This window comes from Aegilops tauschii, chromosome 7 (genome assembly GCF_002575655.3).
Source record: "Aegilops tauschii subsp. strangulata cultivar AL8/78 chromosome 7, Aet v6.0, whole genome shotgun sequence".
In the NCBI taxonomy this organism is placed as follows: Eukaryota; Viridiplantae; Streptophyta; class Magnoliopsida; order Poales; family Poaceae; genus Aegilops; species Aegilops tauschii.
The window spans coordinates 164,214,030-164,285,943 of record NC_053041.3 but is presented as its reverse complement, the minus strand read 5'-3'; the positions used below and the strand labels follow the sequence as shown (position 1 = coordinate 164,285,943).

Here is a 71,914-nt window from a genome sequence, read left to right as displayed (position 1 = left end):
GAGTTCATCTTCTAGCTTCATGTTCCGGGTCATCACCTTCTTCAGATCTATCATGCTTGTGCACATCTGGTTCTCCTGGCGACGAATATGCTGGTTTAACTCCTGGATGAAAGCTACAATGGACATGTCCCTCCTAGTGCTGATCATCTCCCATTGCTCATCTCGGCGCCCACATATCTGATAGATGGTGTCCTTACGCTCCTTGTGATAAACTTCGCCAATGCGTCCCATGGCGATGTGGGCTGCCATGCTCTTACCTAGACTCCAGGTTGGTGCATCGAAGGAAAACTCTATGGGCTCAGTGACTGGCATGAATGTCCTTCCTGGAACTTGAACTCGAATCATCCAACGCTCCTCTTCTGGTAAAGTGGCGGTGTAGGTTCCAGTGAAGCTTGGTATTCCTATGTTCAGGTACCTAGTGACTTCCTTCAAGTGTCGTCCAAAGGGTGTGTCTTCATCCGGTTGTGCAAACGTGTTCCTTGAGTCCGCCATCCTAAAGAGTAGAAAATGGAGAAGAGTCAGAAATGAGTAGAGAAGAGTGACATATGGCTCATCTTAGTGGTCGTGTCCTACAATCAGCGTGTGCTCTGATACCATCTTGTAGCGATCCGACCTCAAACGGTCAAATCTCTGTGCATAAGTGCCATCCCTGGATCGGTAATGCTGACACACACAGTACTTGAATGGATTTATAACAGAGTAGCAATCACACACTTATTACATCGAATGTCTCAAGAGAGAACCTATTACAATAAATATGGCTTAAGGCCATCTAAATGAGATAACAGCAGAAGGCTTCGAAGATAAAGTGAGTCCATCAACTCCAACGGCATAGCTGAGTGCACGATAAACGACCTAGCGCACCTTACTCCTTGTCTGAAAAGTCTGCAACATGATATGTTGCAGCCCAAAATGGGTCAGCACATGGAATATGCTGGCAATATAACATAGTAGAGCAATGAGCAGAATAAATGCTATCACTACATGCATATATGGCTGGTGGAGGCTCTATGGTTATATGGTTTTTTGCGAAAAGCCAATTTTTTCCTACATCAAAGAAATATATTTTATTTAACTACCAAGTTGGTTGAAAAATTATTGAGAAGGTTCCTCCAACTCAATCCTAATTAAGAGTAATTAACAACCCAACAAATTAATTTAGAGTGATGAGATCAAATCAATAATTCAAGTACCAGATACTCAAGATGTCCATAACCGGGGACACGGCTAACCATGATTAGTTTGTGCACTCTGCAGAGGTTTGCGCACTTTTCCCCACAAGACTCGATCTCCTCCGTTGGATTTCTCGCACTACATTGTGTTTGAGAAACGGATGACCGAGACACAGTCTTTCAGAAACATTAACTCTAACCCTGGGTAGACAGTACCAACCTACATCCCCTACATCTGCTAGCCTACCACTGGAAGAGGTCATGCAACATACTCAACTATACTAGAGCCCATAATACCTTGTGGCTGCACACGGAAGTTTCTAGCATGAATAATCTTATGATCCCTTTGAGCCTGGGTAGCGAGCCGTAGGATGATCACACGAGTCCTCCGGGATATCCTAGGACAACACTGGATTCTCCACGTGCCCTCAACAAATCCACCCAGATGTGTATTTAAGTAGCCACCTTATGTTAACCATTAATTAACAATCTCACATCTGTCATGGATACACTCAAACCCAATCCACGTCTACGAGCATAGCATGGCAATATAAGCATAGCGTAGAAGTAACTCCCAAGGGTTTGATAATAAAAGGACAATAGGTTCTACCTCATCATCTACTTCCCAATACCCACAAGTTAATCACATCCTAATCATGCAATGTTTGAGGATCGTAACTAATGCATAAAAACTGGGTATGAAAAGAGTATGATCAATGTGTTACTTGCCTTGCTGACGATCCGCAAAACCTAGAGACTCGTTGTAGCACGCTTCGCACTCCGGGAATTCTATCGCAAACAAACAATAGCATACTGTGACGCCCCCGATTTGACCGTACACTAATCATGCACGCAAATGTGTACGATCAAGATCAGGGACTCACGGGAAGATACCACAACACAACTCTAAAACATAAATAAGTCATACCAGCATCATAATACAAGCCAGGGGCCTCGAGGGCTCGAATACAAGTGCTCGATCACAGACGAGTCAGCAGAAGCAACAATATCTGGGTACGGACATAAGTTAAACAAGTTTGCCTTAAGAAGGCTAGCACAAAAGTAGCAACGATCGAAAAGGCAAGGCCTCCTGCCTGGGACCTCCTAACTACTCCTCGAAGCCGAACTCCACGTAGAATCTTCCTCGGGATCTCTAGCTCCTGGACTCCAGCATCTGGTTGCGTCAATCAGGTATAGAAAGGGGAAAAGAGGGAGAAAAGCAACTGTGAGTACTCATCCAAAGTACTCGCAAGCAAGGAGCTACACTACATATGCATGGGTATATGTGTAAAGGGGCCTATCAGTGGACTGAACTGCAGAATGCCAGAATAAGAGGGGGATAGCTAGTCCTGTCGAAGACTACGCTTCTGGCCATCTCCATCTTGCCGCATGTAGAAGAGAGTAGATTGAAGTCCTCCAAGTAGCATCGCATAGCATAATCCTACCCGGCGATCCCCTCCTCGTCGCCCTGTTAGAGAGCGATCACCGGGTTGTATCTGGCACTTGGAAGGGTGTATTTTATTCAGTATCCGGTTCTAGTTGTCATAAGGTCAAGGTACAACTCCGGGTCGTCCTTTTACCGAGGGACACGGCTATTCGAATAGATAAACTTCCCTGCAGAGGTGCACCACATAACCCAACACGCTCGATCCCATTTGGCCGGACACACTTTTCTGGGTCATGCCCGGCCTCGTAAGATCAACACGTCGCAGCCCCACCTAGGCTCAACAGAGAGGTCAGCACGCGGGTCTAAACCTATGCGCGCAGGGGTCTGGGCCCATCGCCCTATGCACACCTGCACATTGCGTACGCGGCCGGAAGCAGACCTAGCCCCCTTAATACAAGCGCGAGCTTACGGTCCAATGCGGCGCGCGCCACTCGGTCGCTGACGTCAAAAGAGCTTCGGCTGATACCACGACGTCGGGATACCCATAACTACTCCCGCGTAGATGGTTAGTGCGTATAGACCAAATGGTCAGACTCAGATCAAATACCAAGATCTCGTTAAGCGTGTTAAGTATCCGCGAACGCCGACCAGGGCCAGGCCCACCTCTCACCTAGGCGGTCTCAACCTGCCCTGTCGCTCCGCCATAAAGTAACAGTCGGGGGCCGTCAGGAACCCAGGCCCACCTCTACCGGGGTGGAGCCACCTGTCCTTTCAGCCCCCTCATCAGAATCACTTGCGGGTACTCCTCGAGCCGACCCGACTTTAGTCACCACATGTGTCATGTATAATGTATATAGAATATACCCGTGATCACCTCCCAAAGTGATCACGGCCCAGTAGTATAGCATGGCAGACGGACAAGAGTGTAGGGCCACTGATGGAACACTAGCATCCTATACTAAGCAGTAGGATAGCAGGTAAGGATAACAACTGTAGCAACAATGACCGGCTATGCATCAGAATAGGATTAACCGAAAGCAGTAACATGCTACACTACTCTAATGCAAGCAGTATAGAGAAGAATAGGCGATATCTGGTGATCAAGGGGGGGCTTGCCTGGTTGCTCTGGCAAGTAGGAGGGGTCGTCAACTCCGTAGTCGAACTGGGCAGCAGCAGTGTCGGTCTCGTAGTCTACCGGAGAGAAGAGGGGGAAGAAACAGTAAATACAATGCAAACATAAGCATGACGATGCGTGACATGACAATGAGCAGTGCGAGGTGTGTCCTAACGCGACAGTAGGTGGTACCGGCGAAGGGGGGGAGCATCCGGGAATTATTCCCGATGTTACGCGTTTTCGGACAAACGGACCGGAGGGGGAAAGTTGCGAGTTCGATAGGTTAGGGATGTGTGGTGGACGAACAGACTGCGTATCCGGATTCGTCTCGTCGTTCTGAGCAACTTTCATATAGAAAGTATTTTCATCTGAGCTACGGTTTATTTTATATGATTTTCTAAAGTTTTAAATTATTTTAGGATTTATTTAATTCAACATTATCCAGAATAGTGCCTGCTGACGTCAGCATGACGTCAGCAGTCAACAGGGCGTTGACTGGGTCAAACTGACGTGTGGGTCCTGCATGCCATACACTAGACTAACTAATCATGATTAATTAGTTTAGTTAATTGATTAAGTTAATCAAACTCGATTAATTAAGTTAATTAATTAATTAATATTTTTATTATTGTTATTATTTTATTTTATTTAATCGTTTTAGGGGCGGGGCCCGTTTGGCAGTGACAGTGGGGGAAAGGTTAGCGCTAAACTAACTGGGGTTATCCCCTCCAAGTCAACAGAGGGGGTCGACTGGGCTCGCGCGGGCACAAGGCGCCGGCGGCCTCGCCCAGTAGAGACCGGGGGCGAGGAGCAGGGGGAGGCCCCGGGCGGCGGCGGCCCCGGCGGCGCGGACAGGTGGCTAAGGCGGGGGGGCAAGTGCTGCGGCGGCGGCGGCGCTGCTGCCGTGCTCAGGCGCGCGGGAGGGAAGGCGGGGCCGCAAGCTTGGGCGGCAGCGGGCGCGGGCACAACCGTGGGGTGCGGCGGAGCTAGGTGCGCATGAGCGAGGCGACACAGCAGGAGCAACACCGACGAGGGGCGCGGCCGGGACCAAGCCTCGGTCATGGCGGCAGGAGCTCGGGGGTGGGGCTCATACGACAACAAATCCGAGGGGGAAAAGGGGGGAATGGGTGCGGCTCACCGAGGGGAAGGCGATGGCGAGCTCGGGATGGTTCGGGGAGGACCGGAGGTAGCAGATCGACGAGGCGGAGCAGACGTCCATGGTCGAAGAGGAGGGGTCGATGGCGGCGGCTCCGGGTCGCTCCAGCAAGAGCCGGTTGCCGTAGAGAACGACGACGAAGGGGACCGTCTCGTGGGAAGCTTCTGGCGCCGCGGGGAGGCTCCGGTGCACGGCATCGACTGCGAGTTGGTGACGGCCAGTTGAAGAAGACGGTGATGGCGTCGGCTACGCAGCTCCTTGGCTCAAGATGGTCCCCTGAACGGATGAAGCCGAGCGCGGAGATCCTCCAGGACGTGTTCCCGAGCGACGGCGACGACGGTGGCCGCGGCAAGAGGACGAGGCAGTGGTGACCGCGGAGCAAATCGAGCTCGAAATCGAGCGGAAGAGGAGGGGGCCGATGGGGGATCCTCGGGGGAATGGACGAGAGCGGTCTAGGGTTTCGCGGGCGCGTGCTTATAGGAACAGAGGGGCGACGTGGAGGCCATCCATGGCCAGGGCGCCATGGATGTCTGCCACGCCTCTGTTCTGTGAACAGAGGAAAGGGGAGATGGGAGTAGGTGGGCCGGCCTGCTTGGCAGGGGCCAGCTGAGCCATGGCCCAGTAGGGGAGGGGGTTTTCTTTCTCTGGTTTTAGTTTAGTTACTTTTTTCTATTTTCTATTTTATTTTATTTCTTCTTTTCTGTTTTCTCTTTGTTTCCTATTATTTTAGTTTTAGTAAAATATACATGTAGCATCTAAATTAGTATTTCAACTTAGTCCATAGCCACAAATAGTCTAGTCCTCAAATAATTTAGTTTGACATTTTATTACTTACAAAAGGTATTTACTTAATTGCTTTTACTGCTGTTTTATTCATCTTATAGTATTTAAAAATTTTATAAAGGTGTGGTTTCTCCACCATAATTACCTATGCAATATTTGGTTCACTCCGAACATTTTAGTTTTAATATTTGAAAACTTTTATTGTTTGCTTTTATTTAAATTTTGAATTTGTTTCAGTTCTAAACTATCGAGAGTTTATCAACAGTAACCGCGGTGACATGGCATCATTAGCAGGGGATCACTGTAGCTTAATTATCCGGGCGTCACACATACATAAGCACTCAAGCAAGGATGCACGGGTAAAACTCAAATAAAAAGATCGAATCTGAAAATCCAACTGAAGAGATTCGATCTGCAAAAAGAATCAATCGAATCGGAGCTACGAAACTGAAACTACAGTCAAAAAAACTTCGAATTCAAATCTGCTTGAAACCAAATTTTAAATTGTCAAAACCATGTCCAAGTTGATTAAACAGAAAGAGGGGCTCGAGACGAAGATTTTGGCATTGGTTTCACTGGATTTGGACAAACGGTTGAAAAGTTACGAGGGTTTGAAGATCAGGGGCTAATCTGCGATAAAAGTAATCACGGATAGGTCCCTGGCCGAAAATAAAATAAAAAGAAAAGACTAACGAACGAACGTTCGCTGTCTGAACCTACCCGGTGAACAACGTTCGTTAAAACAAACGAACGGACGAACGTCCGCTAAGTAACTAAACTGAATAAAAACCAAAAAAACAGATCTAGGGTCTTAAAAGAAAACCGATCGGTTTTTACCTAGTCGGAAAAAACGACGTCGGCGGATCCGGCGAGATCCGCGGCGGCGGCGGTCGGCGGCAGAGGCCGCCGGCGGACGGCGCGGCGGCGGTGGTCGGCGGCGCGAGCGGCAGCTGGCGGCTGGCGGCGCTAGGTCTCGGGGGCGCGGGCGGGCTGGCGGCTTGGGCGGCCTCGTCGGCTTATAAGGCCTGAGCACGGACAGAGTCCGGCTCGGGCACGGCCCAAGGTCGGTTCGTTTTTTTAAATAAGATTCCGTCGAGAAAAATTGTAAATAAATAAAAGTAAAAATCTAAAAATGCCAAAAACAATTTTCGCTATCTAAATAAAATATTTAGAACAAAGTGAATATTTTCTTGGCCTAAAAATGCAATTTTGAAAAATGCATACTTTTCTAATGCAAACAAAATAGCGATAAAATACAAATAAAAGTATTTATTTGATTTTTACATTTTTCCTCAAATATTTCATTTGTTTTGGAGAAGTCATATTATCTCCTCTCATATATTTTTAATACGAAATATATATTTTTGGAGAGAAAAATAATTAAAACCAAAATGATCCCTATTTCAATATTTGAGAAAATTTCAAATATGAAAATAATAAAATCCCCAACTCTCTCCGTGGGTCCTTGAGTTGCTTAGGATTTTTAGGATCACTACCAAAATGCAAATAAAATATGATATGCATATAATGACCTATTTATAACATTCCAAATTGAAAATTTGGGATGTTCCAGATCAGAAAGGATAACTTTGAAGTGGTTTTGTACCCTACAATAATCTCTTCGTTTGTTCTCCGCTATTAGTGACTTTGGAGTGACTCTTTGTTGCATGTTGAGGGATAGTTATATGATCCAATTATGTTATTATTATTGAGAGAACTTGCACTAGATGAATCCTAGGCCTTGTTTCCTAGCATTGCAATGCCGTTTGTGCTCATTTTTATCGCTTGTTACCTCGCTGTTTTTATATTTTCAGATTACAAAAATCTATATCTACCATCCATATTGCACTTGTATGACCATCTCTTTGCCGAATTAGTGCACCTATACAATTTACCATTGTATTGGGCGTGTTGGGGACACAAGAGACTCTTTGTTATTTGGTTGCAGGGTTGTTTGAGAGAGACCATCTTCATCCTACGCCTCCCACGGATTGATAAACCTTAGGTCATCTACTTGAGGGAAATTTGCTACTGTCCTACAAACCTCTGCACTTGGAGGCCCAACAACGTCTATAAGAAGAAGGTTGTGTAGTAGACATCAAGGTATGATGAGTAATGTCATGATCATCTATCGACTAGCCTGGCCTCGGCCTATATAATGTACCGGAGGCCTAGGATAACAAGAGTCCTAGTCGAATACGCCGGTCGAGAGGAGTCCTTGTCTTGATCACCAAGTCTTGTGGAATCTTCCTCGTGTACACATTGGCTGTCCGAACTAGCCCATGAGCAAACGGCCATGGGGGTCCTCGGCCCAACCCAACTAATCGGGAGACAACATGGTGAGCACCCCCTAGTCTAGGACACCGTCAGTAGCCCCCTAAACCGGTCTTCAAGTTGGGTACGCTCCTCGATTCTTCCGAAATGTTCTTCATCTTCGGTCGTTGGTCTTGAAAACTGGTTCAATAAATCATCTCATCTTCGATCTTGAGGATCGCCAAAGTGAATCCGAAGAGTTTACACGTCGGGTATCCGAGGAGCCCCTTTAAGTTCTCGGCCTTTATCAATGCCTTGTTATTTTTTTACGCCACACCTCGGGGTTTGAAGTTGTTCCCGTGCGGCGGTGTCCTCTTGCATCCGAGCTCCAACATCGGACTGCATTCGAGATATCTTTTGCAGCCGAGCACCAACGCCGGATTATATCCGAGCTCCAACGCCGGACTATATTCGAGCTCCAACGCCGGACTATATCCGAGGTGTCATAGATTACCTTGGCTTGAAAAAGTTTGAAGGAGGTTATCCGAGTTTAACGCTGAAGAGTTCTCTACGGAATGAGCCATTCGAATCCGAGCTTTATGTTGGACCATTTCGAGCTCCAACGATGGTCAGCGCCCGAGGTGCCGTAAACTGCCTGCTACCTCTTGAGCACTGCGTTGGTTTTCCCTTGAAGAGGAAAGGGTGATGCAATAAAGCAGCATAAGTATTTCCCTTAGTTTTTGAGAACCAAGGTATCAATCCGGTAGGAGGCCACGCACGAGTCCCTCACACCTACACAAACAAATAAAATCCTCGCAACCAACGCAATAAAGGGGTTGTCAATCCCTTCACGGTCACTTACGAAAGTGAGATCTGATAGATATAATAAGATAATATTTTTGGTATTTTTATGATAAAGATGCGAAGTAAAGAAAGCAAAATAAACGGCAAAAGAAATAGCTTGTTGACGGGAGATTAATATGATGGAAAATAGACCCGGGGGCCATAGGTTTCACTAGTGGCTTCTCTCGAGAGCATAAGTATTATGGTGGGTAAACAAATTATTGTTGAGCATTTGACAGAATTGAGCATAGTTATGAGAATATCTAGGCATGATCATGTATATAGGCATCACGTCCGCGACAAGTAGACCGACTCCTGCCTACATCTACTACTATTACTCCACACATCAACCGCTATCCAGCATGCATCTAGAGTATTAAGTTCAAAAGAGCATAGTAACGCTTTAGGTAAGATGACATGATGTAGAGGGATAAACTCATGAAATATGATATAAACCCCGTCTTGTTATCCTCGATGGCAACAATACAATACGTGCCTTGCTGCCCCTACTGTCACTGGGAAAGGACACCGCAAGATTGAACCCAAAGCTAAGCACTTCTCCCATTGCAAGAAAGATCAATCTAGTAGGCCAAACCAAACTAATAATTCAAAGAGACTTGCAAAGATAACCAATCATACATAAAAGAATTCAGAGAAGATTCAAATATTGTTCATAGATAAACTTGATCATAGACCCACAATTCATCGGTCTCAACAAACACACCGCAAAAGAAGATTACATCGAATAGATCTCCACAAGAATTGTGGAGAACTTTGTATTGAGATCCAAAGAGAGAGAAGAAGCCATCTAGCTAATAACTATGGACCCGAAGGTCTGAGGTAAACTACTCACACATCATCGGAGAGGCTATGGTGTTGATGTAGAAGCCCTCCATGATCGATGCCCCCTCCGGCGGAGCTCCGGAAAAGGCCCCAAGATGGGATCTCACGGGTACAGAAGGTTGGGGCGGTGGAATTAGGTTTTTGGCTCCGTATCTGATAGTTTGGGGGTACGTAGGTATATATAGGAGGAAGAAGTACGTCGGTGGAGCAACATGGGCCCCACGAGCGTGGAGGGCGCGCCCAGGGGGGTTAGGCGTGCCCCCTACCTCGTGCCTTCCTGGTAGCTTTCTTGACGTAGGGTCCAAGCCCTCTGGATCACGTTCGTTCCAAAAATCACGTTCCCGAAGGTTTCATTCCGTTTGGACTCCGTTTGATATTCTTTTTCTGCGAAACTCTGAAATAGGCAAAAAATAGCAATTCTGGGCTGGGCCTCCGGTTAATAGGTTAGTCCCAAAAATAATATAAAAGTGTATAATAAAGCCCATTAATGTCCAAAACAGAATATAATATAGCATGGAACAATAAAAAATTATAGATACGTTGGAGACGTATCACTACCTCGGTCTTCTAAAAGATTGAACGAATTTAGCCGAGCTTAATGCCGAAAATGCCCTATATGGAGACAGCCACTGGCGCCCGAGCTTTATGCCAGACTACTTCCGAGGTGGTGCACCACCCCAACCACGGGCTGATTTTTTTGTGAATATTTTTGATTGGTGCAATTTATTCTCTGCCAAGATATATAGCCGGTATATGTATATCCAGTAGCCCTCAAGGTGTGTGTTGGTCTAAAACCCGAGATGCACCTGAAGGAAAACATATAACTGCTGATCCCAGTAGCCCCTGAGACTCAGGTCAATTTGCAAAATCATCCTGAGGATCAACTCCTAGCTCGGCAGCATACGTAGGAATAGAAACGCAGTGTAATATATTAGAAACAATGATCCACGGACAGGCCCCTGAGAGAGGATCTTGAGAAGTTGCCATAATATATTAGCTTGATGCCGGATAGGTCCAGATGGTACCTATTGTTGTCCGAAGACGCGTTTGCCCATAGTTCGGTCATGCCAAACACTGAGCACTTTGAATTCTCTGCATTGAATAAGCAATGCAGTAGCCCCCGAGACATTGGTCGGGTGACAACACCAGATCAGGGGATCGATGTGCCCCTTTAGTATTTATAAATAATGAGCGCGAAGCCCAGTAGCGCAGAGCTTTAATGTGGGCACGGGTGGCCGAATTAAGGATCGATATCCGTTTGACAGAAAATTTTGTTGTGTTTAACACAAACTTCTCGGAAAGAGAATAAAGATCTCTTAAATGAGCTTAGAGCTGGTCGAAATCCGAGCTCGCCAAGGTAGGCCCCAAGGGGTTTAAAAGAGGGATTGCAGTAAATGGATTTTACTCGCAATTTTTATGTGTAATGATTCTATGTATCCAAGTACTTTACATCATGAATGTTTGGATCCGCATTGTACAACACCTTGTTGACCGACCATCGGCTTCAACCTCCTCGGCCAGTGGTCGGGGAGTGTTTGTCCTACTTTATAAAGACTTTACAAGGGCAAAGGTTTACGACAAACAAGGCAATCCGGCCATATGGTTTTATAAACAAAGGTATGCGGAGAGAATGTTATATTACTATTTGATGTAAGAAAAATCTCCCAAAGAAAATAATCCTGCTATCGGTTCCTTTCTTTGGGTTGTCATGCCGACCATGATCATGAAACCTCAACTCCGATCGATGCAGGAGAAAAATATTGAGGATTTAGTTCGGGGTAAGTTCCTGATCTCTGTGGCTTCTAATGGACCAAAATTTTCACTTCCGTCGTTGCCGACCAATTATATTCTTTAAGATGGCTAGCTTTTGACTTCTCCCAGTCTGAGGTACTAACACGGATGACCCGGAAGTAACAATCATAGAGGTGCTCCCTTTACCTCCTAGCCGAACAATCGGGAACGTAGGGGTAATCACAGGAGCCAGGCAACCTAGCTTGGCCGAAATCTTAAGTCAAATTGATGCATATTTATGGCTTTATAACGATGATTACGGAAGGCGGCCCTTGTATATTAAATACAAATGCCGATGATATCTTTATTTTGACTCCGTTGTGACCGTTTATCAGTTGAAAGTGGCCCATCGTCGGCTTCCATCCCCTTGTAGATGCTACGCAGGGTGTTTCCGCAATAACAAACAACCCTTAGCCAACGTCTCGGTGCCCGAAGGCGGTTGTGTTAGCGGAAATGAGGCAATTAGATATGCAGGCTTTATAACTTTCACTTAGTCATAGGAGCTTAAAGTTGGGAGGCCAGCTACTAGCCCCTGGTTAGTGTTCGGCGACAGCCGAGGTCAAGTCGTACACTTCGGCCAATGTTATGAACGGCCCGTAATTTAACACAGTCATCGGATCGCTGACCAGTTTACGCTTATTGTGATAGTCAGTTTTCGGCTTTCTCCACTGAGGTGCTTAACCATGCGAGCTGGAAGCACAATCGCAGTGGTTCTCCCTTTGCACACCTAGCCGAACAAAGCGGAACGTAGGAGGCAAGCACAGGAGCCGGGCAACCCAACTATTGACCAAAGACACAATTCGAAACCGATGCATATATAGCAATATCCGAGAATGTTTTTGCAGAATCTCTAAAGGTGTCCGGCGTTGAACTACGAGACTTATGCTGGAAACACACCAATAGTTTAAAAGTGCCATAGGCTCGAAAAGCCAAAAACTTATGTAAAAGCTTGACGTCCGGACTAAACCGAGATTTTGGTGCCAATCCGGAAATTGTCTTTTTTTTTAAAATGTGCTTCTGTCGTGCTTTAACATGACACATCCGATCTCAAGACTTCAAGCGGGTCTGCCTACGGCTTCAAGATCCTTATCCCGAAGGCGGAGTGCTTCTCCAAGGCCAGTTTAGCAAACTAAACTCGAGCGGCTTTAGAGAGAAGTTAGGCTATCCGGCTATTGACCATACACTCGAGTCGAAAAAGGAGCGGTAGAAAAAGACTTTGCAACGACTAAGAAGAAAACACATTATTATAGAACGGCTCGTGTAAATTTTAAGAGCCCCCAGTTAACATGGGTAAGGGGAGTTTATTTTAACGAACAACGTATGTGAGCATGGTCGAACCGAACACAAGTTAAAAATTTAAAACTTTGAGCATGAAAGCGACTTAGCTGGTTAATGTGTTCGGCATTAATGACGCGGTCCGAGCTTGATGCGGGACAGGGTTCCATTCCCCAAGCCGGTCCAGAGGTAGCGGAGCGAAGAGCTCGACACTCCGAAGTGGTGACATAGCATGGCCAATGCAGGCCGGTAGAGTGACGCCGAAGTCCCGGGCGTGGGTTAATGAAGTGTTGACGAAGCCCCTCGTCCAGTCGAGGTGACGTGGTATGTCAGTACGTCGAGGTGACAACACTGCCCGACCCGAATCATTTACCTTTTTTGAGTAAATCTGAATCATTTACCTGTGCACAAAAAATAGTGCAAACCAGAGATAATAGTAATAATAATAATAAATTAAAAAATGTTTGCGTAACAAATAATTTATGCAAAGTAAGTAATAAAAGAAATATGGCCTATGCGCCGAACCCTCAATGAGGTAGAGCTCTCTCGGCGATGTCGAAGTCCCCGAGGCAACCGAACACGTCGGTATGGCAACACGACCAACATGGTGATCACGCGAGACGATTTACGCCGATTGGGACGATGGCGTCGGCTTGCCGAAGAGACCACGTGACCCAGTCGAAGTCCATTACCTGCACAAGTAAATAGTGCAGGCCAATAATAATAATATAAATATATAAAAATCCTCGCATAATTTATTTACACAAGATAATTTATTTAAAAATATGTGGCTTGGCGCCGAAGTCAATGTCGATGCAGGGTGTCGGCGTGATGCGGTAAAGGCATGTCAAGGCCTGAATTCATAGGTCGGTCCGAGTTCCGGATGCGGCGTTCGCCGAACTATGCACGGAAACTGACCGAACCATCATGCGACTGTCGTTAATGCGGCCGCCATTTGATAGACCTGTGTATAGATGATGGAACAAACCAGAGTAATAATTCCTTCAGAAAAATAAACCCAAACAAGCAAAAATTGCTAGGATTAATAGCACCTGATTTATTTGTCATAGCAGTCCGAAGAAAAGTGACTCCCAAAATTGGGACTCGATCCGCACACCCATTGCCTGATGGGCGGTGAAGCGACGGCATGGCGATGCTAGTAAAGGTTGGCTCACCGAGGCAAAGCCCCCGGTCCACCTAACGTGACGAAGCTGGTCGGCTGTTGACGCCGAAGTCTCCAGAGTAGGTTGATGAAGGGATGGTGAAGCCCCCGGTCCAGACGAGGTGACGGAGCAGATCGGTAAGGAGATGTTGCAGCTGCCATGTTAGCCGAGGTGTTGAAGTAGTTCAGCGTGATGCACATCGGCTCAAAGAAGCAACAGTGCGGCCATGCCGATGCAGGTCATAACTCGTGACGTGGTCAATGCCGGCTTGCTGAAGTGACCGTGCGGCGATGCCGACGTGCCCGCTCCGTGTAATCCGTGGGGCGGCGAGGTTGGTGATGATTTATCCTTCGCAATGCTGAACTCTTGTTCGGCTTGCCGAGATGATGATCCGAAGAAGTTGAGCTCGGCTCAACAAAGCGACGACATGTCTAGCGCAGGTCGGCAGCCGTGGAGCAACGTTGTCGGGCTGGTTTGACACCGGCACGATGGTGAAGATCATATTGGAAAAGACTTTAAAATTAGTGGGATGTGTTTGGGAACAAAACACAATACCCCATACAAAACTTCCTTCAAAAAGGATGTCCGAAATCCCGTTCATTAAAAAGATAAACTCGGGTCGGATTCGTTCTCGCGCAGAAAACAGATCTGAAAAGTGATGCACTAATCGGAAGGTTCTCGGAGTTTGGACGGTCGGATCGAGCTGAAATTTTGAGGGGTGGTAGATACAGGAATTCCGCAGCCGATCAACAGTTGGATCTTAAAAGGATGTCCGAGCTAGGTGCTGGACACCACGCTCCAAACTCGTCCAGATTCCCGTCCAGATTCGACGGGGCTCCGGTAAATCGGAGACCAGCGGAGATTGCTCCATCGGAACGCGACGAAATTTTACAGTGTTGTTGTAGACTCAATCCACACAATTCCACCAAAGGAATTGCCAAAGCGATGCTCGAGGAGGTGGTGGTAGTGGATACAAGTTCGTTGTTCGAAAAAACAGCACGGTTGCCCGAGGGCAATGTTGACGTTGAGCCCCCGAGCTCCATGGATGATTCCTCCATGATATTGATAGAGATCGGAGTTGATGTTGATGAAGGCCCTCGTCCGAACATGATGATTGGAGGTAGGGCATAGTCCTCGGTCAAGCCAAGGTGACCAGTCGAGGCGGTGACGAAGACGCCGACGTCGCAATTGATCTGCAGGCGAGCCATTGATCCTTTTGCCGACCACACAGCGGAACTCGCAATGAAAGCACCATTGTCGGTGTCAAAACCGGCAGATCTCGGGTAGGGGGTCCCAAGTTGCGTGTCTTAGGATCGATGGTAACATGGACACGGGATTTTGCCCAGCTTCAGGCTCTCTCGAAGAGATAAAACCCTACATGCTGCTTTTGATTGTATTCGATGCGTATGATTACAGAGTTGATCTACCTCGAGATCATATGTTGTGGTCTAAACCCTAGAGGTATGATGAGTAATGTCATGATCATCTATCGACTAGCCTGGCCTCGACCTATATAATGTACCGGAGGCCTAGGATAACAAGAGTCCTAGTCGAATACGCCGGTGGAGAGGAGTCCTTGTCTTGATCACCAAGTCTTGTGGAATCTTCCTCGTGTATACATCGGCTGTCCGAACTGGCCCATGAGAAAACGGAAATGGGGGTCCTCGGCCCAATCCAACTGATCGAGAGACGACGTGGTGAGCACCCCCTAGTCTAAGACATGTCAGCCCCCCTTGTCGGTGTCAAAACCGGCGGATCTCGGGTAGGGGGTCCCGAATTGTGCGTCTAGGATCGATGGTAACAGGAGACGGGGGACACGATGTTTACCCAGGTTCGGGCCCTCTCTATGGAGGTAATACCCTACTTCCTGCTTGATTGATCTTGATGAATATGAGTGTTACAAGAGTTGATCTACCACGAGATCGTAATGGCTAAACCCTAGAAGTCTAGCCTGTATGACTATGGTAATGAATGTCTGCTATCCAGACTACACCCTCCGGTTTATATAGACACCGTAGGGATCTAGGGTTACATAGAGTTGGTTACATAAGAAGGAATCTTCATAGTTGGTCGCCAAGCTTGCCTTCCACGCTAAGGAGAATCCAATCCGGACACGGGTAGAGTCTTCGGCCTTCATGTCTTCACAGCCCACCAGTCCGGCCCATGGATAACAGGCCGGACGCCCGAGGACCCCTTAGTCCAGGACTCCCTCAGTAGCCCCCGAACCAGTCTTCAATAACGAAGTGTTCGGCACACAAATTGTCTTCGGCATTGCAAGGCGGGTTCCTCCTCCGATGACCTCCAAGTGATGTATTCGGCCGTTGATTAATGTCGCTCCCCTCGGCTTCTGCGCGTTAAATAACTTCATCTTCCACGTGTCGAGCGAATGTGAAAGGTCAGGGTATTTTTGCAAATAGCACCCCATCCATGCAAGGAAGAGAGCCTATTTAAAGAGATTGGATCTTAGACCCATTCGGCACCATGCAGAGAAAGATCCCCGGAGACAGCTAGGAGAAACCATTCCAACATGGTTAGCGTTCCCAGCTCCTCCTCCCGTTCCGGCCCAGAGAAAGGCGAGTGGGAGAGGTGTTCTGTGTCCCACAGTCAATTAGCGAAGCTGCAAACGCAGGTATTTCTTCCCCCTGCAGATCTGGTCCCTGTCCGAGCGGGGCTGACCTCCTTTAATGGTGAGACTCAAGCAGAGAACTTCCCCAATCCATCCGGGGGGAGCGAGTGTGTTTCGTCCCCTATCTGCTAAGAAGCGTCGGATTTCCAATCCATCCGTTCCTCCGAGGGTTGCTGGAATACTATGGCCTCCAGCTGCACAACTTAACCCCCGCCTCCATTCTGCACATTGCGGGTTATGTCGCTTTATGCGAATTATTCCTGGGCATTGAGGCCCATTTTAAGCTGTGGAGGAAGTTATTATGTCTTGTCCCGCGCAACCATGAGGGGTCAATATTGGAAGTGGGTGGAGCCGAAGTATGGCGCATCGCCGATACCGGATATCTGTCCGGCACACCAAGGAAGGCATCTGAAGAATGGCCTTCCGAATGGTTCTATATTGAGGACGTTGCACTTCCCGACCCAATTCGACAGGGTCTCCCAGAATTGCAACTGTTCCGTTGAGGAAACGCCACAGCTGGCGCCCCCAAAGCCTTGAAGAAGAGGATAGTGCGGAGGTTCGTCAGCTCCTGGGCAAGATAAAGATGCTTGCCCAGTCCGGCTTTACAATAGTAGAGGTAATGGCGACCTCCATAGTGCGAGGGGTTCAGCCACTTCAATACAGAGGGCTCCCAATGTGGCACTACAACGGGGAGGACGACGCCTCCCGTTATGGTCGGAAAGGTCTGGACTCTCCTGCCGCTCTAGCCAAGATATTGGCCGAGCTGTTTAAAGGGGAGGAAGAAGAATTTCTCCGCATCAATCGCAGAGAGGGGTACTCCATGTACAACCCTCCCAGCTGGGTATGTCCCAACCCCTTTGCGTTTTTTAATTCCGTTCTCATGGCCATTTTTAATGAATTCCCAATCTGTCTTATTTTGAAACAGCACTGGCGGAAGGTAACCGAGGGGCTTAATAGCCCCGCCCCACAGCAAGAGAGCCACAACCGGGAGCTTGATCCTGGGTTCGAAGAGGACCCGGACATATTCGTGGTACTCGCGGAAGGGGTGTTTTACCAGGCGAGCTATGATGGCACGGAAGTGGCCATCACCGCTGATACGTCTCCAACGTATCTATAATTTATGAAGTATTCATGTTGTTATATTACCTATCTTGGATGTTTAATGGGCTTTATTATACACTTTTATATGATTTTTGGGACTAACCTATTAACCTAGAGCCCAGTGCCATTTTCTGTTTTCTCCTTGTTTTAGAGTATCGCAGAAAAGGAAAACCAAACAGAGTCCAATTGACGTGCAACTTGACGGAGATCATTTTTGGACCAGAAGAAGCCCACGGAGTACCGGAAGTAGGCTAGAAGAGTCCCGGGCTGCCCACGAGGGTGGGGGGCGCGCCCACCCCCCCCCCCCCCCCCGGGGCGCGCCCCCCTGCCTCGTGGATAGCCCAGAAACCCCCCTGATGTGAAATCAACGCCAACACCTCTCATATATACCCAAACTTCCAGAAAGAAACCTAGATCAGACGTTCCGCCGCCGCAAGCCTCTGTAGCCACGAGAAATCAATCTAGGCCCTCTCCGGCACCCTGCCGGAGGGGGCCATCATCACCGGTGGCCATGGAGGAGTATCCCGGAGAGGCCATCATCGCCATGAAGGCCAAGGACCAGAGGGAGAACCTCTCCCCATCTAGGGGGAGGCCATGGAGGAGGAAGCACAAGGGGGAGATCCTCTCCTCCTCTCTCTTGGTGGCGCCGGAGTGCCATCGGGAGGGGAATCATCGCCGCGGTGATCGTCTTCATCAACATCACCATCCTCATCTCTTTTACGCGGTCCACTCTCCCGCACCCCGCTGTAATCCCTACTTGAACATGGTGCTTTATGCCACATATTATGATCCAATGATGTGTTGCCATCCTATGATGTTTTGAGTAGATATCCTTTGTCTTTTGGGTTGATTGATGATCTAGATTGGTACGAGTTGTATGTTTTATTTTGGTGCTGTCCTATGGTGCCCTCCGTGTCGCGCAAGCGTGAGGGATTCCCGCTGTAGGGTGTTGCAATACGTTCATGATTCACTTATAGTGGGTTGGTGAGTGACTGAAACACAAACCCGAGTAAGGGGGTTGTTGCGTATGGGAATAAAGAGGACTTGATGCTTTAATGCTATGGTTGGGTTTTACCTTAATGATCTTTAGTAGTTGCGGATGCTTGCTAGAGTTCCAATCATAAGTGCATATGATCCAAGTAGAGAAAGTATGTTAGCTTATGCCTCTCCCTCATATGAAATTGCAATGACGACTATCGGTCTTGTTAACAATTGCCTAGGACAATCCCGCACACCGATCCATCATTATTCCACACTCGCTATTTATATTTTTTAGTAATATATTCTAACTTTATGATAACAGCACCTACTTTTATATTTTAGCTCTCCGATATCATACAAAGTTATCCTCTTCATACCCACAACATAGTTTTATTTCTCGTCTCTAGTTGGAAGCAAACATTCGGTGTACGTAGAGTCGTATCAGTGGCAGATAGGGCTTGAGAGAATATTGATCTTACCTTTAGCTCCTTGTGGGTTCGACACTCCATACTTACCACTTCCACCATTGGAAATATCTACGATGATTCCCTACACTTGGGGATTATCAACCGCCGATTATCCCGGTCTTCTTCCAGCTTCCACGTAAGTAATCGGGAGAAACCCCCCTCGAAAGAGTTTCCTCGCGCTGCCTCACCCACCGCACTATTTCATGCTTCAAAGGGGAGGCGTTCGGCGCGCCTTCCTACGTCGGGGATGACTCCAAGAAGGGCAGCTCCCGCGCCGAGCAAGGCCTCGAAAAGGAAGGTTGGCGGAGACCCGTCCGGCCCTTCGTCGAAGAGATATGGATTTAAAGGTATGCTTTGGCAGTCGTACCCAACCGTGATTGTTATGTTGGTCCTGTACCAGGAAAAAGGTTCACCGGACTATGTCCGGGGATTCAGCCGGTTGCACTCCCAACAACCGGGATTTAGATCCCACCGGAGAGGTGGGGGGCGCTATGGGGGCAACGCCGGACTGTCCTTCGGCCGAGGATTCGGAAAACGTGTCTATTACCAACTCGGAAGTAGAGAGCGCCATGAATCATCGGTGCTGCAGGGCTGTCCTACGAGACCCCAAGTTCTCGGAAGAGGCATTCAATGCCTTCAGCTCGACTGATGCGTACTTCCGAGCTGCTCGAGATGGGCTTAGAAAAGCCACAAAGCAACATTTGACAGATGTGCAGGTAAGTTTTTTCTTTGTTCGAAAAGGATAACCATAAGCCCGTAGCCCCCGAGACTGAAAGCAGTTGGTACAACCGATTTAAGGATCGTTGTATAACCAGGTCCTTACCAAGAAGAATGCTCTGCTACCCCAAGAGCTGGAGCAGTGTCGGGCGCAGCTGAATGTTGCTACCACCGAACTGGAAAACTTCAAGAAGGCGTCTTCTGGTAACATTCCCCTCCATCGAGGAATGATAATTGTATGGCAACTGTACTAATATTGTTGCTGATTGCATAATAGGATCGCCTGATCAACTTGAAGAGAAGTTGAAGATCGCCCAACAAGGGGAAAAAGAGGCAAAAAGGCTACACGCCACAGGCGAGCGTGTGTTGACCCGAGTCAGGGACGAGAAAAACAAGCTACAGGATTCCAACACCGCATTGGGCGAAGAATTGAAAGATGTGCGGCCTAGCTAGCCGACTCCGTGAAGGAGAACAGGACGTTGCGGGGCGGTATATTCAGTATGTGTCTGAACTATTTTGAAAGTAGTTCGGAGATAAATAGAACTAATATAATTGTGATTGCAGGTATATTGATGGGTCGTCCCGACGAGGAGGTGTCCGGATCATCAAGTGATCTGCTGCAAAGGCTGTCACAAGTGCACGAGCAGGCTCGGCTGGCAATGCGGAGTGTTGCCAAGGCCCTATGGCCATCCGCCTCCCCTCCAGGAAGTATGGAGGAGCTTGTAGAGCTGTTCAAGGGAGCACGGCAGCGTATCCGACTATGGAAGATATCGGCCTGCCGAGAAGGTGCGCGAGAGGCCTGGGCCATGGTGAAAACGCAGTATACCAAGCTGGATCCTAATCACATGGCCCGGGTCGGACCGCTAGGGTCGGATGGGCAAGAAATTCCCGTTAGTTTAGTATATGACCAAGAAGAGGTGGCCGCCAAATATTCCCAACAGGATTGTAAGTTAGACTGCCTGTTGGACGGTATAGAGGAGGAAGTTTTTGAGTCCAAGTGACTATGTACTTTCCTTACCATGTGTAATTCTAGCTGAATTGTATAGCGTTTGTCATGGAAGACCTTTTCGCTTCAACCTCCGGACTCGAGGGTGCGGAGTGTTTCCGAATACCCTCGCGACCGAATAGACCGGCGTATGCCTGGAAAACTAGGCGTAGGGGTCATAGTTGCTTGAACAGACAAGTTGTATCCTGCTAGTTATGTTATATTACATTGAGATCGTAAAAAATATCTTCCAGAGAGAATAGTTCCATTAAGGGTTCCTTTCCCTGGGTGTGCATGTATTAATGTACATGTCCGGATTGTGATGGAAAAATCACAATGTATGTAACTTCTGGCGGTTCGCAATGGAGTAAATGCAAAAAATGTCTTTAATTCACTGACCGAATATTCCCTTAAGAACGCTAGCTATCGGCTTCACCCAGTCTGAGGTACACATCCGGATGACCCGGCAGTAACAATCGCAGAGGTGCTCCCTTTATGCCCTAGCCGAACTAACGGGAACGTAGGGCATAAGCACAGGAGCCAGGAAACCCAGCTTGGCCAAAACTTAAGTCATATCGATGCATATAATGTCGAAGAAAAGGTACATATGGAAAAACTCATATGTGAAGAGCTTGATGCTCGAGGAATAATAATGAAAAGCTTCTGTCCAAGAAGCCCCTAGGTATAATGGACATACATATTTTAAAGATGTATGTGTCAGGGGTGTGCGGTCTAGCCGTACCAGAGCTTTAAAGCGAGAAAGGAAAAAGTAATCGGAAAAGAGAGAAAAAATAATGGAAGCTACAGGGGAGAAGGAGACAAACAAGGAGTTCAGCGCTAGGCATAGAATCGTCGGAGTCTGGCCGCGTTCCAGGGGTTCGGCTCGAGGCGATTGTCTGATGCATCACGAAGACGGTATGCTCCACCGGTCAGAACTTCGTCAATTATGAAGGGACCCTCCCATTTCAGCTTGAGTTTGTCCTTTTTCTTCTCCGGCAGGCGTAGAACGAGTTCGCCAACGTTGTAAGTCTTGGCCCGTACTTCTCTGCTTTGATATCTTCGAGCCTGCTGTTGGTAAAATGCCGAACGGGCTTTTGCGACATCGCGCTCCTCCTCGGGGCATCTAGGTTGTCCTGCCGATCAAGCTCGGCTTCTCTCTCTTCGTACATATGCACTCGAGGTGAGTCGTGAATAATATCGCAAGGCAACATGGCCTCTGCGCCATACACCATGAAGAACGGTGTGTATCCGGTAGTACGGTTGGGCGTGGTCCGCAGCCCGTAGAGTACGGAGTCGAGCTCCTCAACCCAGTGCTTGTCTGATTCTTTCAAAGAACGCACTAGTCTGGGCTTGATGCCGCTCATAATAAGACCATTGGCTCGTTCGACTTGACCGTTGGTTTGCGGGTGGTAGACAGAGGCGTAATCGAGTTTAATGCCCAGATTAGTGCACCAGGTTTTTACCTCGTCGGCTGTGAAGTTAGAGCCGTTGTCGGTGATGGTGCTGTGTGGGACACCATAACAGTGCACAACACCGGATATGAAGTCTATCACCGGGCCAGACTCAGCCGTTTTAACTGGTTTAGCCTCTATCCACTTAGTGAATTTGTCCACCATAACCAGCAGATATTTTTTCTTATGGCTTCCCCCTTTAAGGGGTCCAACCATATCCAGTCCCCAGACCGTGAAAGCCCAAGTGATGGGGATGGTCTATAAGGCAGTTGGGGGCATGTGGCTTTGATTGGCGAAGAGTTGGCACCCAACGCAACGTTGGACAAGGTCCTACGCATCTGCTCGGGCCGTCGGCCGATAAAACCCTGTACGGAAGGCCTTGCTAACAAGGGCCCGGGCTGCGGCGTGGTGTCCGCCTAGATCAGCGTGAATTTCTGCCAAAAGCTGCCGCCCCTCCTCCTCGGAGATACATCTTTGAAGTACCCCGGTAGTACTTTTCTTGTAGAGCTCTCCATCGTGAACCTTGTAGGCCTTCGAGCGCCGGACAATGCGGCGGGCCTCATTCTGGTCTTCGGGCAGCTCCTTCCTATTAATGTAGGCCAAGAAGGGTTCGGTCCATGGGGCAATGACTGCCATAACGAGATGGGCCGATGGTGTAATTTCGATGGCTGAGCCCCCGATGATATCGGTGTGTTCAGAGTCTGGGGTTGTGTTCGGATCTGGACTGTTGTTGCCGCCCTCCCCTTGCCACACCACGGATGGCTTGAAAAGCCTTTCTAGGAAGATGTTAGGTGGGACGGGGTCGCGCTTAGCACCAATGCGAGAAAGGATGTCCGCCGCCTGGTTACTTTCTCGGGCGATGTGATGAAATATCAAGCCCCTCGAACCGAGCCGACATTTTTAGGACGGCATTACGGTAAGCTGCCATCTTTGGATCTTTGGCATCGAAGTCTCCGTTTATTTGAGATATTGCGAGGTTTGAGTCCCCGCGCACCTCCAGGCGTTGTATGCCCATGGATACGGCCATCCGAAGACCATGCAATAAGGCCTCGTATTCAGCTGCGTTGTTGGAGTCTGTGTATAATATTTGGAGCACATACTAGACAACATCTCCGGTGGGGGACGTTAACACGACGCCCGCTCCCAGCCCCGCCAACATTTTGGAGCCGTCAAAATACACAACCCAATTGGAATATGTGCCATACTCTTTGGGGAGTTCGGCCTCTGTCCATTCGGCGACGAAGTCAGCCAGCACTTGGGATTTGATGGCTCAACGTGGCTTGTATGTTATGTCAAATGGGAGTAGCTCTATGGCCCATTTGGCGATCCGTCCCATGGCATCGCGGTTGTTTATTATGTCATTGAGTGGGACTTCGGAAGCCGCCGTGATTGAACACTCCTGGAAGTAGTGTCGTAGCTTTCGGGATGCCATGAAGACCGCGTATGATATCTTTTGGTAATGGGGGTAACGGGATTTGCATGGTGTGAGGACAGTAGATACGTAGTATACTGGTTTTTGAAGTGGGAATTTGTGTCCGTCCTATTCTCGTTCGACGACGAGCACGGCGCTCACCACCTGATGTGTTGCCGATATGTTTAGCAACATTGGTTCGCCAGCGTTTGGTGCGGCCAGGATTGGGTTGCTTGCTAGGAGGGCCTTTATTTCCTCCAGTCCGGCAGTCGCCGCGTCTGTCCATTTGAAGTTATCGGTGCGCCGTAAGAGGCGATAGAGTGGCAGTGCCTTTTCTCCTAATCTGGAGATAAAGCAACTTAATGCTGCCACGCAACCAACTAGTTTTTGAACTTGTTTGAGGTCTGTTGGCGTGGCCAACTGTGACAGAGCTCGGATTTTAGCTGGGTTTGCTTCTATTCCTCTATTGGAAACGATGAAGCCCAGCAATTTTCCGGCTGGGACGCCGAAGACACATTTTTCCGGGTTGAGCTTAATGTCAGACGCACGGAGATTGTCGAATGTAAGACGTAAGTCGTTTATTAGTGTTTTGACGTGCCTAGTTTTGATGATGACGTCATCAACGTAAGCTTCTACCGTCTTGCCGATCTGCTTCTCTAGGCATGTTTGAATCATGCGCTGGTATGTGGCGCTGGCGTTCTTGAGCCCGAAGGGCATGGTGTTGAAGCAGAATGGCCCATATGGGGTGATAAATGATGTTGCAGCCTGATCGGACTCCTTCATTTTGATTTGATGGTATCCGGAATATGCATCGAGGAAACACAGTGAGTCGTGTTCTGCGGTGGCGTCAATGATTTGATCAATGCGGGGGAGGGGGAAGGGATCCTTAGGGCAAGCCTTGTTGAGGTCTTTGAAATCGACACATAGGCGCCAGGATTTGTCCTTCTTTGGTACCATCACCAGGTTTGCCAGCCAGTCCGGATGTTTGATTTCTCTAATGAATCCGGCCTCGATAAGCTTGGCCAGCTCCTCCCCCATGGCTTGTCGCTTGGGTTCGGAAAAGCGCCGCAGTGTTTGCTTGACCGGTTTAAATCCCTTTAGTATATTGAGACTATGTTCGGCCAGCTTGCGTGGGATCCCTGGCATGTCTGAAGGGTGCCAGGAAAATATGTCCCAGTTTTCGCGCAGGAATTCTCGTAGTGCGGCGTCAACTGTTGGGTTCAGTGTGCTCCGATAGATGTTGTCTTCTTGGGGTCCGTTGGGTGGACCTGGAATTTGACTATTTCTTCTGCTGGTTTGAAGGAGGTGGATTTGGGGCGTTTGTCGAGGATCACATCGTCCCTGTCCACCGTGGAGCGTAGTGCGGTTAGTTCTTCGGCCGCAAGGGCTTCGGATAGCGCCTCAAGGGCCAGGGATGTGGTTTTGTTTTCAGCGCGGAGTGCTATGTCCGGATCACCGACGAGAGTGATTATACCATTTGGTCCGGGCATTTTGAGCTTCATATACCCGTAATGAGGTATAGCTTGGAAGCGTGTAAAGGCATCCCGTCCCAACAGGGCGTGGTATCCGCTCCTGAAAGGGGCCACCTGGAAAGTGATTTCTTCGGACCGATAGTTCTCCGGCGTGCCGAATACCACGTCGAGTGTGATTTTGCCCGCGCACCGCGCCTCCCGACTGGGAATGATTCCTCGGAAGGTTGTGCTACTTTGCTTGATGCGGCTCCTGTGTATTTCCATTTTGTGGAGTGTGTCCTCATAAATGAGGTTTAGTCCGCTGCCGCCGTCCATGAGGACCTTAGTAAGTCGAAATCCATCCACGATGGGACTAAGGACTAATGCGGCTGGCACTCGGGCTGTCCTGTTTCTCAGTTCGTCGCCGGCATTGAATGTTATAGCCGTGTCATTCCAAGGGTTTATTGCAGCGATTTGGCAGACTTCGGCGAGGTCACGAAGTGCTCTTTTGCGCTTGTTGTTTGAAGCGAATGTCTCGAAGACCGTCAATACTCTTGTGTCGTCGTTTTCTGGAGGGTGCTGTTCTGGGGCGTCCTTGATGAGGATGTCCTCGCTGCCACTGTTCAAGAAATCTTCCGATTCACCGATTAATCTTCCGATTTATCGCTAATCGCGGGGTGACCGATAAGATTATGCCTTATCTTTGCCGTTTATCTTCTGGACCGATTTATCGTTCTAACAAGCGATTTATTGGGAATCTACCGATAAATCAGACCTATTCATAACACTATGTTTGCAAAAATTATGTTCATTTATGTTTTGTGGACCTTGTTATGCAATATGTACTATTGTCTTATTTTGTTTGTCATTATATGAGGATTCAAAGGCTAGAAATCAAGGTAACACTTCTGTCAAATATTGTTTTGGTGTTGAATATAGCGTATTTTAGTGTTGGGAACCTGAGATTTGCAAACAAATATCCGATTAATAGTCGACCGATAAAATCGATTAATCGGTCGATTTCCGATTAATCTCTAATACCTAGCTAACCGAGACGATAACGATAAGCGATATCCTCAACATTGCTCGCCGCTCTTGGCTACCTGCCGGAGTATCCAACAAGCTCTAAGGCTGTGGGTTGCCACGGTATCTGGCGTCGTGTGTATTTTGCATGGGCCATCGAGCCATCCCTCCAGCACGGTATCGTGCCGCGTAATGGATTTATGTTTCTTGACTGTTGGACTGGGCGTGCCGCGGGGGTGCGCCCTCTTCGCCTGTAGGAGGAGACGAGTTGGGTCCGACGGTTCCCAGCAAGCTGCTTGAGTTTTCCAGGCGCTTTCTATCGCGGTGTACTTCTGTACGATGGTTGCTAAGTTAGCGAACTTCAGTATGCGGCGACGATTGATGGCGTTGAGGATTCCTTCGTCCGCGCAATTGTTGCGGAACACTGATATCGCGTCCTCGTCGCGGCAATCGTTTATCTTGTTTTTGACAAGGAGGAATCTGGCCCAAAAGTGGTGAACCGTTTCCTGAGACTGTTGTTTTAAGCTCATGAGGGCGTCTATGTCCGGGTGGGTGGGTGGGATTAAATCCGCGTCCTGACTGGACCGATTGTCCGGAGTCTGAAGGCCTTCCAGACTCAACAGTCCAGGCTTCGGAATATCTTCTGACTGCTTAGGACTGCCATCCGATTCTATGTTCGGAGGGCTGGTCGCATCCTTTCGCTGGTAGGTATCCGGCTCTTCTTGATCGGCGATCCGGACACAGTCAATCTTCGATATAGAAGAAGACTCGCCGTCCTGCTCCTCGACTACCGCTATCTGGTGGGTGACCAGTGGAGTTTTGATTTATCCTTGATCGATTTTAAGCCCAATCCGATCGTAATCTGTGGTGATTCCTAGAGCAGCGGCGCGATCTAGGAGTTCGTTCAAAGACGAAAACTCTGCCGGATCCATCTGCTTGGAGTGTTCGGAGTTGATACGAAGTGGGTTTTCGATGGCCCGAGAGGTCATCGTCGGCTCAACGGCCGAACGGGCGATCAAGCCGCCCAGCCGGAGGGTTTGGCCTGGGGCCAGGACTCCTCCGGAGGTGATGTTGTCTTTAAGGACAAGGCGAGCCATCGAACCTTTCGTCGACGTCACAGTGGAACTCTCAATGAAAGCACCAATGTCGGTGTCAAAACCGGCGGATCTCGGGTAGGGGGTCCCGAACTGTGCGTCTAGGATCGATGGTAACAGGAGACGGGGGACACGATGTTTACCCAGGTCCGGGCCCTCTCTATGGAGGTAATACCCTACTTCCTGCTTGATTGATCTTGATGAATATGAGTGTTACAAGAGTTGATCTACCACGAGATCATAATGGCTAAACCCTAGAAGTCTATCATGTATGACTATGGTAATGAATGTCTGCTATCCGGACTACGCCCTCCGGTTTATATAGACATCGGAGGGATCTAAGGTTACATAGAGTTGGTTACATAAGAAGGAATCTTCATAGTTGGTCGCCAAGCTTGCCTTCCACGCTAAGGAGAATCCAATCCGGACACGGGTAGAGTCTTCGGCCTTCATGTCTTCACAGCCCACCAGTCCGGCCCATGGATAACAGGCCGGACGCTCGAGGACCCCTTAGTCCAGGACTCCCTCACCCCTCTCTTTCCTTCTCCCTCTCCTACTCCTTCCCTCTCTCCCCTCTTGGAAAAGGAAGGAGACTCCAACTAGGATTGGGAATCCTAGTTGGACTCCCCCTATAGGCGCGCCCCTCCTAGGCCGGCCTCCTCCTCCTCCCTCCTTTATATACGTGGGCAGGGGGCACCCCAAAGGCACTCCAAGATTTGTCTTAGCCGTGTGCGGTGCCCCCCTCCACAGTTACACACCTCGGTCATATCGTCGTAGTGCTTATGCGAAGCCCTGCGCCGGTAACTTCATCATCACCGTCACCACGTCGTCGTGCTGACGAAACTCTCCCTCGGCCTCAACTGGATCAAGAGTTCGAGGGACGTCACCGAGCTGAACGTGTGCAGATCGCGGAGGTGCCGTGCGTTTGGTATTTGGATCGGTTGGATCGTGAAGATGTTCGACTACATCAACTGCGTTACTAAATGCTTCCGCTTTCGGTCTACGAGGGTACGTGGACACACTCTCCCCGCTCGTTGCTATGCATCTCCTAGATAGATCTTGCGTGATCGTAGGTAAAAATTTGAAATACTGCGTTCCCCAACAATTATTGGACCCCTAGCAAGCATTCGCAACTACTAAAGATCATTAAGGTCGTGAAACCCAACCATAGAATTAAGTATCAAGTCCTCTTTACTCCCATACGTCATACCCCACTTACTCGGGTTTAAGCTTCTGTCACTCTCGCAACCCACCATAAGCGAACCATGAACATATTGCAACACCCTACAGCGGGGGCCTCTCACGTTTGCACGAGAACGGAGGGCACCGTAGGACAGCACCATAAATAAAATATACAATCATACCAACCAAGATCACGATTAACCCACAGGACAAAATGGATCTACTCAAACATCATAGGATAGCCATAGATCATTGGGAAATAATATATGGAGTTGAGCATCATGTTTAAGTAGAGATTACAGCGGGGGGGAGAGGTGTTACACCGCTGCATAGAGGGGGAGAGAGTTGGTGTTGACGGTAGCAAGATTGTTGATGTAGATCGCCGTCCCTATCGTTGCCCCGGCGGCACTCCGGCGCCACCGAGAGAGAGGGGGGAGAGCCCCCTCCTTCTTCTTCCTTGGCCTCCCCCCTAGATGGGAGGAGAGTTCCCCCTCTGGTCCATGGTCTCCATGGTGGCGGAGGGGCGGGAGCTCCTCCGAGATTGGATCTCCCTATTTGTTCTCTTCTGTTTCACGTTCTCCTGATTTGGCCGAAAACCGTTTCTTATATTCCGGGAGATCCGTAACTCCGATTGTGCTGAGATTTTAACACGGTTTTTTTCCGGATATAAGCTTCCTTGCGTCCGAAGTATAGCTCCAACCGACGTTCGAGTAGGGCACAACCCGCCACCACGCGCCAGGGGCCTCTGGCGCGCCCTCGTGTCTTGTGGGCTGTGTGGGCCTCCGTTTGCGGTGATTCCAACTCCCAAAAATCACATATATTCCAAAATAATTCTCCGTGAAATTTTATTGTATTTGGACTTCGTTTGATATGGATACTCTGCGATATAAAAAACATGCAGAAAACAGGAACTGGCACTGGGCACTGGATCAATAGGTTAGTCCAATAAATCATATAAAAAGGTGCCAAAAATATGTGAAAGTTGTATAATATTGGCATGAAGCAATCAAAAATTATAGATACGACGGAGACGTATCAACTGACCATTGATTGTTTTCGCTTAGCTCATCTTGGTTCAATAAACCTTGAGAACACTTAAGGAAATTGATATTTGCTACAAACCCTTACACTATTGGGCCCAACAACTTACTAGTAGAGAGGAAGCATTGTGCAACAATTTTCTCTCTTGTATTTACCTTGATCCTAGGGCTCGCAGGCACCCAAGATGTCGAAGATCAGAACAAGAAGAGTTCGAGTGCTGAGAGGAGTGGAAGACTATGCCGAACATCGGTAACATTAAGATTAGTATGGTGGTCAGAATCAAGTCTCTAGAGTCAATACGTGCAGTGATTAAATGCAAAATGATTATCAAAAGCGCCAACTTATCAGTTTTGTGAGAGAAGCATGTTCATATTGCGAGCTATCTTTTTGACACGGTAAATTGCTTTTTCAGAAAATATCATCGGAATGTGTCTATATGGGATATAGTTTTGAAGTTCCCATCACAAGAGACACAATCATGAAAATGGATTATAATTTAGATGTATTGTTTATGAGTAATGTGGTTTGTAATTATTATTTTATTTCAATTTTTGTGAGGCTAGCATAATTTATTTTTGAAGATATATGCATGCATTGTTTTTGAATGATAAATATGAATGCATTGTTGGGGTGGTTGTCTAATGATAACAGTAATTGCATGTGAGGAAGGGGGCATTTAGGGATATGATATGTGAGACCGCTTTTTCCCTTTTGGCATGTCGAGAGATAAATTAGAGTAGTGTTCTCACATTAAATTGGTAGTGTTTTTTTACTAGGTCTGACATTTGACATATGAGTAAAAGTGTATTTTTTTATTTCTATCTTTTGGAAGGTTGCTGGTCTCATATGGATATAAAAGTGCATTTGTTTATTTGTATTGTTGGCCCTACATGTAAACCCACCACCAACTCCAGCATTGATAAGTAGAATTTTTTATAGCGCAAAAAAGATTTTGTAGTGGCAGCATGCGTCCACGTTTACTTATCATTTATATCAAGTGTTCGCAAATTTCTAAAGTCGCAGGGGCGGCCTCCGGACGGATGGTGATGCTTCTTCTTCGAGTTCGTCTTCTGGGCTCTGACCCTCGTCGAGTTCGTCCATATGAACGGGCTCGATAGAGCTCCAACATAAATTCATGTGGTCCCCTTGTGGTGATGAGACTAGGGTATCTTGTCGTACGTGTGCGGCGACAAGATCTAGTGTCAGGCACTTTGAATATGACGACGATTGTGGCTCCAGGATGATGGTCCTTAGGAGAACGTGCACGAAGACTTCCCAATTGTCACCAACAGGGCAAGTCGGCTGCTCATTCAGCTAGGAGAACTGTAATTGCATTTTAAGTTAGCACATGAATACATTTTGGTAGGGGAGTGGCGATAATGGCGTGTCGGCTGCTCGTTCTGGCAGCGATGATGGTCGTTCGATGGTTTGGGGAACTTGATGTAATTTTCATTATGTTTGGGGTGCTTTATACTTCTAATGAAGTTTTATAATATAGTTTTTGATGCTTTTTCGCAAAAAATAATCTATACCTACTAATAAAGGGAGGATAGCTTATGTCCGTCCATCATGCATTTTTATAGAAACCTCTGCCTTTTCTATAATTAACCCACAATCCACTTTTAAGTGACAGGAAAATGATTCATCACACATTTTTGAAAAAACTCTGCTTTTCTTGTAACTAAATATGCGGTCCACCTGCAAGGGATGAAAAAATGAGGGCTTGCATATAACAATCAACAAAAAAAAGGTTGCTTCCTTTGAAACATGAACTCACAAGCTCAAGTAATATAGTGACCTCAACAACCAGCTAGGCTACACGTGTATTCATGTGCCAACTCACAGTTTTATTTTTACTTATACATTACATTGGTTGAACTCTCTCTTTAGCAGTTTAGAAAAGGAAATATGGACGCGAACCACCGTGGAACCTCACGTACGTATGCTGCACAAACTAACTAATTCCACGGACACGGGATATATTCTTCATATTTGTTCATTGTTCGAATATTTTCTTGCATACAACACAAAATCAAAGATCGAATCTTCTCCTACCAGTTGTGTCCAATTGAAACTGATGCAAGATTTAGTTTAACATACCAACAATATATCACCACGGCTTATGTTGTCATCGTACTTTCTCGTCACCCCCGACACATTAGAGCTTTCCCTTTCCCTGGTCGGACCCTCACAATTTCCGCATCGAGGAGGAAAATCCTTTTAAAGAAAAAGACCTCGAACCATGCGCCGTGGAGGACAAATTTCATCATTCAGTCTATTTCAACCATTGCAAGCCTACATTGCGATATGTAAGAAGTTTTCCAATTAGTCACATGCATCTACTCATTTAGATTCCGCCAACCTCCTAAACATTGTCCATCGCCCTATTGTTGTCGTCGGCCATGCGCACCATAATCCGTGTCATCTGCCATCCATGAATGTGAACCAAGAATTGGCAACTCGGCAATCAATGTTTGTCACCCATTTGCTTTGCATATTTTTTCTTTACCCCGAACGTTTTACGGTAATTTTGCTTTGCGTGCTCGCTAAGAAACGTGTGCTAGCTATAGTATGTGGTTGAGATTTGCTCTAGAGCAAAACATGAATGTTGTGTTAGGATTTGTTTCTTCCGTTGCAGCACACAGATCCATTTGCTAGTAATTGGTAAGGTGACTCGCACGGTACTTCTTAACTTGGCTTCACTTAATCTCCCATAGTTCTTCCCCCACACTACACAATCAAGTGAGTCCAAACGATTAATCAGCTCTCGTGCTCCGACCAAAATATTCGCCAGTACGGCCGAGTATATCCATCTATCTACTCAACTACTTTTCGTAAGCTAATTGGCCTAAGAGAGTAATCTTTTTCCTTAAAAAACACTCACCTGCACGTATGCGATCATATCCACTTGGCTCTACGAAAGCCGGGTGCTACTGGCAGAAAACCAGGTGGAAACGCGAGGGCAGGCCCGTCATTTCAGCCAAGCAAGTCCCAGCGACTGAGCAACCACACCCGCACAATAAAGCCGGCTCACGCACTCCGCCCACTCCCTCTCACCCGCAACCGCCGTCGCCTCTCCACTTTCGTCTCTCTCACTCACTCTCCCCCTCCGCCGCCGGCGCAGCGTCCTCCCCGCGACTCCGATGGCCAGCAAGTGGGTCAGGCCCGAGGTGAGCTCCACGCCCAGATCCGGGCCATCCACCCCACCCCCTCACTCGCTCTTCTTCCGTTCGCTTATTATCCTGTCTCGCGGCCGCGCAGGTGTACCCGCTGTTCGCGGCGACGGGCGTGGCCATCGGCATCTGCGCCTTCAGCCTCCTCCGCAACATCACCGGCAACCCAGAAGTCAGGTAAAGATCTCGATTGCTGTCAGTACCCCCTCCTACCCTTGGCAGTTTATTTCTTGATTGAGTGAAACGAATCGGCCCCCCTCCTTCGCTTGTTTGATTATTACATGGCTTGGCGTTGTACCACTTATTAGTGGACTAGATAAGAGTAGATCCGCTGGATTTTGGCCTGTTCGTGGTGCCTGGCCGCTGGGTGTTGAGTGTTGACTTCGCTGCTACGGTCGATATCCATGTTTTGTCAGGTGAAAAAAAAGTTGTGGTCTTGGTTTCATTTGGGTGGGAGAATCGGTCCACGAAGGGTGAGAAGAGAACCATTTGGCCTTTTGGGGGAGATATCTTGCTTGTGCGCGTGGATTGTTGGTGAAATTATGCGGGATTTTGCAGTATAATTTTCTATTCTGAGTATGATATTGTACCAATCATAGCTCGTACAGACAGGAAGTCATGTGTGTTATCCTGTGGGTTCTAATGGATAATGAAATATTGTACTAGTACATGATCTACTTTTTGTACTCGCAATTGTTTAGTGCACTTGCATGATCGGGAGACGATCTTAACAAACCTTATCTGCATTGATGATTATTTTAATAAATTTGTGGCAGCTCATCTTAATCTTGTTAGAGGAGAGCCTGAAAAAACCTATACTTCTTAGTAACAATGTACTGAAATGATTTCATCTGCAGGGTCAACAAGATGGGGAGGGCAGCAGGAGTGCTTGAGAACCATGAGGAGGGCAGGCGCTACGCCGAGCACGGTCTCAGAGCCTATGTGCAGGACAAGACCCCCGAGATCATGCCAGGAATCAACAAGTTCTTCACCAGCCCGAAATGAAGCACTTTAGTCTCTCTGTGACTCGCTATTAGCAACTGTTGTGGTCAAGTGCAAACCTATTTCAAGCATTCAGTAATGTTGTCGCGTCCATAATTCAGAGGATATCATAAAGTACCTCTTATTGAAAGAACCATGTGATGTTTGATGGCTTGCTATATATGTGATGGTTGATGGCTTCAAAATATCTGTTTCATTGAGATTGTGGATATTCCATGCTTCCGTTTAGTTGCTGTGTTGTGGTTGTGGAGACCTCAGTGGTAGCTCGGCGATTACTGCAGACATTTGGATATTGCTATTGCTGGTATTTTGAAGTGTGTTCCTGTCTTAACAGTAGCTTGGACACAACTCCTTTGGAATTTGTGAATTTTGTGAGCATGGATGTGCTGTGGTATTTGTAGGTATGGAAAATGACTCTTATAAGTCAATCCTGATACCACATTTATCTAACAGCCCAGGTCTTGTTGTAGTACTCAGATGCATTTTACATCAGTGATCAACATCTTTCTAGCTTATTCTGTTGAATTTGACTAGCATAGCCTGTCAAGGTTTTAATATCCAGGTGATGGTGAAACAAATTAACTCATCAAAGCTGACTGAAAAGAGCAGAAATTATAAATCAAACCAGGTGGCTCTAATATGCTAGCCTCAGCTGTTGTCCCAGCCATCTCCTCTCTTATACAGCTGCAAAGTAACACTTTGCTGGAGACAACAGATGTAACAAGACTGAAGATGAACCAAGTAGAACTCATGATGTAGACAAAAAAAAAAGCACACTTGCCAAAATAAAATGGACAGTCCAGTGTATCATTATTCTGTTTCTTTTTTGCATTGAGTAAATACATCGAGCAAAGGCGAAATGAGCCTTTGTGTTTATGACATCTTGTACAGGTCGAATCCTTTCTAGAGTCCTCAGCAGATGAGTTGATCTGCCTACAAGAACTGATTTACAACAGACCTGCCTAAACTAAACCATCCTTCATGAGGTTGATTCCCGTGTAAGATCCAAGTACCATGATTTCCATGCTTCAACATAATGGCCAAAAAGATCATTCAGCGCTGCATTCACAAAATGTAGGGGAACTGTGTAAGTTTATCAACAGGGTAAACCATATATTTGACACAAACAGCAAAAATGGCATAGTTAAAAGTTACTGTATTAGTTAAAACTGGAAATAACATCATGAGAAACTATACAACCACTTGTCAAAGACCAGAGAGCTGATGGCAGTTATTAAAACTAGATCACTAGATTCAGAAATTGGATTTCTGGTATAGTTGTGAAAGTTCAACCCTAAAAAGAATTGCCTTTTGGGATAAAGAGAAGGTTTGGGGGATTAAATTTAGGGGATCTGCTAGAGATCCCCTAAACTAAGTATACTAAATTAAAAAAAAACTCCACATTTGAGGCTAATTACCACCACCATTGAGAAAAATTCAAAAAACACCACTTTTGAGGCCGGTCGGTAACAAATTGCGCTGATCTGAGGCTTAGCGCATTTTGACAGCGAATCTGATGGGTGGGACCCATCTGTCGGGTTGGTGTGGCAAAGACTAGCCCTAGTCCCACCTGTCAGCCACACATCTTAATTCCCCTCTCTTCTCCTTCCTCCCCACCTATCCCTCTCCCTTACCACTGATCCCACCCCTGCCGCTCTAATCTACTCAGGTGAGCACAGCCCGGCCAGCGACCTCCAAGATGATTTCTCTATCTACTTCCACTGGTGACTACTCATGTTGAATTTGGTTGCCAAAAGACCAAATGCTATTAATGTCAGCTATCGTGGAATGTGTTTACATACGTGTTTCAGTCAATGAATAAATACAAACAGGTGTACAAACAACCGCTAAAATGGCTACTCAAAGTAAAGGGACTAAACTTCTAAAATTAATGAAACCGTATAAAATTCATTTTGTCCTGAATTCCTGAGCTCCAGTTTCTTCTTGATCATGCATATCAGTTTGGATGTGAAGTGGCCAGTACTAGACATGTAAATTACTACTCCCTCCGTCCCGAAATGTAAGACGTTTTTTGATACCATGGTAGTGTCAAAAAACATCTTACATTTTGGGACGGAGGGAGTAGTAACTAATAAAGGGTCAGACAAGCACTTCAATGCATCCAGTGCAAAGAGAAGGGTAGATACCAAAACTGGCATCTCAAAACAAAATTCCATCCAGTTTAGTTTTCTAAATCCTAAATCTTAACTGTAAAAAATAAACATGCGGGGGGAATGTTTAGCTTACCATGATTTTGGTACTGTGGACGGAATGAAACAGCGAGATTCTCCCAGTCTTGAATGTTCTTCGTCTCATTCTCCCTCACTGTCTGATCATCAACTTCATGTTTCCTTGCACCAGCAGGGTGGAAGGGCCCATAAACAAAGCCACTACTCTTCCCTTGGCCGAGCTGACTCTCGAAAGTTTTCAACATGCTGCTGCCACCCTGCATGAGTTTGGGTTTGTTCTCTGTTTCCAAGACTAACTTGCCCCTCTTATTGTCAATGTTGGTGATGTCGGTACCAAATGCCCTCTTGCTAGACATAATCTTCCTGGCTGGCGGTAAAGCAACCGTGACAGTGGCACCTTCCTTTCGCTTTGCCTGACCGAGCCACCGGAATGCAGGTTTTCTGGAGTCCACCTGCTGTGTCTGAAACAAACCACAAAACCAACCATGCTAAGAAAAATGATCACTTCCACAATTTGAAATGGCATGTGGTCAAGATACTACCTTCTCAATGAGGTTCAAAGAAGATAGCACATTGGCAATGTCATACAGTCGACGAACCTTAGCTGTATTATCAACATCAGAATTGTAATGAGTTCCAGTTGAATAGAAAAATCTGTTGCAACGACTAAGCAATGGATCCCATAAAATATAAGAAATGCAGGTACTGACTTCTCATATTGCTCTCGGCATGTCTCTCTCCAAGGAGCAGCCTTGCAGCCTCATCAAGTGAGACTGTCTCAACCTGTGCCAGTAGTGAATCACATTGCAATTAACCACGAAGGACAAGCCGCCTTAATGAAATAAAAATGCAGTGGAATTCTCAGTTGGTTCACCTCCATGGTGAGGAAGAGCTTGACGAAATTCTGAGTGAGCAGCCCAAGCGACTTCTCCTTCCTATGATCTACTAATGTGGCACCAGAAACACTAATTCAGCACATAACATGATGGTCACTAGGCACAGCAAACCAATGAGAAAGTGATTGATCAGTCATACCAGATCTACGCGGGCACATGGGTGTGTCCGGCTTATCAGAAGCATTGTCTATTGACTGGCTAAGCTTCTCACTGTCAGCGTCCCCGTCTGCATCACCCAATTTATCATCGTCGTCTTCATCGTCCGACACCTTCACAACCACCATAAGAAAAGTCACTTCTTTTATCAGCAACAATCGCTGATTTGCATCACAACTAAAAGGGCTAAGTAAAACAAAGTGAAGAAATCTAACATTGGCAGCAGATGGTTCCTCCGGTGGCGGAGCTAATCCAGACATCTCTCTCAATGTCCTCTCCTGAACAAACGGGAAGAACAAAATAGGAAGCCATTAATCATTTTGGTATTTCAATGTAAACAGTCTTTTTATCTGAAACAAGGCAAAAGACTTGCCATTTTCGATAATTAAAAAGAAGAGAATTGAACAGCTAATTAAGAACAATCATTAGACCGTGTAGAATTGGTATAGATCAGAATAGGCGGATCCAAACCTTGAGTTCCTTGAGCGCGGCAGGGACGCCCTCGAAGCCGATCCATGTGTACCGATTCTTGGCCCTCCTCACGAGAATCTGCGTGATGCTCAACGAATGTCAGGGAACATAAACGAAACCGCGCATCGGTAAAATCGCATGCCAAGGGCAAAAAAAGGTTTCTTTTTTATCAGGGCTCACCCCGACGCTCTCGAGCACATTGACGATGTCGTAGATCCGGCGCCTCTCGACGCCGAGCCGCCTGGCGGCGTCGTCCAGCCCCACCGTCTCCACGTCGTCCCGGTCGTACAGCGCCACGAAGCTGCAAAGCCCGACAGAGCCTAGCTAGGTCAAAAACCGGCGAAATGCACAGCGCGTGTTGCGGAAACGGGAGAGCGAGGAGATATCCCCCCTACTTGGAGCAGAGGAGGCCGAGGGACTTCTGCTTGCGGCTGTAGGCGTGGTGCCGGCAGGCCCTCGCGGCGGCGCCCGAGCCGCCTCCGGCGCCGTCGATGACCAGGCGCGGGGGCAGGTAAGGAGGAGGAGGGGGCGGCGGTGGCTGCGTGGCGGCGGGGTCCATCGCCGGTGGATGTCGAGGTGGAAAGGGTGGGGAGGGGGGAATTTTGTGGTCTTGTTTATTGGTGATGGGATCTGCGGGTTGGGTTTTGGAAAGGTGGAGGAGGGGAGGGGAGGGGAGGGCGGCGAGGACGTTGGAATGATTGCGTTTTGGCGCCCGCGGCGGCGGCGCGTTTTCAAACTTTTGGCCCCTTCCGCGCCGCCTCCCGTCCCGTCTCCCGCTCCTGCGCGGCGCGGTCGGTCTGGTTTTGGGTGTCGTGGCCTAGCGGTGGTTAGATTAGCCACAATGGTAGTAACATGTCTAACATACGCTAGTAACATGTCTATGTTACTATCTTTATAGTAGGGAGTAACATATGTGTGGTAACACGGAGCACTTCATTTATTAGGCTATAAACACATCTTGCCTTGATATGTGTGATGTTACTCATACTAGTAGTAACTAGCTATGTTACCACTTTCATCTCTTTCTTCATTTATTGCATGCCACATCATCTATTTAACCTAGATATGTGTGATGTTACTACCTATGTTACTCCACTGTAGGTAGTCTTAGGGCTAGGATCAGGTGGATTTTGGAGTCAGAGGCTACTGGCTACAGGAATAAAGAAAGGTAGAAATAGAAAACACCCTAAAAATATATACTTCCTCGTTTGAAACTACTTATTGCAAAAATGGATAAAAATGAATGTATTTAAAACTAAAATATATAGATCCATTTCTCCAACGAGTAGCTACTTTAATGATTATAAAATGTCCTATTACAGAGGTTATTGGTTCTTTTAGAGAATGTGTACTGTTTTTCTTTTTGCGGAGAGAGAATGCGCACTATTTGTTTCTATAGAATATGATAGATGGTGTCGTAAACGGCGGCTACCTCGAAAGTGAGGGATTATCACGAGTAATTAAAACATTAGAATGGAACTGTCGCGAGCTCGGTTCGGCTTGGGCAGTTAATGCGCATCTAGAGGTTCAGAAGCAAACAAAATTGAGTGCTTCTTTCATGTCTGAGACGTGTCCGTTGAAATATAAGATGGTTTTTTCCCAACGTTTGGGGTTTCATCACATGCTCTTTGATGAGAGTGTTGGGAGGAGTGGGGGTGTGTTGTTAATGTGGGAGAACCTGTTGGAAATATGCCCTAGAGGCAATAATAAATGGTTATTATTGTATTTCTTTGTTCATGATAATTGTCTATTGTTCATGCTATAATTGTGTTATCCGGAAATCGTAATGCATGTGTGAATACATAGACCACAACGTGTCCCTAGTAAGCCTCTAGTTGACTAGCTCGTTGATCAACAAATAGTCATGGTTTCCTGACTATGGACATTGGATGTCATTGATAACGGGATCACATCATTAGGAGAATGATGTGATGGACAAGACCCAATCCTAAGCATAGCATAAAAGATCGTGTAGTTCGTTTGCTAGAGCTTTTCCAATGTCAAGTATCTTTTCCTTGGACCATGAGATCGTGTAACTCCCGGATGCCGTAGGAGTGCTTTGGGTGTACCCAACGTCACAACGTAACTGGGTGACTATAAAGGTACACTACGGGTATCTCTGAAAGTGTCTTTTGGGTTGACACGGATCGAGACTAGGATTTGTCACTCCGTATGACGGAGAGGTATCTCTGGGCCCACTCGGTAATGCATCATCATAATGAGCTCAATGTGACTAAGGAGTTAACCACGGGATCATGCATTACGGTACGAGTAAACAGACTTGCCGGTAACGAGATTTAACAAGGTATTGGGATACCGACGATCGAATCTCGGGCAAGTAACATACCGATTGACAAAGGGAATTGTATACGGGATTGATTGAATCCTCGACATCGTGGTTCATCCGATGAGATCATCGTGGAACATGTGGGAGCCAACATGGGTATCCAGATCCCGCTGTTGGTTATTGACAGGAGAGACGTCTCGGTCATGTCTGCATGTCTCCCGAACCCGTAGGGTCTACACACTTAAGGTTCGGTGACGCTAGGGTTGTAGAGATATGAGTATACGGAAACCCGAAAGTTGTTCGGAGTCCCGGATGAGATCCCGGACGTCACGAGGAGTTCCGGAATGGTCCGGAGGTGAAGAATTATATATAGGAAGTCAAGTTTCGGCCACCGGGAAAGTTTCGGGGGTTATCGGTATTGTACCGGGACCACCGGAAGGGTCCCGGGGGTCCATCGGGTGGGGCCACCTGTCCCGGAGGGCCCCATGGGCTGAAGTGGGAAGGGAACCAGCCCTTAGTGGGCTGGGGCGCCCCCCTTGGGCCTCCCCCTGCGCCTAGGGTTGGAAACCCTAGGGGTGGGGGGCGCCCCACTTGACTTGGGGGGGAAGTTTCCCCCCCCCCTGGCCGCCGCCCCCCCTTGTAGATGGGTTCCAGGGCCGGCGCCCCTCCCCCCAGGGGCCTATATATAGTGGGGGGAGGGAGGGCAGCAGCACCACAGCCCCTGGCACCTCCCTCTCCCCCTGCAACACCTCTCCCTCTCGCAGAAGCTTGGCGAAGCCCTGCCGAGATCCCCGCTACTTCCACCACCACGCCGTCGTGCTGCTGGATCTCCATCAACCTCTCCTTCCCCCTTGTTGGATCAAGAAGGAGGAGACGTCGCTGCTCCGTACGTGTGTTGAACGCGGAGGTGCCGTCCGTTCGGCACTCGGTCATCGGTGATTTGGATCACGGCGAGTACGACTCCATCAACCCCGTTCATTGGAACGCTTCCGCTCGCGATCTACAAGGGTATGTAGATGCACTCCTTTCCCCTCGTTGCTAGTATACTCCATAGATGGATCTTGGTGATGCGTAGGAAATTTTTTAAATTCTGCTACGATCCCCAACAGTGGCATCATGAGCCAGGCCTATGCGTAGTTACTATGCACGAGTAGAACACAAAGCAGTTGTGGGCGTAGATGTTGTCAATTTTTCTTGCCACTACTAGTCTTATCTTGTTTCGGCGGTATTGTGGGATGAAGCGGCCCGGACCGACCTTACACGTACGCTTACGTGAGACAGGTTCCACCGACTGACATGCACTAATTGCATAAGGTGGCTAGCGGGTGTCTGTCTCTCCCACTTTAGTCGGAACGGATTCGATGAAAAGGGTCCTTATGAAGGGTAAATAGAAATTGGCATATCACGTTGTGGTTTTACGTAGGTAAGAAACGTTCTTGCTAGAAACCTATACAAGCCACGTAAAAACTTGCAACAACAATTAGAGGACGTCTAACTTGTTTTTGCAGCATGTGCTATGTGATGTGATATGGCCAGAAGATGTGATGAATGATATATGTGATGTATGAGATTGATCATATTCTTGTAATAGGAATCACGACTTGCATGTCGATGAGTATGACAACCGGCAGGAGCCATAGGAGTTGTCTTTATTTTTGTATGACCTGCGTGTCATTGCATAAACGCCATGTAAATTACTTTACTTTATTGCTAAACGAGTTAGCCATAGAAGTAGAAGTAATCGTTGGCGTGACAACTTCATGAAGACACGATGATGGAGATCATGGTGTCATGCCGGTGACGAAGATGATCATGGAGCCCCGAAGATGGAGATCAAAGGAGCAAAATGATATTGGCCATATCATGTCACTATTTGATTGCATGTGATGTTTATCATGTTTTGCATCTTATTTGCTTAGAACGACGGTAGTAAGTAAGATGACCCCTTATAATAATTTCAAGAAAGTGTTCCCCCTAACTATGCACCGTTGCGAAGGTTCGTTGTTTCGAAGCACCACGTAATGATCGGGTGTGATAGATTCTAACGTTCGCATACAACGGGTGTTGACGAGCCTAGCATGTACAGACATGGCCTCGCAACACACGCAATACACTTAGGTTGACTTGACGAGCCTAGCATGTACAGACATGGCCTCGGAACATGGAAGACCGAAAGGTCGAGCATGAGTCGTATAGAAGATACGATCAACATGGAGATGTTCACCGATCTTGACTAGTCCGTCTCACGTGATGATCGGACACGGCCTAGTTAACTCGGATCATGTTTCACTTAGATGACTAGAGGGATGTCTATCTGAGTGGGAGTTCATTGAGTAATTTGATTAGATGAACTTAATTATCATGAACTTAGTCTAAAATCTTTACAATATGTCTTGTAGATCAAATGGCCCACGTTGTCCTCAACTTCAACGCGTTCCTAGATGGCAGTAACTATACGGACTGGGTCCGGAACCTGAGGATCATCCTCATAGCTGCCAAGAAAGATTATGTCCTAGAAGCACCGCTAGGTGAAGCACCAATCCCAGAGAACCAAGACGTTATGAACGCTTGGCAATCACGTGCTGATGATTACTCCCTCGTTCAGTGCGGCATGCTTTACAGCTTAGAACCGGGGCTCCAAAAGCGTTTTGAGAAGCATGGAGCATATGAGATGTTCGAAGAGCTGAAAATGGTTTTCCAAGCTCATGCCCGGGTCGAGAGATATGAAGTCTCCGACAAGTTCTTCAGCTATAAAATGGAGGAAAATAGTTCTGTTAGTGAGCACATACTCAGAATGTCTGGGTTACACAACCGCTTGTCTCAACTAGGAGTTATCTCCCAGATGACGCGGTCATTGACAGAATCCTTCAGTCGCTTCCACCGAGCTACAAGAGCTTTGTGATGAACTTCAATATGCAGGGGATGGAAAAGACCATTCCTGAGGTATATTCAATGCTGAAATCAGCGGAGGTGGAGATCAGAAAGGAACATCAAGTGTTGATGGTGAATAAAACCACTAAGTTCAAGAAAGGCAAGGGTAAGAAGAACTTCAAGAAGGACGGCAAGGGAGTTGCCGCGCCCGGTAAGCCAGTTGCCGGGAAGAAGTCCAAGAATGGACCCAAGCCTGAGACTGAGTGCTTTTATTGCAAGGGAAGTGGTCACTGGAAGCGGAACTGCCCCAAATACTTAGCGGACAAGAAGGCCGGCAACACCAAAGGTATATGTGATATACATGTAATTGATGTGTACCTTACCAGTACTCGTAGTAGCTCCTGGGTATTTGATACCGGTGCGGTTGCTCATATTTGTAACTCAAAACAGGAACTGCGGAATAAGCGGAGACTGGCAAAGGACGAGGTGACGATGCGCGTCGGGAATGGTTCCAAGGTCGATGTGATCGCCGTCGGCACGCTACCTCTGCATTTACCTACGGGATTAGTTTTAAACCTCAATAATTGTTATTTAGTGCCAGCTTTGAGCATGAACATTGTATCTGGATCTCGTTTAATTCGAGATGGCTACTCATTTAAATCCGAGAATAATGGTTGTTCTATTTATATGAGAGGTATGTTTTATGGTCATGCCCCGCTAGTCAATGGTTTATTCTTGATGAATCTCGAACGTGATGTTACACATATTCATAGTGTGAATACCAAAAGATGTAAAGTTGATAACGATAGTCCCACATACTTGTGGCACTGCCGCCTTGGTCACATTGGTGTCAAGCGTGTGAAGAAGCTCCATGCAGATGGACTTTTGGAGTCTCTTGATTACGAATCATTTGACACGTGCGAACCATGCCTCATGGGTAAGATGACCAAGACTCCGTTCTCCGGAACAATGGAGCGAGCAACCAACTTATTGGAAATCATACATACCGATGTGTGCGGTCCAATGAGTGTCGAGGCTCGCGGAGGCTATCGTTATGTTCTCACTCTCACTGATGATTTAAGTAGATATGGGTATGTCTACCTAATGAAACACAAGTCTGAAACCTTTGAAAAGTTCAAGGAATTTCAGAGTGAGGTTGAGAATCAACGTGACAGGAAAATAAAATTGTTACGATCAGATCATGGTGGAGAATATTTAAGTCACGAATTTGGTACGCACTTAAAGAAATGTGGAATCGTTTCACAACTCACGCCGCCTGGAACACCTCAGCGAAACGGTGTGTCCGAACGTCGTAATCGCACTCTATTGGATATGGTGCGATCTATGATGTCTCTTACCGATCTACCACTCTCATTTTGGGGCTATGCTTTAGAGACTGTCGCATTCACTTTAAATAGGGCTCCATCGAAATCCGTTGAGACGACACCGTATGAATTATGGTTTGGGAAGAAACCTAAGTTGTCGTTTCTAAAAATTTGGGGATGCGATGCTTATGTCAAGAAACTTCAACCTGAAAAGCTCGAACCCAAGTCGGAAAAATGCGTCTTCATAGGATACCCTAAGGAAACCATTGGGTATACCTTCTACCTCAGATCCGAAGGCAAGATCTTTGTTGCCAAGAACGGGTCCTTTCTGGAGAAAGAGTTTCTCTCGAAAGAATTAAGTGGGAGGAAAGTGGAACTTGATGAGGTGATAGTCGCCCCTTCCGAACCGGAAAGTAGCGCAGCGCGGGAAGATGTTCCTGTGGTGCCTACAGCGACTGGGGAGGAAGTTAATGATGATGATCATGAAGCTTCGGATCAAGTTACTGCTGAACTTCGTAGGTCCACAAGGACACGTGCCGCACCAGAGTGGTACGGCAATCCTATCCTGGAAATCATGTTGTTAGACAACGGTGAACCTTCGAACTATGAAGAAGCGATGGCGGGCCCGGATTCCGACAAATGGCTAGAAGCCATGAAATCCGAGATAGGATCCATGTATGAAAACGAAGTATGGACTTTGACTGACTTGCCCGATGATCGGCGAGCCATAGAAAATAAATGGATCTTTAAGAAGAAGACAGACGCGGATGGTAATGTGACCATCTATAAGGCTCGACTTGTCGCTAAGGGTTATTGACAAGTTCAAGGGGTTGACTACGATGAGACTTTCTCACCCGTAGCGAAGCTGAAGTCCGTCTGAATCATGTTAGCAATTGCCGCATTCTATGATTATGAGATATGGCAAATGGACGTCAAAACGGCATTCCTTAACGGTTTTCTTAAGGAAGAATTGTATATGATGCAGCCGGAAGGTTTTGTCGATCCTAAGAATGCTAACAAGGTATGCAAGCTCTAGCGCTCCATCTATGGACTGGTGCAAGCATCTCGGAGTTGGAACATTCGTTTTGATGAGATGATCAAAGCGTTTGGGTTTACACAGACTTATGGAGAAGCCTGTGTTTACAAGAAAGTGAGTGGGAGCTCTGTAGCATTTCTCTTATTATATGTGGATGACATACCATTGATGGGAAATGATATAGAATTCTTGGAAAGTATAAAGGCCTACTTGAATAAGTGTTTTTCAATGAAGGACCTTGGAGAAGCTGCTTATATATTAGGCATCAAGATCTATAGAGATAGATCAAGACGCCTCATTGGTCTTTCACAGAGTACGTGCCTTGACAAGATATTGAAGAAGTTCAATATGGATCAGTCCAAGAAGGGGTTCTTGCCTGTATTGCAAGGTGTGCAATTGAGCACGGCTCAATGCCCGACCACGACAGAAGATAGAGAAAAGATGAGTGTCATCCCCTATGCCTCGGCCATAGGGTCTATTATGTATGCCATGCTGTGTACCAGACCTGATGTAAACCTTGCCGTAAGTTTGGTAGGAAGGTACCAAAGTAATCCCGGCATGGAACACTGGACAGCGGTCAAGAATATCCTGAAGTACCTGAAGAGGACTAAGGATATGTTTCTCGTTTATGGAGGTGACGAAGAGCTCGTCGTAAAGGGTTACGTCGACGCTAGCTTCGACACAGATCTGGATGACTCGAAGTCACAAACCGGATACGTGTATATTTTGAATGGAGGAGCAGTAAGCTGGTGCAGTTGCAAGCAAAGCGTCGTGGCGGGATCTACATGTGAAGCGGAGTACATGGCGGCCTCAGAGGCAGCACAGGAAGCAGTCTGGATAAAGGAGTTCATTACCGACCTAGGGGTGATTCCCAATGCGTCGGGCCCGATGACTCTCTTCTGTGACAACACTGGAGCTATTGCCCTTGCGAAGGAGCCCAGGTTTCACAGGAAGACCAGGCATATCAAGCGTCGCTTCAACTCCATTCGTGAAAGTGTTCAAAATGGAGACATAGATATTTGTAAAGTACATACGGACCTGAATGTAGCAGATCCGTTGACTAAACCTCTCCCTAGAGCAAAACATGATCAACACCAGAACGCTATGGGTGTTCGATTCATCACAATGTAACTAGATTATTGACTCTAGTGCAAGTGGGAGACTGTTGGAGATATGCCCTAGAGGCAATAATAAATGGTTATTATTGTATTTCTTTGTTCATGATAATTGTCTATTGTTCATGCTATAATTGTGTTATCCGGAAATCGTAATGCATGTGTGAATACATAGACCATAACGTGTCCCTAGTAAGCCTCTAGTTGACTAGCTCGTTGATCAACAAATAGTCATGGTTTCCTGACTATGGACATTGGATGTCATTGATAACGGGATCACATCATTAGGAGAATGATGTGATGGACAAGACCCAATCCTAAGCATAGCATAAAAGATCGTGTAGTTCGTTTGCTAGAGCTTTTCCAATGTCAAGTATCTTTTCCTTAGACCATGAGATCGTGTAACTCCTGGATGCCGTAGGAGTGCTTTGGGTGTACCCAACGTCACAACGTAACTGGGTGACTATAAAGGTACACTACGAGTATCTCTGAAAGTGTCTGTTGGGTTGACACGGATCGAGACTAGGATTTGTCACTCCGTATGACGGAGAGGTATCTCTGGGCCCACTCGGTAATGCATCATCATAATGAGCTCAATGTGACTAAGGAGTTAGCCACGGGATCATGCATTACGGTACGAGTAAAGAGACTTGCCGGTAACGAGATTGAACAAGGTATTGGGATACCGACGATCGAATCTCGGGCAAGTAACATACCGATTGACAAAGGGAATTGTATACGGGATTGATTGAATCCTCGACATCGTGGTTCATCTGATGAGATCATCGTGGAACATGTGGGAGCCAACATGGGTATCCAGATCCCGCTGTTGGTTATTGACCGGAGAGGCGTCTCGGTCATGTCTGCATGTCTCCCGAACCCGTAGGGTCTACACACTTAAGGTTCGGTGATGCTAGGGTTGTAGAGATATGAGTATGCGGAAACCCGAAAGTTGTTCGGAGTCCCGGATGAGATCCCGGACGTCACAAGGAGTTCCGGAATGGTCCGGAGGTGAAGAATTATATATAGGAAGTCAAGTTTCGGCCACCGGGAAAGTTTCGGGGGTTATCGGTATTGTACCGGGACCACCGGAAGGGTCCCGGGGGTCCACCGGGTGGGGCCACCTGTCCCGGAGGGCCCCATGGGCTGAAGTGGGAAGGGAACCAGCCCTTAGTGGGCTGGGGCGCCCCCCTTGGGCCTCCCCCTGCGCCTAGGGTTGGAAACCCTAGGGGTGGGGGGCGCCCCACTTGACTTGGGGGGGGGGAGTTTCCCCCCTGGCCGCCGCCCCCCCTTATAGATGGGTTCCAGGGCCGGCGCCCCTCCCCCCAGGGGCCTATATATAGTGGGGGGGAGGGAGGGCAGCAGCACCACAGCCCCTGGCGCCTCCCTCTCCCCCTGCAACACCTCTCCCTCTCGCAGAAGCTTGGCGAAGCCCTGTCGAGATCCCCGCTACTTCCACCACCACGCCGTCGTGCTGCTGGATCCCCATCAACCTCTCCTCCCCCCTTGCTGGATCAAGATGGAGGAGACGTCACTGCTCCGTACGTGTGTTGAACGCGGAGGTGCCATCCGTTCGGCACTCGGTCATCGGTGATTTGGATCACGGCGAGTACGACTCCATCAACCCCGTTCATTGGAACGCTTCCGCCCGCGATCTACAAGGGTATGTAGATGCACTCCTTTCCCCTCGTTGCTAGTATACTCCATAGACGGATCTTGGTGATGCGTAGGAAATTTTTTAAATTCTGCTACGATCCCCAACAGAACCATGTGAAAATCACGGAGTTAAGTGCGACGAATCAACATATAAATGTGATTGTGGAGGAAATGGATAAATGGTGGCTTACGGTTGTCTATGGTGAGCCCATCTGGGAGTCTAGGAAAGAACTTGGAACGACCCATCAGATATTTGTGTGATGCTCAATATCCCATGGGTGTTTTTAGGGGGGCATGGACTGTATAGGGGATAGGTTCAATGGAGAGAAGGGAATATAAGGAAGAAACTTGACAGAGCTATCGATAATGTAGAACGGGATGCATTGTTTCCATTTGGTGCGCTAAGAAATGAGGGTATTACTAAATCAGATCATATGTGAGTTGTGGTGGATATGGAGCATTTCAAATGTAAGGTGTGGCATGAGACGACTACGTTATTACATTTTGAGGCTCACTTATAAGAGGCCTCGTGGAAGAACTAGTGAGGGGGGGTCATGGGAAAGGCGACACTATCTCGCTGCAAAGAACTTTAGAAAGTGTGCATGGCAAGCTTCAGTTGTGGGATTGTAAGGTACTCAAAGGTCCAAGAAATATGATCAATGGTTTAAACAAGGAGCCATAACATGGGAAAATGGGCGATGAGTGATAAGGTTCTAGAGAAATTGGAGGAAGTATTGATAGTGTCAAAGAATTCATTTGAACAAGAGGAGATCATTAGGTTGTGGTGTGGGCATGCACATTGGCTACGTCATGAAGGCAGGACCACAAATTTCTTTCATCACTTCACCACAGCTCAGAAGAACAGGACTTTGATAAAATCGTTGGTGGATGACAAGGGTCTACTAGTGAAAGGTAATGAAAGTTTGGCGCCACTTATTACCCAGAATTTTCCTAACCCGTTTACTGATGACATTCCGAATAGAGTGAATGTGTGTGTTTCGACGACAATGAATGAGATGTTGCTGGTGTCGTTTGTCATTGAGGAGCTAAAAAGTCACTCTTTGTAATTGGGGATTTGAAAAACCTTGGTTCTAAAGTTCTAAATGCAGCCGATACTACTATTTGAAGGATAAAATTATTATGCTAATCCCCAATGGTAGATGCCCCAGACAAAATAACACAGTTTCGGCCTATCGACCTTTGCATGGTCATTTGTAAGGTGATAAGTAATACTCTAGCAAACACTATAAAATGCATCCTCGCAGAGGTAATTTGATATGCACAAATTGCCTCTGTACTGAACCATTTGATAATTGCCATTGTTATGGTTGCATACAAGAGGTGATGAGTAAAATGTTGGCAAACAGGTTGAAAGGCATCTTTTAGGAGGCCACTTGAGAGGCACAAAGTTCCATGTGCTGGACCATTTGATAATTGACAATGTTCTCATTGTCCACGCAAGGCGATGAAGAGAAAGACTAGTAAACATGGGCCCTATGTGGTAAAGTTGGATATGCAAGCATATGATAGAGTTGAATGGTGCTTCCTTAGAGGCATTATGCTAGAAAAGTACTTGATTAGCGACGAGTTTCAGTTGGTTATGGCATGTGTGACTTATATTCGATATCAGTCTGTTTCAATTCCTATCAAACTGGTTAGTTCACCCCTCTCGTGGGCTCTGACAAGGGGATCCTTTAAGCCTATATTTATTTCTATTGGTTAAAGAGGGACTTTTTGCTTTGTTATCGGATGCGGAGACTCGGGGTGAGCTTGAAGGTGTGAAGGTATGAAGGAGGCCCTTTTGGTTTCCCAAATTTTCTTTGTGAATCACTCGCTTATACATATGAGTGTCATTGCTCAAAATGCAAATTGTTCAAATAGATCTTTCAATGATTATTGTAAAGCTTAGGGGGAAGCTTGTTAGTTAGTCAAACCACAATATTAATTTTAGTACCAGTACAAATGTGGACATAAGAGAGGAAGTTTGCATGATTCTCAATATATCGGTGCAAGCCTTCGTTCGATAAATCCATAGGATTGCCATTATCAGTTCGAGTGAAAAAAATGCATGCTTTCAATATCCTGTCGATAGAGTGTATAGCTGTATTAATGGATGGATGGATGGATGGAGAGAAACCTCCCATCTGGGGGAAAGCAAGTCTTGCTAGAAGTCGTTACTCAAGCTTTGTCAACATATGTTTGATTTAAGATTATCAAAAATAAAGGGACCACAGATGCAATTTCACGCATCATCATGGTGTGATGATGTCAACAATTGGAAGACGCACTAAAATTGTTGGTGGAAGCTCTGTGTGCTAGAAAAATTGAGGAGATATGGGGTTTCTTAGATCTTTCAATAAAGCAATGTTGGCTAACACACATTTAGAGATTAATTTTAGAACCATATAGTCTATATGCAAGAGTTTTGAGGAGAAAATATTATCCAAATGTTAAAATTCTGAAGGTGACAATGAAAAGTGGTGCTTCTTTCACATGACAGAGCATACTAGGTGGACTACAAACTTTGAAAGGGGAAGTTATATGGTGAGTTGGACAAAGAAGTAAATAGATATATGGGAGGATGTTTGGGTTCCTCTATGTTATACTAGGAAAATTTCTAACCCTGAGAGGGCATACATTGTTGAGATTGGTTAACCAACTAATTGATCTCATCATTGGTAACTGGGACGAGGACTTATTGTATGTCGTTATAGCCGATTGATGTGCAACCTATTATTTCTAAGCTAGAGTGGCGTCACTGGTACAACGAGCTGCTATACAAACGGTTTTTAACCCCTTTCCATGATGGCATTTTAAACAGTCGCCTTGCCTGTGTGTGCGATAGGGGGGGGGGGGTTCTTCCCACACAACCCAAAAACCGTCGGGGATAAGGAGTATTAATTCATACGTTTGAAGAACTAAGTGTATGCGATGCCGGCATCTATCCCAAACGCGAGTCTTCAGACAACTGTTTGTGATATGTCAAATATCCCAAACGCTCCATCCTTACTACTCGTTTGCGCTCGCATTACCATCGCAGTTGGTATTTGTGGTGCAACGTTTACGATGCGCGCCCCATCACAAACAGTTCACGATTATAAAATGTGTATTATAAGGAGACAATCACACACATTACTTTTCTCCGACTGTGTGCGGTTTGATTTAAGAGTGCATACAGTTGTCCTTATAAAACTGTATGCGCAGCTTGAATACATCCCACACGATTTATCCATAGTACCCGTGTCGAATGAAGTCCTATCGCATGTGTTCTTCTATGAGCAAACGTTTACGATGCACACGACATCATAAACAGTCCATAATTGCCAAGCGTGTGTGATGAGGTGACTTTCGCAGACATTTAATAAGAAGGAACCGTGTGCGCTGTTGTTGTTGTTAATCTCACACATTTTTTCTTGGCTGATCATGTGTGTTGTAGAGATTCATCGCACATGTAGTGGATCTGAGAAATGTGTCTGATCTTGACATTTATCACAGACGTTTTGTTTTCACAAACTATGTGCAATGTATTGGCCTGCAGAGCATAATTTATCCCTAATTTAATCCCTGGATTTAAAATTCGTAGATTTTGAATTTGAAAGTAGATAATCACTTATTCCATATGGAACCATGTTTATTACAAATATAGGTTCAAGGGAAAATGCATAATTCGATGCACATGTACATATACTGAAGAACTATAAAAGCACCAAGTAAAAGAATGATGAACCACAGTTGTACTAAAGACTGTAGAGAGAGTGACGAAAAACATGGTTGCTGGAGAAGGTGAAGCGGAATGCCCATATTGTGCCCTCCTCCTTGCCTAATGTGCGCACGACTCTAGGTCATCCCCTTGTGATAGCCCATCCTTCATTGTCATCATTAGGACTTCTCGATGCTCATTATAGTCTTGATGAAATACTTTAATTTTCATTGCATGTCCACCAATCATGTACTTTGCGAGGTAATCTTGAGAAAACTGCTTTGGGAACCACTGCAAATGAAAAAGATTCAGACATTGTTGTCTAACAACTCATTATGGGCAGTAAAAAGAGAAGGCTACAGAGTTCGTAGTTACCATCCTCCAGCTCATTGCTGTCTTGGATAAAGCGTAAACAAATAATTTAATTGCCATCATTCGTATCTTTTTGCTAATAATCCTTATCAGTTTCCTCACTTGATGCTGGTTCATAAATATCTCGTTGCCTCATACACAAAAAGGGTTGATGCATGGATATTTGCCGAGAACATATGTACCTACAAACAACAAGTCAATATTAGAAGCTAAAAAGTGTCCATGCATGGATCTATATGCACTATATTATGTAACGTACAAGTCGAGGGATGAAACTAACCTCGGTGGAAAATGTTGGCCACTCCCATCGTTGTCCAGCATAAGTACATGGAAAGGCATGATAAGTACACCAAACTTAACATCAAACAAATAAAAGAACATCATCTCCAAATGATAGCTTGGATGTGTTGGTTTCAGCATGTTGTTAAAGCAGATAAAAAATGGAGAATGTTAACTACAATAGGCTTAACAACCACCAAATATTGTAATTCAAACTGGTATTGTTGAAAATGAATAGATCGTAGCTCATTCTTAAACATCACACTGGATAAATATGTAAAACTGAAATAAAGGGCATGTGTTAACTACACCAAGCATAACAGGAACAAAATATAGCCGTTCAAACTGATATTGATGAAATCAAGCTGCATAGTTCTGACTTGCACATAATGAACATCACATTGTGAATAACTGAAATAAACAAGGCATATATGATCTCTATAACAACCAAATATAGCCATTGAAAACTGGACAGAGGCTCACTGCAACCAACCTAACAAGCAAATATAGATAAAGAAGGCATATGCTTGGAAACTGGACAAATGCTCACTTCAACCAACCTAACAACCAAATACAGATAAACAAGACATCTGCTTGGAAACTGGACAAATGCTCACTGCAACCAACCTAACAACCAAATACAGATAAACAACACATCTGCTTGGAAACTGGACAAAGGCTCACTACAACGAACCTAACAACCAAATACAGATAAACAAGGCATCTACTCACTATAAATAACCAAATATAGCCATTCATGAAACTAAGGTGGACAATTCATACTTAAACATCACATATCTCTATTGAACATTATATTTTTGCATAACTGAAATAATTAAACACGGCACAGTTAAAAACACCGCATGGCGAAAGCTACTACAACAAAGGGTACAGGTTGGCTAGCTAGAAAAAGTAAGATTTGCTTGCCTCACTTGTCATGGACGGGATCCTTCCACTTGGAAGAGCACAGACCCATGGTGTGCTCCTTGATGTTGCAGATGGGCTGTTTCACATTGGAAGGGTGGGTGCCCTTCTCGTGGTCGTGGTCAATGAAATCTTACCTGGCAGCTGAGGATCCCAAGCCGCCGCCGTAGAACGTGTCCTTCAGAAATGACAAAATGGGCTCGATGACGTACAAGGATTGCAAATCCTTGACCGCATGGCGGAGGAGATTAGCGGCAGGGCCTTCGAAGAGATCGATAGCGGTTGAACCAGAGGGGTGTGTCGTGGGAGTAAGTCTGACAATAGAATAGGGGGTACGTAGGAGGAGGCAAGGTCCTAGCTACGGTGAGGTTGTGCACGCAAGGTTTACGAGTTCAGACCCTTCTCGGAGGAAGTAACACCCTACGTCTCGGTGCCCGGAGGCTTTGGTCCACTGGATTATGCGTGAGAGTTATAGGGGGTGCGAACCCTTGTGCCAGAGGAGGGGGTGGCTTATATAGAGTGCGCCAGGACCCCAGCCATCCCACGTTACATAGGGTTCAATGTACATTAAGACGGGGCGTTACTGGTAACGCCAGCTATAAAGAGCTATAAATGATCTTTAAGACTACGAAGTGAACGCCTGACCGTTTCCATCCTGAGTGACTTTAGGTCTTCTGTACTCCGAGTGGTTTCCTGTATGGTCGAGTGACTTCATCTTGGTCGAATGGAATTGGGATATCCGAGTGAGGTTGGAGGTTGAGTGGGTTGCACTCCTTGGTGAACTCAGTCGGTTTCTTCTGTTGTATTCTGAATGTCCTTGACTCTAGGGCAGTGTCCTTGGGTAGGGCGTCTAGGTCAGGCCTATGACCCTACCCTAGGTACATGTCATCATCATTAGCCCCCGAATGGATTGAGGTCCGAGTGAAGAAAGAGTTGAAGTTGGTTCCGACTTGATTCCACACTTCAGGGGCATTTCGTCTGAGTCTGTGAATCATGTTGAAACTTCAACCTTGTTTCAGTCGCCTTGATCGATTCAGAGGTCGTCGAGTGAACTAAACTGATAATCTTCGAGTGTTGATATGGCACGAAATCTTCGATGCGATTGGTTTCTCTGCGGTTCCCGGATCTCACGGGATTCGAAATTTCGGAGAAGCGCGCGGGACGGAGCGCGCCGCAGTAAACGGAGTGGATAGACAGAGGCACCTCGATACTTGCGCCACCTTTTTCGCCACATAATTGGTGCGCAACTGTTGCGGGATTTGACAGGATCATTTGGCCGCACGAGTCAGTCACTTAGAAGCAGGCCCATAAAAGGCGTCGAGGCCGATGCGATTGCACAGTGCACCTTATTCCCCTTCTTCCTCCTCTGCTTCTCCACCACATCCTCCTCCGCTCTCGACGCCCCCCCCCCCCCGTGCGTAGTCCGCCGCGATGGGAAAGGACAAGACGGCGGCCCTGGAGCGCGCGAAGAAGGCGACAACGACGGTGAAGGGCAAGAAGACGAGTCGGGGGTCATCGTCGCGGTCCAAGTTGCCGCCTGGCTGGATCCAGGGGGATTGGATTCGGTCCACGATCCAGAAGGAAGATCTGGAGGATCTGGCTAACGCGGGCTTGATTGCCCACGGGTCCTGGAGATTGCCGGGGAAGGAGACCGAGCCTCGGCCGCAAGAGGGTGAGTGCGTTCTCCTTGCGACCCATGTCGACCGTGGTTTCACTCTGCCTCTGCATCCTTTCTTCCGTGGTTTCTTGAACTTCTTTGGTGCCAAACTTCATCATTTCTCCCCCAACACAATCACACATCTCGCTGCATATGTCTCTTTGTGTGAAAACTTCTTGGGTTGTCGACCGCATTGGGGTCTTTTCAAACACATCTTTACCTGCCGCTCCCAAACTGTGAAGAAGGCCAGCCCGACTGACAAAAAGACGCATGGGATCCAAATGTGTGGGGGTTTAGGGATTCAGACAAGGGGTAGGAGTACTTTTCCTTCTATGACCCTTCCTGAGTCGGTTAGGGGATGGCGGTCGACCTAGTTCTATTGCCAGGATGTTCCGACTCCTGGTCAGTCGACTGGTCTTCCCCCCTTTACCATGGATCGAGTCCGCCGACCCTCTTCATTGACCGTGATTCTAGCAGAGAAAGTAGAGGTGTCCATGCTAGTTGATCGGGTAGTTCAATTGGTCCGTGACGGTGTGACTGGCATGGATTTGTTGGAGGTGTTTCTCAGTCGACGCATCCAGCCTCTCCAAGCTCGCAATCATCCAATGTGGATGTACTCGGGCACCAATGACACCGCTCGGGTCCACCCAGAGGAGGTCACCGAGGAGACAGTGGCACAGTGGCTGCAGAGCATCACTGGAAACAAAGACAACCCCAGGGGGTCCAGGAGAGTTGCACCACTCGACGCCAGCAATGAGCCTGACAAGGTCTAACCTTTGTTACCGAATGTCTCCTTATTCTGATTTGAAACTGTCCTTGAATTTGATTGATGCTTGTTCAACTCCTTTCCTTGTAGATTTATACTGAGATGTACTCTATGCCTAATGGAGAGAAAGTTGAGGAGGGAGCGGAGAGCGGAGGCGAGAGTGCCGACTGGAGATCTGATGACGAAAGTGACAAAGAAAATGAGGACTCAAGCAGTGGCGAGGAAGTCGACTCACCACCTCGTTTTGAAAGATGCTCCAAGCAAACACACGACCCAACAGGTGGACGTGGCAAAGCGGCCGCACCAAGTACGCAGGCATCGAAGCGCACTCTGACATCCACTCCCGATCCAACAGAGAAGGCCCCGAAGCAGCCCAAGGTTGCGCCTACGAAGCCTCGGAAGGCCCTGCCTAAGATCAAGGTGGGCGTTCCCTTTGCCTCCGTGTAAGTGTTTCTCCTCCTTGCTTTTCCTTTGCTCAAGAATTCTTATGTTTGTTGCCGACTCACTCGCCTGTTTGATCGAGTGAATTCTAAAACTTTCAGTGCTGCTACTTTTGGGACCTCCATGGACATTTACAAGGATGAACATGATGAGGAAACTGAAGACGCGTCCACCTCCAAAGCGGGTATGACTCTGCAATCTTGCCTTCATTTTGTCAATTGAACTGTCGGTCGACCGAACTTTTACGATCGAGTCTTTTGCAGCGCCGCAAAATATCATTGAACTTCCAGACAACGATGAAGACATGCCTCAGAAGACCATGGGAAGAAAGGGCAGGACTTCGAGTAGGAGGGTGCCTGCCAGCAAGGTACCCCAGTCAACACCAGTGCTAGAACCAGTGATACAGCGATCCGGAGATCCAGTTCGGGCTTCTGTTTCTTTTGTCGTTCCTGTGTCGACTAATCGTCCTTCGGCGTCGACTGCCCAAGTCTTTGCTCCGTCCGTGCAACTCCATGCCTCAGATCCCTTGGCTGCTCCGACTGTTCCACCAACTCTGCTCTTTGTCACCCATCATGTCCCGAAGGACCGAGTGGGCGTTGCTAAGGAAGCTATACGCCAAGCAGGCCTTATGATGGAGCAAATGAAGGTGGTGCATGAAGCTAGCAAGGCTGCCTACGATGCCAACTCTGCTCTTCAAACCAATGTTCAGGTGAGTTGATTTCCGACTGATCTTTGCTCTATTAGGATATGGTACTTGAAAACTGCTGCTTTATTATTCATAAGATGTCCGTGGATGAGCATTTTGAAACCTTTAATGTGCATCTATCATGAATCTGCACCTTGCATCCATTCACCCACTGGGTGCTTTAACTTTTGCTGAATAGTTCTTCCACTTGAGTCGACTAGGTCGCGTCGAGTGAATCCTTGAATCAGTGGGGGCACCCAGAGTGCACCCACTGGGTGTAGTCCCCGAGACCGCCATTGAATGTTTGATTCAGCAGGGGTCTTTGTCCAATATCTCTTTACAATCCTTCCACTCGGTCCAGAAAGGTCGTGCCGAGTGCGATCCGGACCAGTGGGGGCACGCCGAGTGCACCCACTGGGTGTAGTCCCCGAGACCGCGGTCGACTGCGGGCAGTTGGCGGTGGTCTGAGAATAATTGTTGTCTCTTTTTTTCGACTGGACGGACCATGTCGAGTGGAAAGTCGAACCAGTGGGGGCACGCCAAGTGCACCCACTGGGTGTAGTCCCCAAGACTACTATTGAATGTTTGATTCGACAGTAGTCTTAGAACTCTTTTTGCCGTAATGACCTGAACTTGTATCTTATTGTCCAGAGGCAATCAGACTTTGTTCTCGTCGACTGACACGTCTTACTCATTGACTTGCAGAAATCTTGTGAGCTCGGGATCCAGTTCACTAAATTGGAGCAGAAGCAGATCTAGCTCAATCTCGACCTGGAGTTGGCCAAGGAGTACTTGCAGAAGGCTAAGGATGAAGCAGCTGCCATGGGAGGTAATATCTTGTCGACTGTTTGCCTTGTCATCTTTTCTTTTCGTCTTTTGAACCGAGTGAACCCACTCGAACATATGTGCGTAGTGAAAATCGACAACTCCAAGCTCGTTTGAAGAATGTTATTTCTTTAGACAAAATGAAGCAGGCTCTGGAGCAGAAGGACCTTGACCTTGCCACAACGCAGAAGACGGCGCGGGAGAGAACTGAACTTGCCGACAAGAAGCTGGCTTCAGTCGGCAAGTTGGAAGAAGAGAACGCCAAGTTGAAGACCGCCGTTAACGAAGCCAACAAGGAAGTCGTGCAGCTGAAGAAGGACAAGGTGGCCCTGACCGACAAGGTGGGTGATATCACTCGGAAGAGGGATGAACTGGAGGTTTATCTAGGAGGACTCGCCAAGAAGATGTTCCTTATGCTTGAAGGTACCTTCCCCTGTCCGACTGATTTGCAACTGTCGACTCATCATATAACTATCGACTGACCATTTTCCTGTGTGCAGAATTCAGTCAAAACTTCGAGGAGGAGACTGGGCGGATTGAGACGAATCTGGACCCCATTAACTCCCCCGTCAAGGATGAAGCTGTGATGAATGTGCTGCGACTGGAATCCCGCTTTGCCAGCATCACCGACTATCTTGCTCGACTGAAGGTGGCGGTATCGCGGATTGATACGGAGCTCTGGCCAGGTGTGACATTCCATAATGACCTCGAGTCTCTGATGACTCGACTCAACAAAATCCCTGGTCGAGTGCAGGCGTGGAAGAAGTCATCTGCTCGGTGCGGTGCTGACGTGGCTCTGTCTCTGGTCCGCGTCCATTGTAAGGAAGTTAAAGAAGAGAAGCTGGAAGCTCTCAAGGTCGCCAATACCAAGAAGCTTCAATTCCAGTCCTTCATGGAGACCTTCATCGATGCTGCTACTCGTATTGCTGATGGAATCGACCTGGACGAGTTCGTCGAGCCAGCTTGCCCTCCTCCAGCGGAGTGAACAAACTTAATGCCTCACTTTTATTTGCCTCGGAATGTCGAGTGATTTTGTAACCGTTAAACTCCTTCAGGCCTGATTCCCGAGTACTTTCGTTCGTGGTTCTGAACCTTGCGGGATTTATCCGAACTTGGTTTTTCTTTGAATATGGTTTGTATTTACCACTTTCAGATCCCTTAACTCCGAGTGGAGCTTGATTCTTCACTCGGAATAGATGTTGTATTTGTGGTGCAGCTCCGACGAGAGGGCCGTGGACATGAGCATCAGGTGCCACACACGACCTGCACCTCGTCGTCCTTGCAGACTAGGATGGAGCGGGCATTGTACTTGTGACGCAGCTCCGACAAGAGGGCCGCGGATATGAGCACTAGGTGCTGCATACGTCCTGTACCTCGTTGTCCTTGCGGATCGTGATGGAGCGGGCGTTGCACTTGTGGCGCAGCTTTGTGTGCAACCGTGCGTTGTATTTGTGGCGCAGCTTAGACCGTGTGGCCAAGTTTCCGAGTGAGAGGGTTGCTCTTCAACTCGGAATTTGTTTTGTAACTTAGGCGAGTACGGGGTTGCAACTAAGCCGCCGAGTGGGAGGATTGCTCTCCACTCAGAGTATTTTCATAACTTAGGCGAGTACGGGGTCGCAGCTAAGCCCCCGAGTGAGAGGGTTGCTCTTCACTCGAAGTGTTTTTGTAACTTAGGCGAGTACGGGGTCGCACCTAAGCCCCCGTGTGAGAGGGTTGCTCTTCACTCGGAGTGTTTTTGTAACTTAGGCGAGTACGGGGTCACAGCTAAGCCCCCGAGTGAGAGGATTGCTCTTCACTCGGAGTGTTTTTGTATCTTAGGCGAGTACGGGGTTGCAGATAAGCCTCCGAGTAAGAGGGTTGCTCTTCACTCGGAGTGTTTTTGTAACTTAGGCGAGTACGGGGTCGCAGCTAAGCCTCCGAGTGAGAGGGTTGCTCTTCACTCGGGGTGTTTTTGTAACTTAGGCGAGTACGTGGTCGCAGCTAAGCCCCCGAGTGAGAGGGTTGCTCTTCACTCGGAGTGTTTTTGAAACTTAGGTGAATCGGGTTCGCGGCTAAGCCCCCGAGTGAGAGCGTTGCTCTTCACTCGGGTGTTTTTGTAACTTAGGCGAGTACGGGGTCGCAGCTAAGCCCCCGAGTGAGAGGATTGCTCTTCACTCGGGGTGTTTTTGAAACTTAGGCGAATTGGATTCGCGGCTAAGCCACCCACTGGGGGATTTGAACACATGTGTTTATGGGATAACAATCATTGAGATACTGCAAAAAATCTTGTCTTCGATAAGCAAACTGAAGGATTCTTATTACAACTCGTCAATTTGAGTGTTTAGGTATAGAAACGGCGGAGTAGCTCCGCATTCCACGAGTGTGGCTCGTCTTCTTTCTTGGCTACGTTGTAGAGGTGATACGCCCCGTTGTGGAGCACCTTCGTGATGATGAAGGGACCTTCCCAGGCCGGAGCGAGCTTGTGAGGTCGTTTCTGATGCACTCGGAGCACAAGGTCTCCTTCTTGGAATGCTTGACCTCTGACATTACGGGCATGGAATCGACGCAGGTCCTGCTGATAGATGGTCAACCGGATCAGAGCCATCTCACGTTCTTCCTCTAGGAGATCAACTACATCTTGGCGTGCCTTTTCTGCTTTAGCTTCGGAGAAGAGTTCCACTCGGGGAGCGTTGTATAGCAAGTCACTCGGAAGCACAGCTTCAACACCATACACCATGAAGAAAGGAGTTCGGTCAGTCGACCGGTTTGGAGTAGTTCTCAGTCCCCATAAGACAGATGGTAATTCAGTCACCCAAGCTCCAGCAGCATGCTTGAGATCGCGCATTAGTAGGGGTTTCAGCCCTTGAAGGATCAAACCGTTCACCCTTTCTACCTGCCCATTCGACTGCGGGTGCACAACAGATGCGTAATCGACCCGAGTGCCTTGGGAAGCACAGAATTCCCTGAACTCATCAGAATCAAAGTTGGAGCCATTATCTGTGATAATACTGTGAGGGAATCCATATCTGAATATCAGCTCTCTGATGAAACTGATGGCAGTGCTTGAATTAAGATTCTTGATAGGCTTGGCTTCAATCCATTTGGTGAATTTGTCAACTGCCACAAGCAAATGAGTGAAACCACTTCTGCTGGTCTTGAAGGGTCCAACCATATCCAACCCTCAAACAGCAAACGGCCAGACGAGTGGAATAGTCTTCAAGGCAGATGCAGGCTTGTGAGACATGTTTGAGTAGAACTGGCAGCCTTCACACTTGTCGACTATATCTTTTGCCATCTCATTTGCACGCGACCAATAGAATCCCGCTCGATATGCTTTGGCCACGATGGTCCGAGAGGACGCATGGTGACCACAGGTCCCCGAGTGGATATCATTTAGAATCATTTGACCTTCTTCTGGTGTGATACATCGCTGAGCGACCCCGGTGACACTTTCTCTGTAAAGCTAACCACCTATCACCGTGAAGGCTTTGTATTGATGGACAATCTGACGGGCCTCATCTTCATCCTCCGGAAGCTCCTTCCCGAGCAGATACGCAATGTATGGCACCGTCCAATCGGGGGTGATTACCAAAACTTCCATGATTAGGTCGACTACAGCCGGAACTTCAATCTCAGTCGGATTGGTAGAACTTTTCGGTTGCGGGCGCTCCTCTGTGAAAGGATCTTCTTGGACTGATGGGGTATGAAGATGCTCCAAGAACACATTGCTGGGTATAGGTTTCCAAGTGGAACTCAACTTTGCCAGATCATCAACAACTTGATTCTTGATTCGGGGTATGTGGTGGAGCTCTAACCCCTCAAACTTCTTCTCTAGCTTTCTTGCTGCATTGCAATAACCAGTCATTGCTGGACTCCTGATATCCCATTCCTTCATCACTTGATTGACCACCAAATCTCCGTAGACCATCAAGCGACGGACGCTGAGTGAGATGGCCATACGCAACCCATACAGAAGTGCCTCATATTCAGCTTCATTGTTTGAAGAATCAAAGTGAATCTGGAGTACATAGCTGAGCTTGTCACCTCTTGGGGATACCAAAACCACTCCAGCGCCAGAACCATTCAGCATCTTGGACCCATCAAAGAACATAGTCCAATGTTCCGAGTGAATCTGAGTCGGTTGCTGCTGTTCAATCCACTCGGCCAGGAAATCAGCTATTGCTTGGGACTTGATTGCTTTCTTTGCCTCAAACTTGATATCTAACGGAAGGAGTTCAATCGCCCACTTTGCTACTCGACCAGTTGCATCTCTATTGTTCAGAATTTCTGGTAACGGAGAGTCGCTGACGACTGAAACCGAGTGGTCTGAGAAGTAGTGTGCAACTTTCTTCGCGGTCAAGTAAATTCCATAAACAAGCTTCTGATAATGTGGATATCTCTGCTTGGATAAAGTCAAGACTTCAAAAATGTAATACACTCGGCGTTGAACTTTGTAGGCTTTGCCTTCTTCTTCCCGCTCGCCCGTGAGCACTGTACTGATAACTTATCCAGTGGCTGCAATGTAGAGTTGTAGAGGCTCTTTGCTGATTGGGGTAGCAAGCACCGGCTGGGTGGAAAGCAAGGTTTGTGCTCTACAAACGTTGCTTTGGCTTCAGGAGTCCACTTGAACTTGTCAGACTTTTTCATCAGTCGGTAAAGAGGCAATGCCTTTTCACCGAGGCGAGAGATGAATCAGCTCAATGCAGCCAAACAACCAGTAAGCTTCTGAACGTCGTGCACACGCACGGGGCGTTTCATTCGGAGGATTGCTCCAACCTTTTCTGGGTTTGCGTCGATCCCTCGTTCGGAAACGAGGAAACCGAGTAACTTTCCACCTGGGACTCCGAATGTGCACTTTTACGGGTTAAGCTTGATATCATATCTTCTCAAGTTGGCAAAGGTTTCAGCGAGGTCAGTCAGTAGGTCGGAACCTTTACGTGACTTGACCACGATGTCATCCATGTATGCTTCCACATTCCGACTGATTTGAGTGAGCAAACACTTCTGAATCATGCACATGAATGTGGCGCCAGCATTCTTGAGACCAAAAGGCATGGTAACATAGCAAAAACACCCGAATGGGTGATGAAAGCTGTTTTTATTTCGTCGGGCCCATATAGTCGGATATGATGGTACCCAGAATATGCGTCCAAAAAGGACAAACGCTCAGATCCCGCAGTTGAGTCGACAATTTGGTCGATGCGGGGGAGAGGGAAGTGATATTTCGGGCAGGCCCGATTGATATGTTTGAAATCAATGCACATACAAAGTGAATCATCCTTCTTGGGGACCATGACAAAATTGGCGAGCCACTCGGAATGGTATATCTCTCGGATGAACTCAGCCCCAGAAGCCGAGCCACCTCCTAGCCAATTGCCTTCCTCTTCTCCACGGCGGACCGACGGAGATGCTCTTTAACGAGTTTTGCTTTTGGGTCGACTCGCAAACGGTGCTCAGCCAGTCCCCTGGGTACACCAGGCATGTCACATGGTTTCCATGTAAAGATGTCCCAGTTCTCACGGAGGAACTGGATGAGCGCTTCTTCCTATTTGCTGGAGTGTTGTTGAGATTTGAGTCAGAGCAGCATTGGGATCGGTCGGGTGAATGTGAACTGGCTTTGTTTCACCGGACGACTGAAATGCAGACTCTGAAGCAGGCTTCTTAGCACGTACCAAATCACTCGGATCTGCATTCTTCTGGTATTCTTGCATCTCTACTGCCGCCATCTGTTCATCGGCGATCTTTGAGCCCTTCTGGAGGCACTCTTCTGCTCTCTGCCAATTTCCAGTGACTATGATCACGCCTCTAGGGCTAGGCATCTTCAACTTGAGGTACACGTAACACGACCGAGCCATGAAACGAGCATATGCAGGCCTGCCCAGAATGGCATGGTAGGCACTGTGAAAATCCACCACTTCAAACGTCAACTTTTCTTTGCGGTAATTCTTTGAATCACCGAAAACCACATCAAGAGTGATCTGACCGAGTGAATCGGCTTTCTTTCCTGGGATGACTCCGTGGAACCGCATGTTGCTCTCGCTAAGTTTGGACATCGGAATGCCCATCCCTCGGAGGGTTTCAACATACAAAATGTTCAGACCGCTGCCACCATCCATAAGAACCTTGGTCATTCGAGTGCCCCCAACGACTGGGTCGACCACCAACGCTTGCCGCCCGGGGGTAGCAACATGCGCTGGGTGGTCGGACTGGTCGAATGTGATGGGAGTCTTTGACCACTTCAAATATGTTGTCGTTGCCGGAGCAACCATATTTACTTCCCTGTTGATAATTTTCAGTCGACTTTTGCTCTCGATGTCAGCAAAAATCACCAAATTGGCATTGACATTGGGGTAACCATCATCCTCTTCTTTGTCTTCGTCCTTATCAGATTCTTTTTCCTTTTCACTAGGCTGACCCTCTCGGAAGCTCTGAATCAGGAGTCGACACTGTCGAGTGGTATGCTTGGGGTAAATCAGGTTTCCCTCTTCATCTTTCTTGGTGTGTATATGACACGGTAAATCAGGCACATCATTTCTCGCTTGATCTTTCACTTTCTTGGGGATCCATGGCCCCTTAGGCTTTCCTTTGAATTTCCCTTGGTTCACAACTGCGGCCTCACCAGACCCGCGTGTTCTGCTTTGCGCTTCTGCTTCCGACTGGAATTTCCTCCCCGGTGTCCTGGGCGACTGGTTTGTTCTTGCCACTACGGAGTCAGTCTTCTTCCTCGCCGTTAGCATACTGAGTGGCTATTTCCATCATCCGGGCCAGGGTCATGTCCCCTGTTCGACCGAACTTCAGGTTAAGCTCTCTGTACCGAACGCCCTCTTTGAAGGCACAAACTGCTTGATGCCGCGACACGTTTTCCACAGTATGATGAAGAGTGGTCCATCTCTGGATATAATCCCTCAAAGTTTCATTCGGTTTCTGGACGCAATGCTGCAACTTAGTCAGCCCGGTAGGTCATTTGCAAGTACCCTCGAACGTTCTGACAAACACTCGGGCCAATTCTTCGCAACTGAAAATACTTCCAGGAGCCAACTGATTCAACCAAGCTCTGGCTAAGCCTTCCAGCATCAAGGGGAGGTGCTTCATGGCTACATCATCATTGCCGCCACCAATCTGGACAGCCACTCGGTAATCCTCTAGCCAGGTGTCTGGCTTCGACTCACCGGTGAACTTGCTTACTCCCGTCGCCAACCTGAAGTTGGGCGGAATCTCAGCAGCTCTGATGGCTCTGCTGAAACATTCAGGACCAGAGACATGAACTCTGCCTCCACTCGGGTTATTCCTATCATTTCCTTCTCTGTGTGCCCGGTTTCTGTCGACCAGACCTTGCACAAGAATTGATCTTGCATCAAACCCAGGCTCTCTTGGGTCGACCGAGACCCTTCGCTCATCGCCATACGGGCGCCTGTCATCGTACTGCCGGGGCACATACGATCCGCCCCTCGGAGGGGGCGTAGGCACTCGACGGCGATCATCACGGCCGAGTCGATGATCATACTGCTCGTGGTTACGACCTAGGTACTGCTCTTGGCGGTGCCCACGACCCTCACGTCGCGGAGACGATCTTGGGCTGTGAGCCGACTGGACTTTGTCCGCCACCACAGACCTGCTGTGGATCTTGTTGCGCGACTGAGAAACGGCTGTGTTTTGCTCACCTGCTGCCCGGAGCAGCGCTCAGATCTACATCAAACCTCTTCCAGCCTCCGATTGGGACGACCGAATCGACTCTGCTATACGAGTTGCAGCTGTAAGATTCTGGATCGGAGTGGTATACCTGGGGTTCAGGCGGAAACAACTGTCGTTGCTGTCGACTGGATTCGGGGATCAATTGACGGGCACGCTCGTCGAGTGAATTTTGAAGGTTCTCCAGACGCGCGCGCTCGGCCAAGTTAGCCAGGTGCGCGGTCTCCAGGGCCCGAGCCTCGGAAGTCTCCCCCACGATGGGGGTCTGGAGCGCCTCCACGTTGCGGCGATGCAGCTCATCCCTTTGCTCCGACGTGAGGGCTTGGGGTTCATACTCATCGTGAGCATACGATGGACCGTCGCCGTCGCCGCCGCTGCGATGGTACCCAGGTGGGCTGCAACGGGAGTCGACCATAAGGACCTCCGCCGCGGGGTCGATGCTTCCACACTCGGAAAGAGTGTCTACGGAGCCAGTCGACTAGACCGTATAGGGATTCGTCGGGCTCGATTGCCGCAACTTGGGGGTGGCAGACTGGCGGGCCACCGCGTGTTTCACCCAGCGCTGAAGCCACGATCGACTGGACCGCTTGCAATGGCGTACAGCGGGGAGAGTGGATGATGAAGGTGCCGACCGATACTGGGTCGACGGCTGCCGCAGGAGGACGCCGCAGGCACTCGTGCGAAAGTGCGCCGCCCCATGGACAGGAAGGGCCTCGACATCGAGGGGGGCCTCCTGGAGCCAGGCGGAGTCGTCGGTGATGAAGACGAGTGCGCCGAGTCGGATCTTGCGGCCTAAAGCCAGACCACCGCCGGAAACCATGATGATGAAGATCGGAAAAATTGCAACCTCGCCGGAAGTCGCTAAGACACCTGCCCCACGGTGGGCGCTAACTACCGTGGGAGTAAGTCTGACAATAGAATAGGGGGTACGTAGGAGGAGGCAAGGTCCTAGCTACGGTGAGGTTGTGCACGCAAGGTTTACGAGTTCAGGCCCTTCTCGAAGGAAGTAACAGCCCTACGTCTCGGTGCCCGGAGGCTTTGGTTGACTGGATTATGCGTGAGAGTTACAGGGGGTGCGATCCCTTGTGCCAGAGGAGGGGGTGGCTTATATAGAGTGCGCCAGGCCCCCAGCCATCCCATGTTACACAGGGTTCAATGTACTATAAGATAGGGCGTTACTGGTAACGCCAGTTAAAAGAGCTATAAATGATCTTTAAGACTACGGAGTTGCCTCGGCTAGCGGATGGGAAGTTGTACTTGCTAATAAGGAGTTGCCTCCTCGCCTTTAAGGCATTTCCCGTTGGTCACCGTGTGGGACCTACTCCCTACTATCACAGACGTTTGTGCCTTTAGAAACTGTGTGCAATTTTTACATACCGGATCACTTCCATTCGAACTTACATTTTCTTTACGTAAAACTAGCCGGAAGAAGCAAAAGCTTTGCCTTTTCATTAATTAAGAACAAGATAGTTGCCCATTTAATTGCAGAAAACCACAGCTGATGCCCGTCGGCATTCTCCTGCTCTTGCGCGGCAGTGCTTTGACACTCTTGCTCTGCTCTGCTCCATGGGGGGTGACGAACACATGTGTAGACATTGGCTCGCTCAAGCACTAGGGCATGATGATACCGCTCACGCTCGGTGGCACGCTGCCGCTCTTGCTCAGCAGCGCACGGCCGTTCTGGCTCTCCGGCCTACTCCGGCTCATTCTCTTCATTGAGGAGGTTGATGACAACGGCGGCGCTTCACCGGATTGGCATGCTTGGAATGGTATATTGCAGTATAGCCAGTGTGTCGCCACCTAGCCTTCTATGCCCACTGACATTGGTAGCGGGAAACCGTGGGAGGAGTGGTGGGAAACTGATTGGGGGAGTTGCGGGAAACGGTAGCGTGTTTGAATATGTAACACCCTTAATATGGAAACTTAGAAAAGAAGGAAGCGCGAGCTAGCACAACGCGTGCGCACAATGCTTACCCACGGGTGCCAGACGGTTGACCAAAACTGCTTTAAATATTCAGAGTTTGTTTGGCCTTTTTATACATCGTAATTGAGTTTTCTAGGCATTAATTTAATGTGCATAATTCAAATAATACATGCTCCAGTGCACCAAAATGGCTAGAAAAATCATACATGTGTCCTTGGATGCATGTTTAGGTCACATGCAAGGAATGGTAATGAATTACATCCGTCTCGATGTCCTGGCTTGGCCTCAAACATTGGGAATCTCCCCCCTAAATCCAAAACTCACCCGAAAATCATGAAACTTGGCATGGTATCATGACATGGAACATATATGTCGTGGTAAAAATTGTCCAATTTGGGGCAAGCTTTATTACAAGCCTCTTACAAATTGGACCTTCTCTCAAGAAGCCTCGTGGTTCCGATAGGGAACGTGTCCCCCTTGTGGGCGAAACGATAATCGCTGCATGTTCTCGCCTTGTATTTTTTTATAGGCAACATAGAACAACATGAGATTTGTGCTAAAATTTGAAATTGTTCAGGGTTTGTTTGGCCTTTTTTATACATTAATTGGGTTTTCAAGGCATTTAATGTCCATAATTCAAATCTGAACTATAAGCACATGCTCCAGTGCACCAAAATGGGTTGAAAATCATACATGTCTCCTTGGGTGCATGTTTAGGTCCCATGCAAGGAATGTGAATGAATTACAAACGTCTCAGTGTCCTGGCTCGGCCTCAAACATGGAGAATCTTGTTTCTTAAATCCCCGTAAATCCAAAAATCACCCAAAATTCATGAAACTTGGCATGGTGTCAAGACATGGCACATATATGCCATGGTAATTTTTTTATCCAATTTGGGGAAAGTTTTGGTACAAGCCTCTTACAAACCAGAGCTTCTCGCAAGAAGCCTCGTGGTTTCGATAGGGAACGTGCCCCCCTTGTGGGCGAAACGATAATTGCTGCCTCTTCTCGCATTGTATTTTTTTCCACATGCAACATAGACCAACATGAGATTCTGCTGAAATATGAAATTATTTAGCGTTCGTTTGGCCATTTTTATGCATTAATTGAGCTTCCTAGGTATTTAATATTCATAATTCAAATTTGAACCACAAGCACATGCTCTAATGCACCAAAATGGCCAGAAAAATCATACATGTGTCCTTGGATGCATGTTTAGGTCCCATGCAAGGAATGAGATGAATTACAACCGTCTCGGCATTCTGGCTCGGCCTCAAACATTGAGAATCTTGTTTTTAAATCCCGTAAATCCAAAAATCACCCAAAATTCATGAAACTTGGCATGGTGTCATGACATGGCACATATATGTCATGGTAAAAAAATTGTCCAATCTGGGGCAAGTTTTGGAACAAGCCTCTTACAAATCGGAGCTTCTCGAAAGAAGCCTCGTGGTTCTGATAAGGAACATGTCCCCCTTGTGGGTGAAACGAAAATCACTGCCTCATCTCGCCTTGTATTTTTCTACACGCAACATAGACCAACAGGAGATTAGTGCTGAAATATGAAATTATCCAGGGTTCGTTTGGCCTTTTTATACATTAATTGAGTTTTCTAGGCATTTAATGTCCATAATTCAAATTTGAACTACAAGCACATGCTCCAGTGCACCAAAATGGGTTGAAAAGTGTCCTATAGGGTGCATTTTTAGGTCTCATTGAAGGAATGAGAATGAATTAAAAATGTCTCAGCATCCTGGCTCGGCCTCAAACATTGAGAATCGTGATTTTTAAATCCCCGTAAATCCAAAACTCACCCAAAATTCATGAAACATGGCATGGTTCCATGACATGGCGCATATATGCCATGGTAAAAAAATCGTCCAATTTGAGATAAGGTGCACACATTAATAGCCAACGTAGGCCTTTGGAACAAATAGCTGACATGTTACTATTGCAAACAGTTGTAGTTTTTGAACCATGGGTTTTCCTGTAACCATTTACGTGCGACCATGTGTCCCTCTTTTTATTGGAGAGTACTACCTCGGTCCTGGTTTATTGGTATTCTTTGTATTTTGTGCCAAAATTTAACCATAGTCAATGGCGTGCGTGCAACTGTTTGATTAGATGGGACGAGCATGAGAAGTCCGCCGTGCAGACTCGACGGGATGTGTGAGAGCAGTCTGCCGCTTAGGCTCGACGGGATGCGTGCGAGCAATCCACCGCGCAGGCTCGACGGGACACGTGCGAGCTATTCACCGCGCAGACTCGACGGGACACGTGCGAGCAATCCACCGCGCATGCTCATCGGGAAGCGCGCTCTTTGACCTCCATCGACCCGCCGTCCGTCTCGCTCACAACTTCTCTATTAATGGCGGCCGAGCCGGTGTTTAACATGTGGTTGAAGCACCCGGACGGAGGGTGTTTGCTTGTGATCCCATGGCCCCACTCAATGTTAGTATTTGCTTTGTTCGTGCCTCATTGAGAACGTGATTTTAGCCTATTTTCAACTCATATTCCGGATAATTTAAAATGCCACATGCGGCAACGGATAATACAACAACAAATTTACAATGGCAACGGATAATACGATGACAAATTTATAATGGTGCGAATAATAATTGTCTTACGTATTACGGTTAATTTAAAATGTCACATGCGGCAATGCCCAAAGAACACAGGGAGAAGAGAAGAGGGAAATCGCAGACAACTATCTGGGTTGCTGCTGTCTCTACTCCTCGATGGATCACTGGGTGAGGAGTTCCTCCAGCTCCTTCTTCACATCCTCATGACTTTGCTTGAGAGCAGCCACTAATTCCTCCACCCGCAGCTCACGCTCAATATAGAGCTTCTTCAAGTCATCCATAAGTTCCTCGACGATGGCTTTCAGCGTCATCCCCGAGATACTGCTCTCCTCATATAAGTTCTTCCAGCTGGCGATCTCCTCCTCCTTCTTGGCGAGCTCCTTGTCGAGCTTTGCATTATCATCCACGAGTCGCACGACGAGGCTGGTCACCTTCTCAACTGAGGCATCACTAATCTCAAGCAGCTTCACCAAGCCGTTGACCAGCTCCCGCTGCTTAATTAGGCCTCGTCGTCGCTGGCCAAGGACTTTAGCATTGCCAGCTCGTCGCGTTCGCCAACGCGGTGAGTGTGCTTGTGGGAGCCATCACCTGTCCGTGAGAGCAAGTTTGAGGGCTCCGTGGCGCGCCACGACATCTCTACTGCGGCTGCCGTGTTATGGCGGGACCTCTCTAGTGCTTCTTCAGCCTTGGTCTTTGCTTCCTGGTTATATGTCGACCAATAACTCCTCCTACCAGCCATGGCAGACACAAGGAACGACTTGACTGGAAAGACCTTTTTTTTGTGATGAGGAGAGGAATGTGCAGTATTTTTTTAGCGGGTAGTTTTTATAGCCCAGTACTAGGTGGGAACACGTTTATTTTTGGTCGGTGTGAACAACTTTGCAATTAATTCTTGCATGGTAATCTGGAATGTGACGGGAAACAAGCTCAAAATTTATTGATTGTTTTTGGCTAAGCCCAAAACGGTTCCCAGATGGCGTACGTGGGCCCGCGTTCTCGGATGCGTACGTGTGTGCCCACTATCATGCACAATCCAGATATCACCGTCGTGTCCGATGGATGGCCTGTCGCGCCTCCCACGGGTGCCAGAAGGTTGACCAGAATCACTAAAAAAAGAAGGTTGACCAGAATTGCAATATGCAGGTGTGGTAGCTCGGTGTTGAGGAGGTCGCGGTGCCCTCTGCTCGCCCCCCCGCCGCCCTGCGTGCTCTGCTCGCCATTTAGGTGCCGAGGCGCCCTCTGCTCTCGCGTCCCTCCGCGCATACTCTGACAGCGGTTGGGGCCAGCGCACGATCACGTTGGGGACCCCATATGCACGCGGTTGCGCCACACACGTTGCCATGATGCGGTTACGTGCGGCACGATGGTCCCAGGAAGGCCACCGCTTCACCCCTCTGATTGTAGCCAAGCTTGGTGGGTTGAACATTGACGGCCGATTAGCTGCTTGGCAGCGACGTGGAGCCGGACAACTTCACTTTTCGGGGCTCCTGAGGCGAAGATGGAGAGTGGCGAGGTGGAGCTTGCGAAGAAGCTTCAGCTATTTGATCTCAGCCAGACACGAGGAACGAGCGCTGGAGATCATAGATTAGGTTAATCAATTATACCTCCAGAGCCGGACGAGCACCGCTTTTAGTTGAAGAATGTCCAAAATGTAATAAAATCGGTGCTCCTCCGGATCTGGAGGTATAATTAATTAACCTAAACTATGATCTCCGGCGCCCGTTCCCCGTCGCGCAACTCCATCCCGTCGTCGGCCGATGGTGGTATGCCGATATGTGTGGGTAACTAACTAGCAAGTGGATCAGTAGCGAGTCACCGCCGCCAGCCATTGCTGTGGTTATTTATAGCTAGCAGCTGGCTAGGGGATTGGGGATTTTATAATTCACCCCTGTGGTTGGTCCTTGCGTGGGAAGCCTTCGCCGGAGCGCGGGAAGACTAAGTGGAGCACACAACTGTATGCGGTGTCACGTGTTAACATATGGAAACGTATGTGTAACTTACTAATCATCACACACGAGTACTCGCACCACGCATCGTGTGCGACACTCCTAGCCATCGCAAGCAACTCATTTGCATTTTCGAAGTTTTTTCTACACACATAATCGCGCATGAAATAACTGCAGTAACCGTATGTGTTATTTTTTCTCATCGCAAACAGTTCATCAGAGTGGCCTGTTTGCCGTGTATCACACTCATCTTGTTTACATGAACCGTTTGTGTTCTTTTGGGTCATCACAAACAGTTCATCTATGTGAACTATATGCCATCTATCGCACACACCTTGATCTGGCTGACCGTTTCTATTGTTTGGCTCATCGCATACAATTCATCCGAGTGAACTGTATGCCGTCTATCGCATACACCTTGATCTGGCTGACCGTTTATGTTGTGTTCCCTAATCGCAAATAGTTCATCCTAATGAACTGTATGCCGTATATCACACACAGCTTGATATGGCTGACCGTTTCTATTGTTCTATCTCATCGCAAACAGTTCGTATGGATCAAATTTATGCCACGTATCGCACACACAACTCTAGTCTGAATAGTGTTTGGTGACTCCATCATTGCAAACAGTTCGTATCATTTTTATGGTTTTATTAGG

At 47.5% G+C, this 71,914-nt stretch overlaps 2 protein-coding genes across 3 annotated transcripts; one reads left to right on the top strand and one right to left on the bottom strand.

Moving 5' to 3' along the window:
* The first annotated feature begins 32,218 nt into the window (after positions 1 to 32,218).
* On the top strand, positions 32,219 to 33,670 carry LOC109773257 (uncharacterized). Its single transcript, XM_020331953.3, has 3 exons — positions 32,219 to 32,480; positions 32,572 to 32,660; positions 33,341 to 33,670. The coding sequence occupies exons 1-3, from the start codon at positions 32,454 to 32,456 to the stop codon at positions 33,486 to 33,488; spliced, it is 264 nt and encodes an 87-aa protein (XP_020187542.1). The 5' UTR covers positions 32,219 to 32,453; the 3' UTR covers positions 33,489 to 33,670.
* A 601-nt stretch (positions 33,671 to 34,271) lies between these two features.
* On the bottom strand, positions 34,272 to 37,875 carry LOC109773258 (E2F transcription factor-like E2FE). Of its 2 annotated transcripts, none has more exons than XM_020331954.3 (10): positions 37,593 to 37,875; positions 37,378 to 37,498; positions 37,198 to 37,275; positions 36,942 to 37,004; positions 36,710 to 36,839; positions 36,549 to 36,619; positions 36,385 to 36,457; positions 36,217 to 36,278; positions 35,733 to 36,135; positions 34,272 to 34,544 (listed from the first exon to the last, which is right to left on the bottom strand). In XM_020331954.3, the coding sequence occupies exons 1-10, from the start codon at positions 37,754 to 37,756 to the stop codon at positions 34,465 to 34,467; spliced, it is 1,245 nt and encodes a 414-aa protein (XP_020187543.1). In that variant the 5' UTR covers positions 37,757 to 37,875; the 3' UTR covers positions 34,272 to 34,464. The 2 variants fall into 2 exon arrangements, with proteins under 2 accessions (XP_020187543.1, XP_020187544.1); XM_020331955.3 differs by having other exon boundaries at positions 36,549 to 36,616.
* Positions 37,876 to 71,914: the final 34,039 nt, after the last annotated feature.

Excerpts from the sequence above, each read along its gene's own strand:
- LOC109773258 (XM_020331954.3), bottom strand. The coding sequence starts at position 37,756 with ATGGACCCCGCCGCCACGCAGCCACCGCCGCCCCCTCCTCCTCCTTAC. Across the intron at positions 36,279-36,384 it reads TGCCGAGAGCAATATGAGAA|CTAAGGTTCGTCGACTGTAT; the intron begins GTCAGTACCTGC and ends TTGATAATACAG. Across the intron at positions 36,136-36,216 it reads CTTTGAACCTCATTGAGAAG|ACACAGCAGGTGGACTCCAG; the intron begins GTAGTATCTTGA and ends GGTTTGTTTCAG.
- LOC109773257 (XM_020331953.3), top strand. The coding sequence starts at position 32,454 with ATGGCCAGCAAGTGGGTCAGGCCCGAG. Across the intron at positions 32,481-32,571 it reads GCAAGTGGGTCAGGCCCGAG|GTGTACCCGCTGTTCGCGGC; the intron begins GTGAGCTCCACG and ends GCGGCCGCGCAG. Across the intron at positions 32,661-33,340 it reads ACCGGCAACCCAGAAGTCAG|GGTCAACAAGATGGGGAGGG; the intron begins GTAAAGATCTCG and ends TTTCATCTGCAG.